The sequence below is a fragment of the Mauremys mutica genome, chromosome 2 (genome assembly GCF_020497125.1).
Source record: "Mauremys mutica isolate MM-2020 ecotype Southern chromosome 2, ASM2049712v1, whole genome shotgun sequence".
In the NCBI taxonomy this organism is placed as follows: domain Eukaryota; kingdom Metazoa; phylum Chordata; order Testudines; family Geoemydidae; genus Mauremys; species Mauremys mutica.
Window position 1 is genome coordinate 56,543,020 of NC_059073.1, and position 72,089 is coordinate 56,615,108.

Below are 72,089 nucleotides of genomic sequence, written 5' to 3' on the forward strand. Positions count from 1 at the left end.
GTTCTGTGATCAGTTCAGAGGACTCTGTCCTTGGGCCCCTTCTCTCCTCTCTCTAACACATTATCTTCAGACTGGTGACTCACAGACCTATTTCTTATGTCCAGACCAGTCTTCTGTCCAAACTAAAATCTTGCCCCTTCCCCGCCCCCCCAACATCTCTCATTGATGTCTTCCCATCAGCTAAACCTTAAGAGCTCTGCTTTAGACATTTTAATTTTCCTCCTGTGCCTAGCTCTTCCCTCACCTCCTTTGTCAGTCACTGTGGACAACACCATGATTCTGTCACTTAGGCCAGTTACCTGGGTGTCATCTTTGACTTGCACCTCTCTCTTAGCCTGCATTTGAGCACTATGTCTAAATCTTGCCAAGTTTTTCAGAATAAAATCTCTAAGATACAGCCTTTCCTATCCATCCACACAGTTCAAACTCTCATCCAGGCTCTCATCATCTCACATCTCAATGTCCTTTTCATTGGTCTTGACACCTACAATTGTGCCCGGATTGTATCTATTTGGAATGCAAAGATCACTCTCTAGCTTGTCTCTTTGACCACATCACTCCGCTCTTTGAATTCCTCCACTGACTCCCCCCTTCTCTATCACATTAAACATAAGCCATCTGTCTTCACCTTCAAGGCCTTTCACAGCCTATCTGCTGTCATTCGCTATCAAAACATCAACCTTTGCCTCTGACTAGCCAGTATAGCCTCCATCACCTGCTTACTAAATTTTCAACCTAGTACCTTGGTGCTTTCTCCCATGCTCCCCGTCATGGGAGGAGCTCTCTGTAAACATCTGCAAAACTACCTCATTATCCTCCTTCAAATCTCTCCTTTGCCATGATACATACAAAAAAAACCCTTAACAATGGTTAGACCACTGGTGTGCTGACACCACGACCTATCATGCTGACCTATGTTGTCTCACTGTTTCCTTGTATTCCACTTTTTTTGGTCTGTAGCCATCTACTGTCTCTTGTCTTAAATTTAGATTGTAAGTTCTTCAGGGCAGGGACTATCTTTTTTTATTCTATGTATGTACAGCAGCTAGCACAATGGGATTCTTGTCCATGACTGGTTCCCAAGCACTATGGTAACACAAATAATACCTAAATAAATAACAGCAACAATGCAGCACAGATGAGTAACACTCAGCTGGTCTTTACTTAAGGTTCCAGAATACACCGTTAATAGTTTCTTCAACCTCAATTTCCTCCAAAGAAAACTCTACTGCAGGAGGTCGACTGTGCTAGATTAGCTCGATGTTCCATTTTGGAGCCAATTCTCTAGTGCAATGGTTCTATGTAACAAGACCTCAAATAAGAACAGAAAAAAGGTTTAAGATGCTCCTTCCATCTAGCCATAAAGAAAGGAGGGTGGTTCAACCTCCTAAACCCTGTTTGTAATCCTCGAGGTTGAAAACCTGTGCCTAAGTATCAAAAGATTGTGAAAATAATTATTAAAACAAAATCATACCTCACAAATATTTGTTTTAAATATAATATTTTCTAATATTTCCATGGCAATGGATGTTTGTCATCTTACTTCATACAGACAATTGTCTTGCCCGAGAATAAAAACTGTGCTGGAAAGAAATTCTTTCCCTTTTAGTTCAATGGAAAAAAAAAATCAGTCTAATTTTGACTCTCTTAGGTAAGAGCCAAGATTTGGTAGGTATGCAGTTTTGTTTTAAATTAACTTGTTTTTACTTATTTTATGGGCAAATTGGAGTATAATGCTTTATACATTAAGACAGACACATCTCCATTCCTCCCAAGGGTCACTATAAAGTGATTTTCCCTTTCTGACTCTCAAATGGTGAGTAGAATGGAAGAGAGGTTTCCCTGACAATCAGAATACAGAGTTAAACGGTAAGCATTACCAACAGAAACAGTTAAAAATAAATAAATATAAATACTGAAAACCTGTTAACTTATTTTCATTACTCCTCCCTGCAAAATTAAATATTATTTTCTAAGAAACAATGGAATCAGCTCTCTTTTTATTCTAACATAGGAAACCTCTCCCCTAAAGTCCTCTCCTCCCCAGAAAGGAAAGGAAAAAAAAGTCAGGGAGCATATACAACACCAAGTATTTGTGCTCATATTTTCCTCACAAACATTTATAAGTGATGGAGGTACCATTACTTATAGTTGACGTTGCCCTATACTTCCCATTATAAGACCCTATTTTCAGTTGCTTATAAAACTTTGCCAAGCTTTAACTATTTGAGCTAAAATTTTCCATGTCATGTGTCTGCTTCAGGTTATTTATTTATTTTTAATTTCAGCAAAAAAACTATTCAGCTGTTTTTGAGAGAGATAGTAAAGAAAAATGGTGTTGTTTTGCCCATGTTAAAAAAAAAAGGTATAATCATTTCACCATACAGAAGCTATATAACCCTAATGCTTTAGAGCAAGGGTTTGGCATTTCACTCCTGGAATCAGGAGTGTACCTTTTGCCAAGTTATGAACCTCTGCCAATCTCAGTTTGCATATGTTCAGTAGACGCTTGTTAGAGTTAGGCAGCTAAATTCTCTGAAAATTCCATCTCTGCTGGGCATGCTCCAGCCCAGGGCTGCAGGGGCTGAACATGACTTTTCCTGCAATTGCTCCTCGGGGCAGCTGGGGGACTACTGTGTTACTAGGTGAGACACAGGTAAGCCAAGTGCCATCTCTGGCAAAGGCTGCAGGCATCAACTAAGAACTGGCTAACTCACAGCTGGAAGCCAGACCAGCTCACTTGTGTGTTAGTATAATTCAAAGTAGATGTTAAAAACATATACAAATGTATTTAGTGTTTAAATGTCACGAAAAACTGATGAGATGTTGCATGCACTGTTTTCTCTTATCTTGTACTGTTATAATGAAATAGTAAACATTAGCATTGTATTTACCCCTGTAACTAAGTAACCCATCAAATGAGAAAGAAGCCTTGTGTAACGCAAATTAAGAACTAACAGGAAAGTGCTAATTCCTGTGCATGGAAAGCCAAATAGTCATTGTGTGAGAGAGCAAAGATCAAATTCTCTAAATGCATTCCTCTCTTCTCATCATGAAAGGAGGTACCCACTTGGGGGCCATCCTGTCAGCTTGGGGTCTGTGAGAAAAAGCTATACATATGGACACAAGGAAAAATCCTGTTTGGATTCTAACAGGGAAGAATAACTGCATGAGAAGATAGAGATCCCCAGAGTTACGCTGGGTAGCCCTAAAAGACTTTTGGGAAACTGGCAAATTACTACATCTCTGCTACCTTTTTAAATTATATACTATGACTCATCTGTACATATATTTTTACCTGCATTAACCTCTCAGTAGCTCTCATTCCTTTTTCTTAGCTAACAAACCTTTAGTTAGTTTACTATACTACTGGCTATCAGCGTTGTTTTTGGGTGTGAGATCTAGGATGGAAATTGACCTGGGTGAGTGACTGGTCTCCTGGCACTGATTATTTTGTCTTTTTTGTTGTAAGTGACCATTTATCACATAGACCCGCTTGCCTGGATGGCAAGATAGACTGGATTGTCTAGTGGCTGGCTCACATACAAGATGACAACTTCTATACAAGATGACAGCTTCTATAAGTTAATAGAGAACTTACTGTGGTTGCTGGGAGATGGCAGGCTTAAGCCTGCCCATCGCTAAAAGCCCTCCTCCTTAACTGCAGGGGAGAGGTGGACCCGGTACATGGTTTTCCCAAAGTGGATACTGAAGACAAAAATGACAAAAAACTGCGATAGGAACAAATGTCATAGGGTGAAATTAGGGAACCGGAAGCAGACACCAAGCACAGAACCCCCCACAGCATCCACTGCTCCTTAAAGGCATCTAAGGAGTCAGTGGACATCGCCAAAGGGAACTCTGCAAGGAGACTTGATTGAACAAGGGAATGGAAATAGGTCCCACAGCCCCAGAGTACCAGCCAGTTTCCTCCTCCTGGTGTGATGGTTGGCCATCTTGGCCAATGCCAGGAGGAGGAGGAGGAGGGGGGTCTCACAACTTTGTAGGGCCACGGATAGGATGCGTGTGAAAATCAGGAGGTGTGGGAAGTGCAGCCAGAAAGAGGTTCTAGAGGAGTCAAAAAAGGGGTTGCATCCTGCTACATTCTATGTAGATGTGTACCAGGGTGTCCCTATCACTGCAGAAAGGACAGCTGTTAATAGGAGTAACTGAAGTGGCAGAGGTTTGTGCTATCAATCTAAAGGTTCAAACCTTGCTGATGAATCATGTGGGAGTTAATATATTTCCACATGACGGAATTTGTTTTTTTCAGTTTGCTTTTTTTAAAGTTAAGAAATTACATAAAAATCTATATAATACGGCTTTGAGTAATTATTTTCTGTTGAATTAAAATATTTTCTGAGTAGTCTGTACCCTTCATTTCATGTCTTCAGATGCTTCTAAAACATCACCTACCTAGCAGTGTGAGGCTCACAAACAGACAGATTGAGGAGGAAATTCACTCAAATAATCTATAATTCAACAAGGAACTGTATTTTTCATAAAAGCCAGTAAAAATGTATTCTTTCAAAACAATAGTGTTAAAACAGGCTCTAGTCCTAATCTTCTCCCAATTTGTACAGCCACACAAAAAAAGTTTAAACACAATTAGTGACTAACAGCTTCTCCCTTACCTGGGAAAATTGATCTTCTTTCTACACCTCCTTCTTCACTACTAAAATAAACAATATCATGACTAGACCGTTTCTCTCTGGGATTCTCCATCAGAATTATCCTACTGAAAAATGACGGTTCTAACTCCTCCAACAATCTCTTCAGTCAAACAAGAGCTCATATTTACTAAGCATAAGGGGACAATTGTGATCAGCTAGTCTGACCTCCTGTATAACGCAGGATGTAGAACTGCCATGAATTAACTCCTGTTTCAGCAAGAGCATCTTTTTTAGAAAAAGATCCAATCTTGATTTAAAAGTTCCCTGGGATATAGACTCTATCACAGTTCTTGGTAAATTGTGCCAATGATTCCCCTCATTGTTAAAAATTTGCACTTTATTTCTAGTCAGAATTTGTCTAGCTTCAACTTCCAGGCACTGATCTTGTTTTACCTTTGTCTGCTAGACTGAGGAGCCTTTTATCATCAAATTTTTGTTCTCCATATAAGTACTTATGGACTGTGAATAAGTCACCCCTTTACCTCCAGGTTAAACTGTACAGATTGTGCTTGTGGAGTCTGCTGCTATAAGGCATGGTTTCCAATCCTTTAATCATTCTCCTGGCTCTTCTTTGAACCCTCTCCAATTTATTCATACCCTTCTTGAACTGTGGACACCAGAACTTGAAACAATATTCCAGTAGCAGTTGCACCAATGCCAAATACAGAGGTCATATAACCTCCCTATTCCTACCAAGAGTCACCAGTTTGCACATCCAGGATCGCATTCATCCTTTTGACCACAACATTACACTGGGAGCTCGTGTTCAGCTGATTATCCACCATTACTCCCAAGTTCTTTTCAGAGTCACTGCTTCACAAGATAAAGTCCCCAGCCTGTAAGGAACCAGTCAGGATACAAACAGTAAGAACTTAAGAGTGAAAAGCCTAGGAATGAGAAGTTTACTAGGGAAAGGGACAAAAAAGAGACAGGTAAACCAAAGAACTAAATACCTTTCACATCCCCAATTATCCTTTCCTTGAACAACCTTAGGCTTCAGATTGTGGAAATCAGAATTGTTGGACCTAACATACAGGGAGTGCATCTGTTGGATTCAGAGGTACTATTTGCATATAGTTATTTTTCAGATTAAAACTGCATTTTATAGTGATGTAGAGAAGTGCAAAGCTGAAAAGAGATTATAAGAAGCCTTCAAGTTAAGAAATATTTCTGTCACTTCTCCAAAGACATTTCATCCACTGTGCAGAATATGTCAAAGATTTGTGCCGATCGTCCACTGAGAGTTATGTACCCAATGGCTTCCACATCATACACCACAATAGCAGTCCTGGACATTGATTACAATTATCTGATAGTGCCTTCATTAATTGTCACCATCGGAGATTTCAAAAGACTCAATGTTATTGCACAAAAAAGTATGCATGTTCTCTGTACAGAGCTAGTGGAAAAGTGTTTTTTTGTACGACAATAATAATCATTTGGAATCTAAGGGATAGAAATTGTCCCACTGTTAAACTGTCAGTCAAAAACCTTATTATACATGGATAGAACATCACATCCATATATAACTACCTTTCCTGTCAGTCAAATATGTTGTTCTATACAGATCTAACATCAATTTGATTTTTAAATTGGCAGAGGCTATAAAACATTGTTCTGATGTGATGTCAATGTGATTTAAGTTACTGTTAGTGTCAGAATACAACAGAATGTCATTCCCCACCCACAAACAGTCAAATGCAAAGATTTCCTTAACTAGTTGGAGGTGAAGATCATGCCATGTTGGTCCTACGATACTAAAGTCATGATAATTTGAGTATTTTTAATATACTAATTCATCCAATGGGTAACTTCATTATAAATACATTAGCAGCTCGGAACAACCTTTATTCTTGTTTATCCATCACAAATATATGATATTGAACAACTTTAATCTTATGAAATTTAGCAAGGTAATCTGTCTTTTTAGGTTATGCACAGAGGCTTATGTATAAGTACTAGTATACCAGGGGTTGGCAACCTACGGCACGCGTGCCAATGGTGGCATGCGAGCTGATTTTTAATGGCACGCTGAGGTCCCGGCCACTGGCCCTGCTCAGCCCGCTGCCGGCCTGGCTGAAGGGAACCCCAGGCCAGTAGCAGGCTGAGCAGAGATGGTGGCTGAGACCCCAGCTGGCAGGAGCCGGCGGCTGGAACCCCAGACTGGCAAGGGGCCGGCAGCCAGAACCTAGAAGTGAAAGTAAGGTGTAGCGTGCACGCTCGGAGCAGCCGATGCTGGGGCTCTCCGCTGCAGCTGGAGGCTCCGCTGTGGCTGGAACACTCCAGCAGGCTGGCGCTGGCAACCCCGTGCACCGACTTAGCAGCAGGCAGTCAGGCAAGTGAAAGGAGCCGGCAGGAGGCACGGTGGAGGTGTCCGCATCCCAGCCTGTCCTGCTGCCCCTCTCTCGCCACTGTGGCTGGATACCAGGGCACTACAGGCACGTGCCAGCCCTGCGGCGTGCACAGCTGTGGCCCCTTGGGAGGAAGGGGAAGTGAGCGGCGGGCCAGGGGGTCTTCTACCGCCATCCCCCATTTGCCTGCAGATGCAGTGCCCCCACACAGCTGGCACACAGCTCCCTTAGCAGGAACAGGAACAGCGTGGGGCAGGGACCCATCCACCATCCAGGTAACCTGGCTGCAACCAGGACTGTCCCAGGCCAGCCCCAAGCCTCCGCCCCCCAGGACTTCTCCCTTACACACACACACACACACACACACACACACCCCGCCCTGAGTCCCTCATGCCACCCAACCCTGACTCCTCCTGCACCCCCATGCTCCCAGCCCTGACTCCTGCATCATCCACATCCCCACCCCCTGCCCTGAGCCCCCTGCCTGCCAGCCCCCCTGCCCTGAGTGCTCACACCCACACATCCCCAGCCCCTGAGCTCCTCCCCACAAGGGGGGGTTGCAATATGACAGTACCTGTAAGAAATTTAAGTTACTTTCATCCCTGCTGGAACCCCAGACCAGCAGCGGACTGAGCGGAGCCAGCGGTGGGCTGAGCAGCTCATCTTGCTGCTGGTCTGGGGTTCTGGCCACTGGCACCGCTCAGCCCACTGCCAGCTTGGGGTACCGGCAGCCAGCCCAGCGCTCTGCTCCTGGCCTCGACGCAGCACTCTTCAGTCACCCCCTGCTGTAGCCCACACTGGAAAACTCAGCAAGGAAAAGCGAGGGCTAGGATCACACTAAACTGATAAGATCTGCATTTTAATTTTATTTTAAATGAAGCTTCTTGAATATTTTAAAAACCTTTACTTTAAATACAACCATAGTTTATATAATATAGATTTATAGAGAAAGACCTTCTAAAAATGTTAAAATATATTACCGGCACGCAAAACCTGAAATGACAGTGAACTTGGCACACCACTTCTGAAAGTATCAGAGAGATAGCCGTGTTAGTCTGGTTCTGTAAAAGCAGCAAAGAATCCTGTGGCACCTTATAGACTAACAAACGTTTTGCAGCATGAGCTTTCGTGGGTGAATGCCCACTTCGTCGGATGCAAGATTGGAAATTTCCAGGGGCAGGTAAATATAAGCAAGCAAGAAGCAAGCTAGAGATAACGAGGTTAGATCAATCAGGGAGGATGAGGCCCTGTTCTAGCAGTTGAGGTGTGAAAACCAAGGGAGGAGAAACTGGTTCTGTAGTTGGCAAGCCATTCACAGTCTTTGTTTAATCCTAAACTGATGGTGTCAAATTTGCAAATGAACTGAAGCTCAGCAGTTTCTCTTAGAAGTCTGGTCCTAAAGTTTTTTTGCTGGAGGATGGCCACCTTAAGATCTGCTATTGTGTGGCCAGGAAGGTTGAAGTGTTCTCCTACAGGTTTTTGTATATTGTCATTCCTAATATCTGATTTGTGTCCATTTATCCTTTTCCTTAGTCCAGTTTGGCCGATGTACATAGCAGAAGGGCATTGCTGGCATATGATGGCATATATTACATTGGTGGATGTGCAGGTGAATGAACCGGTGATGGTGTGGCTGATCTGGTTAGGTCCTGTGATGGTGTTGCTGGTGTAGATATGTGGGCAGAGTTGGCATCAAGGTTTGTTGCATGGATTGGTTCCTGAGCTAGAGTTACTATGGTGCGGTGTGCAGTTACTGGTGAGAATATGCTTCAGGTTGGCAGGTTGTCTGTGGGTGAGGACTGGCCTGCCACCCAAGGCCTGTGAAAGTGTGGGATCATTGTCCAGGATGGGTTGTAGATCCCTGATGATGCGTTGGAGGGGCTTTAGCTGGGGACTGTATGTGATGGCCAGTGGAGTCCTGTTGGTTTCTTTCTTGGGTTTGTCTTGCAGTAGGAGGCTTCTGGGTACACGTCTGGCTCTGTTGATCTGTTTCCTTATTTCCTCGTGCGGGTACTGTAGTTTTGAGAATGCTTGGTGGAGATTTTCTAGGTTTTGGTCTCCGTCTGCGGGGTTAGAGCAGATACGGTTGTACCTCAGTGCTTGGCTGTAGACAATGGATCTTGTGGTGTGTCCGGGATGGAAGCTAGAGGCATGAAGGTAGGCATAGCAGTCGGTAGGTTTTCGGTATAGGGTGGTGTTAATGTGACCATCACTTATTAGCACCGTGGTGTCTAGGAAGTGGACCTCCTGTGTAGAATGGTCCAGGCTGAGGTTGATGGAGGGGTGGAAGCTGTTGAAATCGTGGTGGAATTTTTCCAGAGTCTCCTTCCCATGGGTCCAGATGATGAAGATGTCATCAATGTAGCGTAGGTAGAGAAGGGGCGTGAGGGGACGGGAGCTGAGGAAGCGTTGTTCCAGGTCGGCCATAAAAATATATTTTTATGTTTCTACTACGGGGTAGGCAACCACTTCTGAAAGGTTGCCTACCCTGTAGTATACTATTTTTCTATTTCCAAGAAAGCACTCTGATTTGAGATTTAGAACATTGTATACATATTCTGTAACTTAGCCCATTAAAATTCTACTTGCCCAATCACCTTGGGTTAACAGATTTTATTTGTTGGAATTCTTTGTTTTGTTTTTAAGACAGGCATTAAAATATAGCCTTTTCATTTATCATTTTAAGAGTGTGGGGTTGTTGTTATTTGTATTACAGTAGCACCTGGCCCCAGCTAAGACTGGTACTCCATTGTAAAAGGCACTGTATAAACACATACTAAGAGACAGTCCCTGCCCCAAAGAGTTTATAGTATCTATCAACAAGACAAAGGAAATACTGTTATTCCCATTTTACAGAGGGAGAACTCAACCATAGATAGATAAAGTAATCTGCCCAAGATTACACTGGAAATCTGTGGCTAAACCGGGATTTGAACTCAGATCTTCCGAGTCCAAGTCCAGTACTTTGAACATAAGACTATTTCCTCAAAAAGCAAATTTTGTGCCTGATTACGTCCAACTGTCATGACATTTTTGGAAGGCTGTTATGCATGTGTTCATACATTTATCCATGCAAAAGACTATGTAAGCAAGTGTCACAGAAATAAACTATAAAATTAGGGAATTAAAAGTTTCTTGTGGGTCTCATTTATACAATGATCCTGTTTTTACTTTACTTTTATGGATCAGCAGCTATATAGAAACTAGAATCAAGCAGGCTAACTTCACTTTTCACTAATACAGAAGAGGAATAACTTTTTTTCCTTAAATGGGGAGGGGAAAGTTCTAGATTACTAAAATGGAAACAGCAGAAATTAAATCAAATTAATGGGCAAGTTACACAATTAAAACTTTGATCAAAACATAGCACACATTTTACACAAGGGATTCTACGCAGAGGCACTAAACTCAGGGACAGCATGGTATTTACTAGAGATGTTTTTTAGCTGGTTAGATCTTTTTTTTTTTCCTACCTCAGGAAAAACTAGTTAGTCCCAGTTTAAGACATTTTCTATTTTTAAAAATTGTGTCCTTGATGCATTATATTGCTGCCACATTACACATAGTTTTAGTTACATATTCAAATTGTGATTACACAGAGCACTAGGAGATTAGTTCACAAATAAAAAGTAAAATTGCAGTGAGCATAACTATATGTAATTATAATACTGACTGTCAGAATATCTGTATACATTTTGGTTCAGTATTATCTCAAAGAAGTTGTAGATGTCAGGACTTATTTCTGTTTTCAATATTTTATAAATAAGAGTCAAAACTTTTGGTTATATGTAAATAACAATCCAGAATTTTAGGCTTGAAGCATTAAGCAATTAGAAGCATGCAGAATTGCAGACTAACAGTCTAGGTCCACTTGGCCATTCAAAATTGTGTAGCAGAAGATCAACTTTGATGTAGTGGATAGATGAAGCCTATACATTATTTCTGGATGGATGTATTCAAATTTTGAAAAGATTAGTTCTATGCTTGCTGAACTTGCTGGACACTGATGCAATTGTACCTCAAGTCAGACAGAATATCATCATTCTATAATTTTTTCCACCATGTTAAAGGGGAAACTTTTCCTTGATAGCAGATGAAAACAATGATTTTGGATACAGCAATTCTTCTACTTTAAATCAAGCTAAATATGAGAGAAAGTCAAGATTTTACTCAGTAACCACTGCCTTGCAATTTCTTTTTGTTCAGGTGACAAATTCCTTTCTTCCGTATTTTGGATGAAGGAGGTTGGCCAACATGTGTTGTGTGTGTGAAGTTTCACAGCAACTGATTTTAATTGTCTGATCAAATTATTTGCTTCTTGGTAAATCCCTTGATTATTAATAGGGCCCTACCAATTCACGGCCCTGACAACAGCATCAGACTGAAATCTGATCTCTCTCATGAAATCTAGTCTTTTTTCCACGGGGGAGACCAGCGTTTCTCAAACTGGGGTCCCAACTCAAAAAAGGGCCGGAGGGGGGGGGTTGCAAGGTTATTGTAGGTGGGGTCGCAGTATTGCCACCCTTACTTCTGTGCTTCCTTCACAGCTGGGTGGCTGGAGAGCAGCAGCTTCTCAACCGGCACCCAGCTCTGAAGGCAGCAGCACCACACCATGCCATCCTTACTTCTGTGCTGCTGCTGGTGGTGGCGGCGCAGCCTTCAGTGCTGGGCTCATGGCCAGCAGGTGCCATTCTCTGGCCGCCCAGCTCTGAAGGCAGTGCTGCCACCAGCAGCAGCACAGAAGTAAGGGAGGTAATAATGCAACCCCCCTACAATAGTCTTGTGATCCGCTGTCCCCCCACCACTCCTGGGCCTCTGTTTGGGTCAGGACCCCTACAGTTACAACACCATGAAATTTCAGATTAAAGTATCTGAAATCATGAAATTTACAATTTTTAAAATCCTATGACCCTGAAATTGACCAAAATGGCATGGTCCTAATTATACTGACAACTCAACTATCTTCACTTCTGCCTCATGGTCAGTCAGAATCCTGAGATAATGAGGCCAATTTTTAAACATATGTTTCCAGGCATGTTATTGGACTGTTCCATTGTGAATCACCGGGGATTTGGGGTTTTACAGAACTTGGCATTCTTTTAACCAGGCTTCAGGCTGATGACAATTACGAAAATGCTTTTGTAAATCTACAACATCTTTCATCAAAGCACTTGATGTAAGGTCTTGTCCAAGTAGATTTAGCCAATGTGATGTGAATCTATACATAAGCAAAGTGTTGTCCTCTTGTTCTAAATTACATCTTTTTCTCATTGTCTGTCAGGTAGCTCTTTACACAATGGTACAGTTCATTTGCTAATGCCTTGGCTTCTCTTGCCAGTGTAGCAGAGTACTTTCCAGTCTTCTTATTGCTTCCAGTATCAACTACCAATAGAAAAGCCAAAGTTAGCTATCACTGACTCATTGTGCACATTTCTCCAGCCATCTTGTATTAATGTAACTGCTTTTCCACATAATTTGTTGTGTGCTGCCACCTTTAAGTCATCCGTAACTGTATCTAACAGTTCATCTACTACCTTCTTTTGACAGGGAGCTTTATAGCTTGGCCTTAGGCAGCTGATAATTGATTGAAAAATTGGATGCTCAATAACAGAAGAGGGAATATTACACATAAAATATTTGTAATTTTTCAAGTCTACTTTGTTTCAATTCTGGAGATATTTTTGTTACAAACATAGCCATTTGCGGTTGTAAAACCATGATACTTCCCCTTCCTCATCTTTAGCTGAGCTGTATATGGCTTCCTTTTGATGTACTTGGCAATGACACTCCAGTATTATCAGTATCTTCATCCTCAGAGTCTGATTCTAATACTCAAGTATTTTTAGCCAAAGTCAGCAGTTCTGGAGTCTCTGGAGCCTTCCCACTTACTTTTTCCTTTACTATTTCTGCATCTAAGGCTCTCTGCCATCTTCATGAAACTTGTCAAAATAGCCATAAATTGGGTCAACTAGTCTTCTATCTTAGCTCATGATGAAATATTTTGTCTTGAATCACTGTACTCACTGAGTTCAATCACAGGAGTTGCACTGCAGCCAGCCAGACCAAGAGACAGACTACTGGATTGGACAGTTAGTTTGGCAGTTTACCTCAAACAAACAAAACTTCTGAATCCAGGAATTCCCCATCTAGGGAAGGGGTGTTCCTGGATTCAGAAGTTTCAGTTTCTGTTTGAGATAGCCAAGGCAATAGCATACAGGGGTTAGGGGAGGGGGGGAATTTTTTAATTTCCTTTCATTAAAATTAAACAAACCATCTTTCTGAAAAGTCATCGAATTGCTAAATATTTGTCAGTGGTTTTCATTAGTACATTTTAATAAAAAAATATTTTCAAACTTTCACAGTTTAAAATCAGTATTTACCAGTATCCTGACCTAATCTAGTTTTTCCTGGGAAACTGCCAACCCTGAATACATTTACATAAGCAATTGAAGGAGATTTCCTAGGGATTTGCCAGATTACAGGCCGATGACACCACTGTTACAGTCTCAGTGGAAATCTGCTTTGATCTAATTAGCAAAGAACTAGAACCACACAAAGACAAAATAAAAAAGACAATTCAGAGATGCTATGGACCCTTTCCATTACTTAATCAATATGGCTTATCCTAAATACAGAGGCTGAAACCAGGACAGGAAAAAAGTTTTAAATGTGGGGAACACAACCTAGTCCTGAGTTCCTTCCTTTACTTCTAGAATTTAAATTTTAAGAATTTGATTTCTACTCCAAATCAATCTGCGAAGAAGGTTGCATCTGAGTTTATTTCCTAGAGTGGTGGAAAACTGTGGAAATTAAATGCTACCATGTTAGGCTGCTGTGGTGTTTTCCCCACCACAGGGATGTTAAATTTAATTATATTATGGTCTCTATTACCAAGTGGTCCAGTTATATTCACCTCTTGGAACAGATGATTCCAAGTGCTGCACTTAGGATTAAATCAAGAATTGCCTCTCCTCTCGTGGATTCCAGGACTAGCTGCTCCAAGTAGTAGTAATTTAAGGTGTCAAGAAACTTTATCTCTGTATCCCATCCTGAGGTGTCATGTACCCAGTCAATATGTGGATAGTTGAAATCCCCCATTATTATTGAGGTGTTTTATTTTTATAGCCTCTCTAATCTCCCTGAGCATTTCACAGTCACTATCACCATCCTTGTCAGATGGCTGGTAGTACATCCCTACTGCTGTATTCTTATTATCTGAGCATGGAAACGCTATCCATAGAGATGTTAAGTCACAGTTTGGTTCATTCAAGATTTTTACTTTATTTGATTCAATGCTTTCTTTCACATACACGCCACTCCCCCACCAGCAAGACCTGTTCTGTCCTTCTGATATATTTTGTACCCTTGTATTACTGTGTCCCATTGATTATCCTCATTCCACGAAGTTTCTGTGATACCTATTATATCAATACCTTCATTTAATACAAGGCATTCTAGTTCACCCACTTTATTATTTAGACATCTAGCATTTGTATATAAGCACTTTAAAAACTTGTCACTTTTTACCTGTCTGCCATTGCATAATGTACAGACGCTCCCTGGGTTACGCAAGACCTGACTTACACAAATTCGCACCTATGGGAAAAGTTCCATAAGCCAGAAATAGGATTTTCAAGTTGCGGAAATTTTTGCATAACATATGGGTATACATTTCCAACGTACGCAAAATTCGAGTTATGCAATGCTTTCCGGAATGGAATCATTGTGTAAGTCGGGGGGGCATCTGTAACTGAATGGGACTCTCTTTCATTTGACTTTCCTCATCAGATCCTCCTCTCCTAAACTGGAGGGAAAGAATCTCCATTAGTAGATCCTCCCCTAAGGTATGTCTCTGTCTGAACCATATGCTCCTTCGCACCGGTCAACTTTCCCCCAGCCCTTGGTTTAAAAACTGCTCTACAAACTTTTTATTTTAAGTGCCAGCAACCTGGTTCCATTTTGGTTTAGGTGGAGCCCATCTTTCCTGTATAGTCTCCCCCTTTCCCAAAAGTTCCCCCCGTTCCTAATAAATCTAAACCCCTCCTCCCTACACCATCATCTCATCCATGCATTGAGACCCTGCAGTTCTACCTAACTGGCCCTGCATGTGGAACTAGAACCATTTATGAGAAAGCTACCATAGAATCTTAGAATATCAGGGTTGGAAGGGACCTCAGGAGATCATCTAGTCCAACCCCCTGCTCAAAGCAAGACCAATCCCCAGACAGATTTTTGCCCCATCCCTAAATGGCCCCTTCATGGATTGAACTTACAACCCTGGGTTTAACAGGCCAATGCTCAAACCACTGAGCTATCCCTCCCCCCATATGGTTTAGCCTGGAGCATATGGTTCAGATAGAGACATACCATGGAGGTCCTGACTTCAATATCTTGCCTAAAAGCCTAAATCTGGACTCCAGGACCTCTCTCCTATCCTTCCCTATGTCATTGGTATGGTGGGTTTGACCCCCCCTTCCAGGATGCCACCTGATGTACTGGTGTTTCAGAGCCTACCTCCTCCACCAGCCTGGGCTCCCTTACACTGTTTTGCTGAACTAGGCTCTCTGGCCTCCTCCAGCAAACACACAGGTCAGAACAAAGCCAGCTATATAATCATACAGACACCACAATCACCTCTGCTCGGAAATTGCCAGGCATTCAAGTGCACATCACCTCTGGAGTATAAACCCAAAATTTTATTATCTTGCACTGCACAGAAAACTGTATAGCGTAAGCTCATGAAATTCACTCCCTCCCTCAATGTGAAGGAAGATATGCACAGCTTTCCCCCTACCCCACCCCCATTATGAATTGCACAAACTGGGTTTTAGAAAACAAAACAAGTTTATTAACTACAAAGGATAAATTGTAAGTGATTATAAGGGATAGCAAAACAGATCAAAACAGATTACTGAGCAAATAAAACAAAACACAAATGAAGCTTAATACACTAAATTAACTGGTTAATAGTAGCAAATTCTCACCTTAAGTGTTCTTTTTTGTAGGTTGTAAAGTTTCTTGAAGGTAAGCTGCAAGCAGTGCAGTTTAGATCTCCAGGTATTCCTTTCACAGGCTAGACCTTTCTCACCAGGGCTTAGCCCCTGCCTCCCAACCCCCTGAGCTTAGTTCCTTTGTTTCTTCAGGTGTTTTCAGCAGTCTTCCTTCTCGGGTGGGAGGGTAGTGGAGAAGAACCCTGATTACCTAACTTCCCTGCCTTAAATAGGATTTACATATGGTACAAATCTTTTGTTTCAATGTGATTCCCTCACCCTCTAGTGGAAAGATACCAGAAGTCCAAGATGTAATCCAGCACCAGGTGACATGATCACAGCATTCCAGGAAACTTCTCAGGAAGGTGGAAGATTAGCATCTTCAGAGTCCTATTGTTCTCCCAAATGGCCCATCCAGGCTGATTGCATACTGTCTGGTGGACGTTCCCCAAATGTAAACAATATTCCTAACTTCAGATACAGAAATGATACATGCATACAAATTGGATAACGAATTTCAGTAAAACAGAACCTTTCCAATGATACCTCACATGACCATCTTGCATAACACATATCTTAGTTATGTCATATGAATATCAGAAGCATATCTCTATGAAGAATATGGGGTGTAGGCTCACAATTGATACTTACATGTTCCGCGACCACCGGCTTCTCCCCAGAACTACACACAAGTCTATCCAGTGTGACAAAGCTCCGTCCTCATCTCCATGGATCCTGTGTTTCCTGACAGATTTCGCTAGCTTCAGAGGCTCACTGTGACCCTCTCCTTAACCCTTCTCTCTCTAGGGACAAGGGTCACAGTCTACTGAGCCATTTTCACCATAAGCCAGTGAGGGAGATGAGGAGAAGCTATCCTCCCTTGCACAGTCTCTGTTGTCTCCCAGTCTCAGCAATTAAGCAGGGGGCAAAGGGGGGGGGGGGGGAGTAGGCCCACCGTCTACTCCGGGTTCCAGCCCAGGGACCCCAATAGTATCAGCTATGGTAGCTGATCTTTTAGGAACAGGACACATACAATTCCCTGGGCTACTTCCCCACAGCAGCCCCCATTTCCTCAAGCTCCACTTCACCCTTACCTCAGGGCCTCCTTCCTTGTACCTAGTATGGTGTGTACAGTTCAGTCTCTCCAACAGCACAACTTCTCACAGCTCCTGACATACACACACAGCTGACTAACTGGGAGGCTTTTTAACTGGTTTCAGCCAGGCCCTGATTGGCTTCAGGTGTCCCAATCAACCTAGCAATCTCCACTGCCTTCTGGAAAGATCTTAATTGCCCCAGGTGTCTTAATTGACCTGGAGCAGCTGCCATTTACTTATCCTGGTACCAGGGATTTGTTTAACCTGGGGCTAATATAGCTATCTGGCCTTGCCCCATCACGCTACAAATCTCGAGAGAGCCACAACCTTCATACCAGGCAGGCAAGTCACCATGCAATTCTCCTGGTCATCCCAAACCCAGCTATGTTTCTAACAATTGAATCCCCCATAACTATTATCATTCTCTTCCCAGTAACTGGAGTTCCCTCCCCTGGAGAGGAATCCTCAGTGTGAGAGGATACCATCACATCATCTGGAAGGAGGATCCCAACTATGGGATTGTTTCCCTCTACTCCAGTTGGATGTTCTCCTTCCCTGAGACTTTCATCCTCCTCAAAAGCACATAGGCTGTCAGATCACGGGTGGGACCATTCTACTGTGTCCCAGAAACTCTCATGCATGTACCTGTCTCCTTTAGCTCCTCCAGTTCAGATACTCTGATCTCCAAAACCCATACACGGTCTCTGAGGGCCAGGAGCTCCTTGCTCCTAATGCACACATATGCAACCTGCCCGTACGACAGATAATCATACATGTGGCATGAGTATAATTGTCAGAGTCTGCACCCTCACTTGAAACTGGGGGGTTTCAAAGTGAGGACCCACATGTCTTCCCCCACCCCAAAATCCTAGGGTAGGTCCCCTTTGCTGCCACCACCACGGTCAATACGTGGGCCGGGACACCCCTGTTTCCCCCCTGTCTCCCTTCAAAGACACTCCCTGGGAACACAGATCAACTCACAGAGGAGGAACCTTCCCCCTCCCCTCTCTTCCCTCTCTCCAGCCTGCTCCGGAGAGAGAGATACCTTGATTCAAACTTCTTGAATCTCCCACACACAGGGAAGCAGCCCACTTCCCCCCTCCCTCTCTGCTAGCCACTCTGTGAATCACCGAGAGAGAGCGTCTTAGCCCCTTCCGCTATCCACAGTGGAAGGAATTTAATCAAATCTTTATAGGAAGAATTTATTAAAAGAAAACAAGAAAATACAGAATCTCTATGAGTCCAAGCGGGACACTCATAGGGTATAACCTTGCTAAGTTCTGGAGAGAATCCCCTCTCCTTCTCAGTACAACCAGTACAAGCAGAATTAAGAATAATCAATAACAAACACACAGAATTGCAAGCATAGGATTATTAGGTGAGGACACCAAGTATCTTTCTAATACTCACTATCTTGACTAGAAGAAATTAGTTCAGAAAGGTAGAAACTTGTAGACTTGATTAAAACATCTGGACTCTTGTAACTCCAGACGGCTAAGAACAATACACACACACACACACAGAGGGAAAAAGTTCCCTCCTAGGAATTTCAAATTCTCTTCCCTGATTGGTCCTCAGGTCAGGTGCCCACCAGGTACTATGCTTTAACCCTTTACTAACTATTCATGACAATAATAAACTAGATAGCCCCCACTCTGTTGCTGGACTTTTGCCTGCATTCTCTTTTTATTCCTGCAGCTCGTTCCATTGTTGTTTTGTTTTTATCAGGGGCTGTATTTGGCCTTAAGTTTAAAGAATGTTAAGTGTATCCAGCCCCCCACTCTCCCACTAAACTCCCTCGCAAAACACCCCTGTTTGCTAGCTCCTCTGGTCGCTTAGGAGCGGGCTTTTTAAAGCCCTGGTCTTCCTCAGTAGCCCTGCCCCCTGGTTAAGGTTTGATGGGTGCTAAAGGGCTTAGGGATCAAAGCCTCGTTAAGAAGCTCTCAGCCTTGCCTACCAGGCTGCTAGGCTCAGCACACAATCCCCCAAACAAACAGACCACATGGTATATTTCAGTCAAGCAGCAAGTACTCCACAAACACACTACACCCCCCCAAGGGTCATGTCATTGCTTTTTTTCAAAGTATATGTGTTTTGTCATATGTCACGCATAATGCTCAAATGCCCTATTGAGAGGGCCAAATATTTTTACTACCAGTATTCAGTTTGTATTCTATATAAACTCATTAAAAAGAAAGAGGAGAAATCATGTTCACTGCATGCAATTTACTGCTTCTTTTCTCTTTAAGTTTTGTATAAATGTACAAACAATAACAACTGCTCTTCCTTGGGGCGCAAATCCACTAAATCCTCTTGATTGATTCATTTTACATCTCATGTTCTTTTCAATGTATATATTTTAAAAGAACCAACTCTATCGCCTTGACTAGAGGTAATTGATAAACACTGAAAGACACTTAAAAACAAGAAAGTTCAGAGTTAGGGCTCAAACTCCACCTTTAATTTGGCCCACAGCATCTAAGTATTAGAGAACTCAAAGAAACATACACATGATATATTCCAGGTATGTTGCTATCCCAAGATACAATAGGATTTTTTAATTAGTTTGCTTCTATAAGAAGAAGCCGCACCTCAGCAATTATGAGATCATTAATACGCACCTTTAGAAGTTTCTTCTAACCTTTAGGCACACACCTTACTCCCATTAGCCTTAATGGAAGTCACATGTGCACTGAGGGGGAAAATGGGCCCACTTAAAGTAATACAATGTATACCTATTAATCTTCAGGTCATGCTTAAGGTCAAATATTCTAAAAATGTTTATGAAGAGTACTTACTAGGCAAGCACAGAGGCCTCTTCAGCATTGGGACAGATCTACAGGCTATTAAATGTATATAAAATCTTTCCTTTTTTAAACCAACGCCAAGCACTCAAAGTAGTAGAAAAAAATTAGGGTGTTTTTTATGGGGACTGTATTGTGTGTACAGTATTAACAGCAAAGCGACTGCACTACTGCTCTCTGAAATATGCTACATGGACATCTCACAGATCAAGAGTTTAATTATTTTCATTTTCTGTAAGGACACAAAAATGCAGCAGATGACCACAGTTCAAGAACTATGGCTGAAGAAAGACAGAGAGTGGAAATTTTTTTCAAACCGGAAATAGAAAATATCTCACTGTATTAGCCATCTACTTCTTGACGAGACTAGTATTGTAACTTATGTACCGGTAAGTCTTTACTCTTCAGTTTCCAGCAATGCAATTTACAGCTTCTCTTCCTTAAATTTTGTATAACTGTACAAATCAGTTCCAGCTACTTAATCTGTAAAATTGGTCTGATCAGGAATGGAGTTGTTAGGTACACATCTTCATACATGCTGTGTCCTGGAGTTATATTACTAGACAGTGGATCTACATTTTCTCATGCTACAAGGTTGATTTCCAGACTAACACACCAGGAAGGATAGCAAGAGCAATTAGGTGTGTCAGAAGAAAACAGAAGTGAGAATGCATAAACAAACTAGGGAAATGCAACTAGATGGAGCTACTATAAGGTGAGCGCAAAACTGGTTGGAAAATTGTTCCCAGAGAGTAGTTATCAGTGGTTCAGTCATGCTAGAAGGGCATAACGAGTGGGGTCCCACAGGGATCAGTTCTGGGTGCAGTTCCATTCAATATGTTCATCAATGATTTAGATAATGGCATACAGAGTACGCTTATAAAGTTTGCAGACAGTACCAAGCTAGGAGAGGTTGCGAGTGCTTTGGAGGATAGGACAAACTGGAAGTAAATAGGATGAAATTCAGTAAGGACAAATGCAAAGTTCTCCACTTAGGAAGGAACAATCAGTTGCACACATACAAAATGGGAAATGACTGCCTAGGAAGGAGTACTGCAGAAAGGGATCTGGGGGTCATAGTGGCCAGCCCACAAGCTAAATATAAGTCAACAGTGTAACACTGTTGTAAAAAAAAAAGCGAACATCCTTCTGGGATGTATTAGCAGGAGTGTTGTAAGCAAGAAGTAATTCTTCCACTCTATTCCGCACTGATTAGGTCTCAACTGGAGTATTGTGTCCAGTACTGGATGCTATATTTCAGGAAGGATGTGAACAAATTGGAGAGGGTCCAGAGAAGAGAAACAAAAATTATTAAAGGTCTCAAAAACATGACCTATGAGGGAAGGTTGAAAAAATTGGGTTTGTTGAGTTTTGAAAAGAAAAGACCGAGACGGGACATGATAATAGTTTTCAATATGTAAAAGGTTGTTACAAGGAGGAGGAAGAAAAATTGTTTTTCTTAACCTCTGAGGATAGGACAAGAAGCAATGGGCTTAAATTGCAGCAAGGGAGGTTTAGGTTGGATATTAGGAAAAAATTCCTAACTGTCAGGGTAGTTAAGCACTGGAATAAATTGCCTAGGGAGGTTGTGGAATCTCCATCATTGGAGATTTTTAAGAGCAGGTTAGACAAACACCTATCAGGAATGATCTAGATAATACTTAGTCCTGCCATGAGTGTAGGAGACTGGACTAGATGACCCTCAAGGTCTCTTCCAGTTCTCTGATTCTATATCTGATCTGTCACTCAACAGCTGGTTTGGTTTTTGTTTGCTGATGGGGAGGAAGAGGGCTTTTTGTAAGTATCTTACATGGCGACTGCCTTCTTTGCAACATGTCTGTACAGTGCCTAGCACAATGGAGCCCTTATCTAGGTAAATGTCTATCACGGATGATCTAGACAGTATTTGGTCCTGCCATAAGGGCAGGGGACTGGACTCGATGACCTCTCGAAGTCCCTTCCAGTCCTAGAGTCTATGAATCTATGAATCTTTGATTGCAATTCAAAGGTGCTACCATATATAAATAATAAGATTAATTATATGCCTCAATTAAACATTCACCCCAGTGATGGCTGCATTTCAGTGGCATATCAAGTGCCTTGGATCATATAATGGTAAAGAAATCTATCAAGAGTTTAGGTAGGTGGGGTGGTGTTGGTGTCAAAATACTTGTCTTCAGCACCTCTTTATCGGTTGTTGCCATCTCTCCTCTCTAGTAGGGCGGGGGCAGGTGGGGACAGATAAGGCTTCACAGACAGCAACAAAACGCACGTGTTTGCTTATCCTGCCAGTAACAGGATGTGGGATGGACCGGGGGAGTGAGGGGTGAAAGACCCCAAATGTGAGGCTGGTCGTTTGCGTTGGAAAGGACTGGGCTGGGCCCGGCCAGAGGGTGACTTTGCCAGGGCAGAGACAGAGTTAGGACGGAGTGTGTGGAGGAGGGGGGAGTTTGATGCGGGGGGGGGGGGAGTTTGGGACCGGGGGTGATTTTTCCAGGGGGGGTGATTTTGGCAGAGGCCGGAGGCGGGCGGGTGGGGACGGGGGTGATTTTTCCGGAGGGGGGGGTGATTTTGGCAGAGGCCGGAGGGGGGCAGGTGGGGACGGGGATGATTTTTCCAGGGGGGGGGTGATTTTGGCGGAGGCCGGAGGGGGGCGGGTGGGGACGAGGGTGATTTTGGCGAGGGGGGGGTGATTTTGGCAGAGGCCGGAGGGGGGCAGGTGGGGACGGGGGTGATTTTTCCGGGGGGGGTGATTTTGGCGGAGGCCGGAGGGGGGCGGGTGGGGACGAGTGTGATTTTTCCGGGGGGCGGGAGATTTTGGCGGAGGCCGGAGGGGGGCGGGTGGGGTCGGGGGTGATTTTGGCGAGGGGGGGGGAGATTTTGGCGGAGGCCGGAGGGGGGCGGGTGGGGACGGGGGTGATTTTTCCGGGGGGAGGGTGATTTTGGCGGAGGCCGGAGGGGGGCGGGTGGGGTCGGGGGTGATTTTGGCGAGGGGGGGGGAGATTTTGGCGGAGGCCGGAGAGGGGCGGGTGGGGTCGGGGGTGATTTTGGCGAGGGGGGGGAGATTTTGGCGGAGGCCGGAGGGGGGCGGGCGGGGAGATTTTGGCGGTGACGGGCCGTTGCTACAAAACACAAAGTTTTAAAAAGGTGGCAGGAGAAGGAACGAAACACAGACCCCACATTAAAGCAATAGTCGGGGCTGGCCCCGCAGGCCCCGGCACCCCACCCCACCCGACCCGACCCTCTCTCCAGAGTTTACCGCGCTCCCCTCCTTGCACACACCGCCTCATCAAGTCGCTTACTATCAGACTCACCCCATTGGCCAGTTGTTCTCCTTCCTCTGATTGGTCGAATGGTTTGTCAGTTAAATAGCCGCTAGCGTTGTCAGCCGCGGAAGCGCGAGCCTGGCTACCCCAGCTCGATGGCATTTCCCATGTAGTTGGGGGCACTCTAGGCGGCGGGGTCTCTCTCTGTGGTAACTGTTGGGCTCGGTGACAGCCGTTCTAGGCAGTGGGCGCGGGCTCCATGATCCGGGTTGCAACTCGCTGTTAATAGCGGAGCCAGGCCTGGGCGCGAGACGGGCCGCCGTGCCCCAGCCCCGGCAGCTCACCGGGTGCTTTGCCTCCCGCGAGCAGGCGGCGAGAGGGACGCTCAGGTTCTCCTCGCCTCACAGCCGGGGGGCGAGTGGGCCGGCCGAGCCCGCCCCTCAGCGCCAGGCGGCTCTGGGCAGCAGCCGGGACGGCAGCAGAGGTCAGTCTGGGGCACACCGGGGGCAGCTGTTCGGGGGAGAATAAGGATGCGGTGGGGGAGGGGGAAGCTGTTTATTCTAGTCAATTTTAGGTTCTTATTTCTCAGATCTAGGGAGGAAACCCCCCTTCCCCTAAGAGTTCACCATTAATGGCCCCAGAACTGCCCCTGCCTGGGGGACTAGGAGCGCTCAGGCCCTGCCCCTGGCGTAGTCAAAGACTTGGGCCTGGATCACTTTTTATAGGCTTCCAGCTACGCCAGCTGGTGTCTAGCTGGCAGCAAGGGTCACAGTACAGTGGTGATAGAAAAGCTTACTCGGGCTCTTCTGTGCGGCCTTTGATCTCTTGCCCATTTCTCTTTGATGAAGGCCTATGGAGAGACTACAGGGCCCACCCAGCCTGGAATGTGCCATGTCCAAAGTGGCAGCTATAGGAACCCTGTAAGCCAGGTCCTGTAGTCTTTGACCACTAGACCTTTAGGATTAAGATGGGGTGTTACATGCTGGGGTTGACGTCTTTGCTATGCTCATTACACGTTGGGGCTGTTCTCTGCTAAGGATGGCTGCCCTCTGGTTTCACTTGATAGCACTTGGGCTCCCAATGACCAGTTGAGTGGGGTATGAGTGTTACATAGTGAATACAGTTTTATCCCTTAATCTGCTAGTGGTAAACTTATGTTTGAAGACAGCTGAATTCTATTTTTAATTTATAGGCCAGGGTTAAAAAAATTAGGACTGTACATTCCCTTTAGTCCATAGCAATCACCCTCCTATTTCTCTTTCCATCCACTTCTGCCCCCAGTATCAGTTGTAAACTTGCACAAAGGTTGAGGTGCACAGCTTGTGCAGGGAAAAGGGCCTGGTTGTAGTAAACTAAACTTTTAGTTATTAACTCACAAGTCAACATCTCACAGTAGGTAAATGTTCACATTTAGAACCACCATTATTTCTACCCTTTATAGAGTCAATTTCTACATTTTCTTTTTCCTTTCCCTATCCTATTTTCTCTATTTATATCCCTCTTCTATTTTCCTTCCTGTACAGTAGCTCCCAATTTCCATTCATGCGTGGTCTTCATCATCACCAGCTCATCTGATTAAGTGATCCTCAATAAAATTGTTAAATATTTGTCAGCATTTGTCTCTGGAATTAATATTCCAATTAGATTAACTGGCGTGAAGGAATTCATACCTGAAAATCTATTGTTTCAGGCTGTCCACAGATTCATGGAATTTCACATCAGTTACTCACTTTGCAGTTAGAGGGTTAACTTTATAAACATGATGTCTAGAATATTTTTTAAAATTATGTTTCAGTAGATTCTGAATAGCTCATGCAAGTCGCATAGATACATGAGGAGCACTAGATCCAATATGCAGAGCAGGTGTTTGACAACTATGACTTAACTCCACCACCACCAGCACTCCTTGTGGAAATAGGCAATAATATTGATAGTAGAATATCTACTACAGTTATTAATATGCACCTTAAAAGCATCATCTTGGAACAAAAAAATTAAATTCCTCTTCTTTCTTCTGAAAGAGTAAGAACATGAGAATAGCCATATTGGGTCAGACCAATTGTCCATCTTGCCCAGTATGCTGTCTTCCGACAGTGGTTGGTGCTGATGTTTCAGAGGGAATGAACAGAACAGGGATACTTATTGAAGGATCATCCCCTTTCATCCAGCTACTAGCAGTCAGAGGTTGAGGGACACCCAGAGAATGGGGTTGTACCTCTGACCATCTGAGTGAATAGCCATTGATGGACCTACCATCTGTGAACTTTTCTAATTATTTTTTGAGCCTTGTTATAGTTTTGGCCTTCACAACATTCCCTAGCAACGAGTTTCACAGGTTGATTGTATATTGTGTGAAGTAGTACTTCCTTTTGTTTGTTTTAAACCTGCTGCCTATTAGTTTGATTGGGTGACCTCCTGGTTCTTGCGTTATGTGAAGAGGTAAATAACACTTCCATATTCACTTTTTCTACACCATTCATGATTTTATAGACCTCTGTCATATCCCCACTGAGGCTTTGGCTACACTTGTACTTCAAAGCACTGCCGCGGCAGCGCTTTGAAGCACTAAGTGTAGTCAAAGCGCCAGCGCTGGGAGAGAGCTCTCCCAGCGCTGTCCGTACTCCACCTCCCTGTGGGGAATAATTTATAGTGCTGGGAGCCGCGCTCCCAGCGCTGGGGCTTTGACCACACTGGCGCTTTGCAGCGCCGCAATTTGCAGCGCTGGAGAGGGTGTGTTTTCACACCCTGCTGCAGCGCTGCAAATTTGCAAGTGTAGCCAAGGCCTTAGTTGTCTCTAGTCCAAGCTGAACCAATCCCATCTTTTAATCTCTTCTCCTACTGAAGCTGTTCCATACCCCTAATTGTTTTTGTTGTTATTCTCTTTACTTTTTCCAGCTCTAATTTATTTTTTGAGATGGGGTGGCCAGAACTGCATGTGGTATTCAAGATGTGGGTGAACTGTGGATTTATATAGGGGCATTATGATATTTTCTGTCTTGTCTATCCCTTTTGTAATTATTAGCTTTTTTTTGACCACTACTGCATGTTGAGTGGATGTTTTCAGAGAACTATCCACAGTAACTCCAAGATCACTTTCTTGAGCTACAACAGCTAATTTAGACACCATCATTTTGTATATGTGGTTGGGATTATGTTTTTCAATAAGCCTTTATCAACATTGAATTTCATCTGCCATTTTGTTGCCCAGTAACCCAATTTTGTGAGATCCTTTTGTTGCTCTTCACAATCAGCTTTAGACTTAGCTTTGAGTAATTTTGTATCGTCTGCAATCTTTGCCCCGTCACTGTTTATCCTTTTTTCCACATCATTTATGAATATGTGAGCAGCACTGGCCCCGGAACAGATCCTTTGGGGGCCCTGCTGCTTACTCTCTGCTGTGAAAACTGACCATTTATTCCTATCCTGTTTTTCCTATCTTTTAACCACTTACTGATCCATGAGAGGACCTTTCCACTTATATCCCATGATTGCCAACGTTGCTTAAGAGCCTTTGGTGAAGGACCTTGTCAAAGGCTTCTTGAAAGTCCAAGCACGCTATTTTTATTGGATCATCCTTGTTCACATGCTTATTGACTCCCTCAAAGAATTCTAATGGATTATGCCTCACCAATCTCCCTTTACAAAAGCAGCGTTAAGTCTTCCCCAATATGTTACTCTTTTCTATAGTTTGAATCAATTTTCCTGTTATTCAAGTTAAGTTTTCTGCTCTGTAATTGGCAGGATTGCCTCTGCAGCCTTTTAAAAAAATTGGTGTCACATCAGCTATCCTCCAATTATCTAGTACAGAAGCTGATTTTAAGCAATAAGTTATGTACCACAGTTAATTGTTCTTCAGTTTCATATTTGAGCTCCTGATTTTACAGTTAAATTCATCACTTTGTTCCAAAATCTCCTCTATTGACACCTCAATCTGGGACAGTTCCTCAGATTTATTACCTAAAAAGAATGGCTCAAATTTGGGAATCTCCCTCACATCCTCAGCCACGAAGACCAAAGCAAAGAATTCATTTAGTTTCTCCACAATAGTCTTGTTTTCAGACAACTTAAATGTAGTGACATTCTTTCATGTACATCAGTTTGAACCAACCTATTTGAAGCGTATTGTCCAGTGCACAATATTCTGTCTTAATCCAAGTGGAATTTATAAGAAAATGAGTTAAGGCTAGGTGCACAGGAATGTTCTTCCTCTACTAAGCCCATGGCACCTCGCTTAAAGTATTTTCTTAGCTATACAGGCAGTCCTCGGACTTACGACACAGTTGGTTCCTGAACATTGCCTCGTAAATTGAAGTGTCGTAACTCGGAACCGCAATACACTCCATTGTGGGAGCGAGCATCGTAAAGTCGAACCAATTGTCGTAAGTCAAATCAGGGGGTAAATTCAGAAATGTTGTAAGTGCCATTCTTAAGTCGAATGTCAAAGTCAAGGACTGCCTATATAAACAATTGTGTGTATTTTGCGAACATCTAATTTATGTCCTCCATTGTGCCTACCAATTTAGGCAATATTCTTCTAAAGTGATGTTTCTGCCATTCTGTGTGCCCCACAAAAGAAACAGTAAAAACTAGCAATTGAATATTACTAAAATGAAACTATATATATGTAAAATTATGTAGTGCCAGATGCATTGGTAAGATACTTGGAAGGAAGGCCTTAATGATTAAGAGGAAAATTTGTGAGGCCCCTAGAATAGTTTCTGATCCTGCAGACCGCTGAGACTCCTTTACCCACACAATCCTGTTGCCTCAAGCTAGTGCAGAAAATGGCAACAAAAATGTTAACAGCATCGGCTAGAAACCATTCTGCTTATGTCACTCAATGCACACTGGCTCTTGCTAACTGTATTTGTGTGTACAATTTAGATATCTGCTGAAGCAGCCATTATATTGCTTATCTAGCTTATGATTCTAATAGATTTATTGTTTGTGTGAATATTAAACAGCTATAAGCTAAATGGAACATATTAATGGAGAACTATTTGACTAATCAAAGAGGAGAGGAATACTAATAGAAGTTTAAAAGGTGTGTTGGTTCTATATTGGGGCTGTCAAGCAATTACAAAAAATTAACCACGAGTAGTCACACAGTTAAACAATAAAATACCATTTATTTAAATTTTTTGATGTTTTCTACTCTTTGAAATATTGATGTCAATTGCAACACAATACAAAGTATGCTGTGCTCACTTTACATTCATTTTTATTACAAATATTTACATTATAAAAATAGTATTTTTCAATTCACCTACTACAAGAACTGTAGTGCAATCTCCATCATGAAAGTTGAACTTACAAATGTAGAATTATGTACACAATAACTGCATTCAAAAATAAAACAATGTAAAACTTTAGAGCCTACATGGCCACTCAGTCCTATTTTTTGTTCAGTCAATTGCTGAGACAAACAAGTTGGTTTACATTTGCAGGAGATAATGCAGCCCACTTCTTGTTTACAATGTCACCTGAAAGTGAGAACAGGCGTTTGCATGGCACGGTTATAGCCGGTGTTGCAAGATATTTGTGTCAGATGCACTAAAGGTTCATATGTCCCTTCATGCTTCAACCGCCATTCCAGAGGACATGCGTCCATGCTGATGATGAGTTCTACTTGATAATGATCCAAAGCAATGCAGCCTGCCGCATCTGAATCAGATGCCACCAGCAGAAGGGTGATTTTCTTTTTTGGTGGTTCAGGTTCTGTAGCTTCCGCATCGGAGTATTGCTTTTTTTTTTTTTTTTTTTTTAAAGACTTCTGAAAGCATGTTCTACCCCTTGTCTCTCTCAGAACTCGGAAGGCATTTCAGATTCTTAAACCTTGGGCTGAGTACTGTAGCTCAGTGGTGAGCTGGAGCCAGTTCGCACAAACCGGTTGTTTAAAATTAGAAGCTGATTTAGAACCAGTTGTTAAAGGGGTGGGCAAACTCCAGCCTGTGGGACCGTCCTGTCCGGCCTGCCTGAGCTCTCGGCTGGGGAGGCTCCCCGGGCCCCACCCCCACCTTTCTCCCTTTTGCAGAGCCCTGCGCCAGCGCTCTGGACCGCTCCTGAGCAGCTCTGTAGCTCCTGCTGCTTTGAGCGGCATGGTAAGGGGATGGGGCTGCGAGCTCCAGGGGGTCATGCGGCATCCATACACGCTGCTCTGAGCAGCATGGTAAGAGGGCTGGGCCAGGGCTGGGAGGAGGGGTTGGATAAGGGGCAGGGAGCTGTTGGAGGGGGTGGAGGTTCTGGGGGGGGGCAGTCAGGGGATGAGAAAATGGGAGGGGGCGGGGGGGAGTTGGGTAGGCGTGGGAGTTCCAGGGATCTGTTGGGGTGGTGGTGGATGGGGTTGGGGCAGTCAAGGGACAGGGAGTGGGGCGAGTTGGGTAGGGGGTGGGGCTCTGGAGGGCAGTTAGGGTGGGGGGTCTTGGGCTTGTACTCAATGGGTGGCACTTAGTAACGGGTTCCCTACTGGGTCATCGGCAGCACTTCAGCGGCAGGTCATTCACTCGCTCCGAGTCTTCGGTGGCACTGAACGACCTGCCACCGAAGAGCTGGTAGGGAACCGGTTATTAACATTGACAGCTTATCACTGCTGTAGCTGTCTTTGGAAATCTCAGATTGGTTCTTTCTTTGCGTTTTGTGAAATCTGCAGGGAAAAGGTGTTAAAATGAACATGTGCTGGGTCATCATCCAAGACTTCTGTAACATGAAATATATGCAGGTAAAACAGAGGAGACATACAATTATCCCACAAGGAGTTCAGTCAAATTATTTAATGCTTCTTTTTTTTTTAAATGAGTGTCATCCACATGGAACCATGTCCTCTGGAATGGTGTCCGAAGCATGAAGGAGCATACGAATGTTTAGTATACCTGGCATGTAAATACTTTGCAATGCTGGCTACAAAAGTGCCATGCAAATGCCTGTTCTCAGTTTCAGGTCATTGTAAATAAGAAGCGGGCAGCATATCTCCTGTAAATATAAACAAGCTTGTTTTTCTTAGCGATCGGCTGAACAAGTAGGACTGAGTGGACTTATACGCTCTAAAGTTTTACATTGTTTATTTTTGAGTGCAGTTATGTAACAAATCTACATTTGTAAGTTGCACTTTTACAATAGTGCATTACAGTACTTTTGAGGTGGAGAGATACTATACTGTTTATAATTTTTACAGTGCAAATGTTATACAAAATGTGCACTGTACACTTTGTATTGTGTTCTAATTGAAATCATGTATTAGAAAAGGTAGAAAACATCCAAAAATATTTAATAAATTTCAATTGGGATTCTGTTGTATAACAGTGAAATTAGAACTGCGATTAACTCAAAATTATGCTTAAGTACCTGGATGAATCAGGACTTAGACTAGCTGCCTTTATTCTTTTCAGGGGATACAAACATGTACATTAATGATGGTAAAAGGGCATCAGACAGCTGAACGACTCAGTTCAGTTAATAAAGATCACTTTGAGAAGTTTTATACTCTGTGATATGGGAAAGTATGTCCAGATTGCTCAAAATAAAGATATAGAGGCTATGTTTCACTTCACAAGTACTGGACCTTGGGATGCATTTTAAAACTATGCAAGGATTAATGGGGTTTCTGGTAGATGTGATGTCACAGTCTGGTTCACAGTGGTGGATCATTGAGCATTAGAAATGGGTCTGCTCTACATGATTTTGGTGTTCCAAAACTTTAAAAAAACAAACAAACCCATCATATCATCATCATTCATTCCTTGAGTTATTTTTCAGGTGACACTTTTTTAGATTTAATAATATGCATTCTTCTAGTTTATAAGTATGATTAACCTACAGAAACAAAGGCCTTAAAATTTAGGGTTAAATACAAATATTTTCACTTACAGATAGTTCTAAATTAGAACTGACTGTTTAATAGACTCTCTAAATTCTGTATGGTCACACCTTAAAAGAAGGAAAAAAAAACTCTTCTCGTGCATTTATAAACCATTTGACAAGAGAAGAAGCAGAATTTATTATAAACAAAAGCTAAGTGTTAAGGTCAACAACCAGTTTTATAATGCAGCTAAACAACAAGATGTTTAAAGAGGAAGCTTTCACCTTGAATCAGAATGTTCTTATGACTGTTCATGTTCTTTGGAAATAATCTTTTCGGATGTAACTTTCTTTCATAAAGGAGTCAGTGACTCACATGCTGAGAACTGGGTCAATATTTATTGCAATTCAAGATTCCATATGAACCAAATGTGGACCTATGGCTAAATTAAATTAAACAACTTTTTATACACCATTCTGCCTCCTCCAGAGGCTTCATAGTATAGGATGGGAGAAGAACTTTCCTGCATTCTGATGTTGATACTCCCATTTTTAATCCCTGGACCTCCGCCTGTATGGTAACACTAACTATGGTGATGGCAAGTCAAGAACTGGCCTTTTAAAGACAGGGGAAGGTCAAGTGTGCCTATAGAAGATTAAAATAGGGGTTCAGAAAATTACTAAATGCTACTGTTTTTTTGCCACTGGCAGCTTGAAAGAGAATGTGGGGCCGGGGGGGAGAAAAAGTTCAAGAAGTTTATGTACTGTACTCCATCAATGCCAAGAAACATAAGAGAACATGAACAAAGTAAATACCTTTTTAAAATGAGTTTACCAAGGAAAATATATGGGACTTGGACCTCATTTTCACCCATGCTGTATTGCAACAACATATACTCAAAATGGAGGGGGGGGGGGAAATAGAGCTTACCTTTATTAAATTCTACCTTTTCTGCCTCTTAAAAGAAAAAAAATTGATAATTAAGCTTCCACTTCAAATTAATTAACATTAAACAAAAGATCACCAGTAGATAGTTTTGGGTCAAAATAAGTATATTATATGACTATTCAATCAGAGACCATTTCAGGATCTCTTGGCAATGACTACAACAGCTTAAACTTTTTAAGTGCATAATTGTGTGTGCATTGAGTGAGATGAGCAAATTCAGTATGTCAACAGGTGGCCAGTTAAATTTGACTAGTGATTCCAGGCACACATACAGTTTTGATATCCTATCCTAATAAATGATATGTTCAATAACAAAAACGAAATGGACAGACATCATTACTTATGTTAAAAGAGAGTACTGTGCTTTTAAAAGCAATGTGCTTCATTGACTAGACCAGAAGAGTTCACTTCAGTGAACATATTTTGGATTTATAGCAGAATCTGGCTCACTGCCTGCACAAATGCTGTGGGCCTAGGAGAAGCAGGGACACGCCGGCCACCTCGGGGAAGCTGTGTGGAGCTTGGTAGTGAGTCTGCCAGCCCTGTCAACCCTCCCCACCAGCACCAGCAGCAGTCCTGGGCCATGCGCTGCCGCCTGTCTCCCACCCCCCAACCCCAGCATCAGTGGTGCCCCCAGACTTCCCCCTTTCTCTTCCTCCCCCTCCCCCGTGGCCCAAGTTTTAGTTCAGGATATATAGTTCAAGTCATGGACAGGTCACAGACCCTGAATATTTTGTTTACTGCCAGTGACCTGTCCATGATTTACTAAAAATACCCAGGACTAAAACATAGCCTTACTCATGAATAAGAGTATTTTAATAAACACATGTTTTCCACTATATTTTTCTCCTATTATTACACAGAAAAATGTAAAGGAATTTCACTCTGCAGGATTTCTAAACTCTGCTAGTTTTTCAATAAATTGATAACAGTAACTTGGAACTATTTGGCTAAATGGCCCTGAAACCCTGTCTCTCTCACACACCTTAGGAGATCCAGAAGCAATCCTTTAGAACAGGGGTTGGCAACCTTTCAGAAGCAGTGTGCCGAGTCTTCATTTATTCACTCTAATTTAAGGTTTTGCGTGCCAGTAATACATTAACGTTTTTAGAAGGTCTCGTTCTATAAGTCTATATTATATAACGAAACTATTGTATGTAAAGTAAACGAGGTTTTCAAAATGTTTAAGAAGCGTCATTTAAAATTAAATTAAAATGCTGATCTTATGCCGCCAGCCTGCTCAGCTCGCTGCTAGCCTGGGGTTCTGTTCACCTAGGCCAGTAGCGGGCTGAGCAGGGCCTGCGGCCGGGACCCCAGACCTGGGTGGGGAGGTTGATGGGGTCGGCAGAGGGCTGGGGTGGGGGGGTCAAGGGTCAGGGCAGAAGGCTGGGGGTGTGGGGGGGGTTCAAAGGTCAGGGCAAAGGGCTCGGTGGGTGTGGGGGTGCAGGGCAGAGGGCTGGGTGTGTGGGGGTGGGGGGGTTCAGGCCAGAGGGCTGCAGGGTGTGGGGGGTGCAGGGCAGAAGGCTGGGTGTGTTGGGGTGGGGGGGTTCAGGCCAGAGGGCTGCAGGGTGTGGGGGGTGCAGGGCAGAAGGCTGGGGATGTGTGGGGGTTCAAGGGTCAGGGCAGAGGGCTGGGGGGTATGGGGGCTGCAGGGCAGAATGCTGAGTGTGTGTGGGGGTCAGGGCAGAGGGCTGGGGGGTATGGGGTGCAGGGCAGAATGCTGTGGGAGGGGTCAGGGCAGAGGGCTGGGGTGCTCGGCTCGTAGCAGCAGTCCCAGCCCCTTGCCCTGAGCCGCTCAGGGCAGGGGGCTGGAAGGGATATGCCCTGTTCCACCCCCTTCCCCAAAGCCCCGTACCCCTACCTCTCTGTCTCCTCTAGGGAACTGCCTGCACGCTGCCGTTCTTCCCCCCCCTCCCCCTCGCTAGGGCCATCAGCTGATTGGCGCAGGGACGGAGAGGGGGCGGGGCAGGAAAGCACCACGCTGGGGGAAGAAGTGGGGGAGAGGGAAGCTTGGCTGCCGCAGAACCAAGCTTCTGCCTCCTGCCCCTGCAGGGGAGAGCAGTGAGCGGGGGGGGCTGAGTGGGGCTGGGGGCCAGGACTGCGGCAGGCGGCTGCGTGCCACTCAAAATCGGCTCGCGTGCCATGTTTGGCACACGTGCCGCAGGTTGCCGACCTCTGCTTTAGAAATTTGCAGGGAGGCTCTTTCCTGTAAACATTAGGGGAGGCAAAGTTCCTAAAGTACACCAGAACTGGATTCCCTCCAGCAAACATTTGTAAAGTGTCCATCAGCTGATGGAGTCTCAGTTCACTTTTTAGTACACAGATAAGTTAGCTTTACACTTGTAGAGGATATGCTGCCTCAGCTGCATACTTCACAAGCTCTTTTCGGGGGAGGGAAGCAGCATTCCAAGTGTATTGTGTATGTTTTAAAGGTCTGTCACTTGGTCAATTCAAACATATTTGATTGGAATACTCTATGGTATTTTGCCATAATAAGGACTATTTACACACCAAACTTCAGCTTTCCACCCATTTTGGATGTGGTCACAAGATTTAAAATATATATATAATTCTCAAACAACTATATTAATTTTGCTCATACTGCTCCATTTGAAGATTATAGGACCAGTCACAATCTTTAAGTTAAGCATGTATTTAAGTTCTATGCTGAATTGGGTCACTTTCACATAGAGATGAAGCCAAGAACATTTCAATCTGAAAAACGAAAGGCCTAAATGACTGAAAATGGTGGGAGAGGGGTTTGGAATGAAAACCATTATACGACATTAACTATAAGGGTCAGAAAATATCTCACTGTATTAAGGTTAAATGGCATGCAAGGAGATTTACAGATAAATGAAACTGATGTGTCCCTACCCGGAGGAAATTGCAATCTAATTTAGATATAATATGGTAAGGGATGACCAAAAAAAGAACAGAGGAAGGACAGGGGGGAAAGACGACTTTATAACAGTCATAATCATATTTTCTTTCACTATACTCATCTTGTTAGCTCTGTTTTTTAAAATAAATGAAAATGTGGGATTGTATCCCCAAATATTGGGTGAGATGGAGCCATTCATTGATGTTACACAGAACACAAATATAGATTTATTTATTTTTAGGAGTTTTTAATAACTCTTACAACTCAGACTTTACAAAGTATAAACCAATAAGTGTTATATTACAGTGACTATGCAATGTAATCTAGAAGCCATTCAGTATGAGTGGCTTGACTTTCAAAAGTGCAAAGTGATGACAAATTCCCTTGGTGTCACTGGGAACTAAGTGTTCAACACTTCTGAAAATCAGGATACTAACAAACTTGGTTACTACTTGGTTCATCAAGAGAAAGTCGCCCAAGATATTGATGATCGCCTTCTATTTTTAAAAAATGGACATAGAAATTTAAATTTTTTTCAGATATTGACAGAGAGGACTGATGAACTGCTTCTAGCACCTCCAACTGCCCTTCATTACTGCAATGTCAATCTTGCCTACTATGAATCTTTTCTGATTGTGGAACTTGAAACACTAATGTTCTGACTCTGATGGGTGGAGTTATTTTATGGAATATAACCCGGCCAACTTGTCTCTGACGTTCCCTGTGGTCTCTAGATATTTAAGGTGCCTCAGAATAGTGGCTAATTTCTCGTGTCCCATTTTACAACATCTAGGCTTAATGAGTTTCAGTTGGGAATGGCACTCGTGTCTTGAATTTGTTGGTCTGGCACTAAATAGGAATTAGTAAGGCCAGAGTCTCAATCTTTTGATCAGTTTTCTGTTCACTCTTGAGAACTGGGGAAGAAACAACAGAAAAAACAATAATATGATTATAACCAAAGATGGGAATGAACAAATGGTTGAGTAATCTGAGTTCTAAACTTGGTTCTAGCATTGACTTGCAGTTTGATCAATTATTTAGCCTCTCTAAACCAGTTTCTCCATTTGTAAAATGCAGATAATACTTCTGTGCCTCACAAGAATTTGAGGAGAAATAATTAGATATTTTCAATGTTTCAATATCCCTTATCAAAAACGAGGAGTCCTTGTGGCACCTTAGAGACTAACAAATGAAACCAATATCCCTTATGTAAGTGTGAAGTATTATGGTTAGAGAACTCAAGTCCATATTCTTTTGGATGATAAAAAGTACTTAATTGACATGTAAAAAATTTAGGTTATGGAAAATTCATTTTTAAGGTTATATGAGCTAATGATAGATGACAAATTAATTTTACAGTGGCTAAGAAATAACGCAGTCAGGGCCGCAACGTTACTTTAAGCTGGGGGTACTTCTGCCCTCACTAGATGAGATTGGAGGGTGTATATACAAATGTTAAGGTGTAAGATTTTTTTTATTAGTCTTTCAGGGATTGAGTTTATAAGGCTCTATTCAGGGGAAGACTTGATGACTAAGGCCATATCTGCACTACAAAGTTTTGTCGGCATAGCTATGTCAGTCAGGCATGTGAAAAAACCACACACACCCCAGCCAACATAACTGTGCCTGTAAAACTGTCACTGTAGACACAGCTATGCCAGCAGAAGAGTGTGTCTGTCAGAATAGCTAATATCATTCAAAGAGGTGCTATTACTGTGCCAACAGAAAAACTCCTGTCGGCATAAAGGGTCTACACTAGGGTCTTAGCTATAATTTCAAAGTATTTGTAGTGTAAACAAGAGTTTGAATACTGATGGTTTGGAATATGATTTATCTCTCTCATTTAAAAGTGATGACTTGAAAACTGAGGTCCACATTTTCCTCTCTCATGGAAAAATCTAAAAGAGGGGGCTTAGGTAGAATAAATCTCCATGAGGATCCCCTTGCAGATACTCCACTGTTGCTCTGTTGGAGGGAAAGGGGAGAGTGGACTGGGCCAACTGCAAACCTGGAGGATCTTATACTATTGGTGCGGAAGCCCAGTATCTCAGCACTAGCTCTGGCCCCCCATGGCGTCATTGCCTTCATAGTACGGCTCCATTGAATCCGCACTAACACGGCACTTTCCTGTGACATCTGCTGGGGACTGCAGAAAAGAGCCCGAGTTGCTGATTATCTATTCCAGGTGAGCTCTACAGGGCTGGGTGAGAGATGATGTGAAATTTTCCCCAGCATGCCCAGTGCCTACCACATTCCTGTGTATGGAGCCCAATCTCAGGGTGGGTAGTGTTGAAGAGGAGTCCAAGTCCCCCTTCCATGCAAGGGGGATGATTCACTTTTGGTTTTATTGGGTACTATCTGGGGCTGATGGTTCTAGTTGATAGCCCATGGTGTGGACTGCATTCCTTTACGATTTAATGATTAAGATATTAAAATGTAAATGTTTGGACACTGGCTGCTTTTTATATTTTCTTATCTTGGACTCCTGTATATTAATGAAGGCTTGCGTTAATCAGTATAGAGTAGTGAAAGTTTTATGAACTTGTTTCCAATGCCAGTATTTGTGATTTTTTTCTGGAATAGATCTCCTCCTAAATTCCATCAGAATGCCATTGTTTTGTCTCTTATATGTTTTTTTATATACGAAAACTAACTCAGTTTGCTGCAGGAGAGAGATCATTTTAAAGTGCTCAATCCTGAACCCATTTATGTCAACAGGAATGATCCTACTAATTTAAATATGCAGGATAACATTCCAAATGAGGTTTTTAATTACAACAGTTGTGAACAGAATACATTTTTAAATTAATGTTTTCATTTGAACATTTTTAAACACTTAAATATTTTAAAATCTTGAAGCTTATGCATAGAAATAATATATAAATACAATATTTCTGTTGATTATGCTAGAAAAGTGGGAGTAAGATGGCAGTGACATTGGAACAGTGGAAATTAATTTATTACAATGGAATAGCCAGGCGGTGTAGGGGAAAATGACACCCTTGGATTCTTGGATTTGTGCGTTTGTGCTGACAAAGGTTATAGTGCTGTAAATTTAAACGTAGAATTTTTGTAGGCAGAATGCATTGACAAATATGCCTAATGGTAATACATCTAGTACTGAGTGTCTCAGAACAGGTCAATAATAATGCTTATATTGATAGCAGCAATGTAGGAGATGTTACTTGGTATTATAGCTAAAATCCATGTTATCCCCTTAATCATAATTACATTAATATTGACAGGCCCTTGACAATACTCACATTACTATTGATAGATTTCTGTCAATAATATGTTACTAAATAAAATATATTCATTCATAATTTGTACAATATTCAATAACAGCATTAAAATCTAATTGGAGAAATTCCTATTTTCTTTGTGATATACGATTTGTTTTATTTTGGAATGCACTGTACAAGATAGATTTTTGGGTTTTGTTTTTTTTAAACTAAATGCAAAGCATGGGCTTATTTAAGGAAAGAAAAGACTTTATTATTGGAAAACTGATTTTTCAGGGTTTTTTCTGTGAAATAAAAGCAATTGGCTGTGGTGATAAAATGTCAGCAGGAGATCTTAATATTTAGTTTTAAATCATTTTGTCTTAACATATTTATGTAACAACTTAATCACACTGATTTTAGTAGAATGCACTATACTGTTTATCTGTTCTTGATTTTTGCCTTGAGCGTTCCCTTCACGTACTCCTAGCCTGGTGATATACTTAAATGAAACACTGGTGTTTGTCTTTATTTATTATTGGGCATACAATTCTGGTCCCTTCACTAGTTTAAAATGATCTAAAGCAAAATGATGAAAAGAGAACAACAAGCAGTAGGGACTAGGAGAAATGGAAGTTAATTAGGCGGCATGGCGGAAAACAAGATTCTTGGTGAGATCTGTATAAAACAGAAGAATATGAAATGAAGAATTGCAATGAAAAAATACAAGCTGAATGATGATGATACTTGGAGGCTGTGTATTTATTTATTTATCGGTACAGACACCAAGCTGCATATTTGTTCCAATGGTAGGGCCAGTATCTGTGACAACAATACAAAGTGCAAGTCTAACGAAGCATTGAAATAACTGTTGTTGGGGCAGGGAAAGTAATCAAAGGAGACCTTTTATGTTAGTACTGTTTAAAAATAAAAGTGGATAAAAAACAGAGTAAAATAAGAAACCACCATTGCTGCAAAACAGGAAATATGTGGAGTGGAAGCTTATTATTTCAACAAAAGTTAGCCACAAGACCATTGTGATTCTCATACATATTTATCATTCAGATGGGAATAGGCATTTCAAATTCTACCCTTTGATGTTCACATATGGATAACATTGAAATCAATGGGAGCAACTTCAGAATCTTGCCTTTTATATACATTCTAACTGTCCAAACAACCCTAGTTAAGTGCAGGCTTCTTCAACACGGTCGTAGTGATGGAGGGTAATGAGTGCGATGTATGGCCCCAATCCAACAAATTACTTAAGTGTATGCATAACTTTAAGCATGTGAATAGTCCTATTAAAGTCAAAGTTATGCATGTGCTTAAGTGGTTTGCTGGATAAGAGCCCATGCTAATAGATGTGGTCTGTTGTGGCTTACATTATCTAGAAGTACTTATATATAAATTAATTTCCAGGACTTAGAATTCTTAGCTACTGCCATAGAGTCTGACTACACTTCATGGCAGTGCAAGCAGCAGGAATGGCTAGTCTCCTCGAGTATGTACCCATCATCTCAGACAAGTACATACTCAGGCTGACTAGCCCCTCCTGTTGCTCATGCCACCACAACTACTCTATTTTTAGTGTGCTAGTTTGATCAGAGCTAATACAAAGTGTCTCCTTGAACTAGGAATTGCACTGCAAGTTTGAGGATTGGATATACCCATGGGCAACAAGAAAAGCTTAGCATGCCAACATCTTGAATTTTTTCTGATCTCCTTAACTTTATTATTTCTCTCAAGCACACATGGAAAAACTAATCACATCTACTGCAAGATTTAGCTCAACAATGTGTTCCTTGCGATAGTACTATGGGTATGTCTACACTACCCACCGGATTGGTGGGCAGCAATCAATCCAGCAGGGGTCGATTTTATCCCGTCTAGTCTAGACACGATAACTCGATCTCCGAGCACTCTCCTGTCAACTCCTGTACTCCACCGCTGCGAAATGCGGAGTCGATGGGGGAGCTGCAGCAGTCAACTCACTGTGGTGAAGACACCATGGTAAGTCAATCTAAGTATGTCGACTTCAGCTACGTTATTCATGTAGCTGAAGTTGCATAATTTAGATCAATTTCTCCCCTCCCCCATGCAGACCAGGTCTAAGTCTCCTTGTAGGTACACAAAGGAATACTGCTCTATAGTTTTTATAATTTGGGCTTTGAATTGCAGATGTAGATCACTTGTAAAGCTTTTGGAACTGTTACAGTTTTGCCAGTATGTTTCCTCCCTACTTGTGCGCCCATTCCTCCTTCTCTTCTCTCCTCCTCCCCCCCTCCCCCCCCCCCCCCCCAGGTGTGTGTGTGTTCAAGGAGAATTCATTCACCTCTTTTAAAGAAAACCTCTGTTATGGCAACTTTCTCTCTAACAAATAAGGACTGGATGCAGCTCCCTCTGGAGTTTGGTAAATTCCATTTCAGACTTTTGTTCTCTGGAGGGACTCATTCTGTTCCTATCCAACTTTTCTAAATCAACTAAACATGCTACCTCCACTGTGCAATTAAGTCCTATTGGTCTGTTTTGTGAGGAACTCAGTTTAAAACCTCAAATCTGTGGTAGCAACCTGTGCACTTATTAGATTACTAGGCCTCCTAGCAACTCTTTTTATTTGTTGTATCTCAGTGAAAGGACCACTACATAAGGTACCCCACAGCAGAATCCTGCATTTCTGAAACATGTTATGCCATGACTTTTATGCAAGATTACTTTGATGCCCTTATACTGTATACTACTGTTTTCCCATTGCACAGAATTGTTAATATGATTACATATGCACCAAGTTATTTTTCTAGGATAACATTATTTTTCATTCTAATACTCGGGCAGGAAAAGAGTACATATTAGTTGATGTTACCAGCATACATTAATCATGTTGCCAGAAAAATTGTTATACAACCAGTAGTAAAACCATGCACCTGTCAAGAGAGATTAGAAAATAGATGCAGGCATCACTGATATATTGTAAGATAATTTGTGTGTGTGCTGAATATTTATTTGATCTTTTTACCATTTTTTTAAACATCACTGTCTTTGTTTTAAAGGCTTTATTATCCCCAACTTGTTAACATTCCATATTTCTTCTATGCTTAGTTCTCAGATCTCCTAATATCGTCTATAGTATATAGTTTATCAGCAACTTATGATGTGTTGATATGGCAAAGTTTGTCTTCACTACTTTCCCCTCAAGAGTTTACTTACTATACCTATTTGCCACATTAAGTTCCATAAACCAGTGTACTGTTTTACAATTACTGTTGATAATCTTCCTCTTCATTTTAGTATTTGATCACTCTTCTAGCATCAGGCAATGCATTGTCTTATAGTGAAGTACTAAATGTGTGATTAGTATCATGAATAGCTCAAAGAGGATACAGCTGTGTTACTGTGTGGAATAATAGTGCAGTTTAAGTAATTTTAAGATGGAAAGTGATGTTATTAATGACACTTCTTGAATGGTGCTGGTTGCAGTGTGTAATATTGCATTAATATTTCCTAAAGAGATGGCTTTGTTGCTTGTTCAATTTTGTTATTCACAATTTTATATGAACTGTATTAAAGTATAAACAATGCAAAATGTTAAATTATACTATAAGCTTATCTGTATTTATTCCTAGAAAGCTGTGATGAAGACATGACTTCCAGTGGCAGTAATGCAGAGAGCGTGAACCCTGTGCTCAGAATAAGTCAGCTGGATGCTCTTGAACTAAACAAAGCCTTGGAGCAGCTAGTTTGGTCCCAGTTTTCCAGCTGTTTTCATGGATTTAAACCAGGGCTGTTGGCTCACATTGAACCAGAAGTAAAAGCATTTTTATGGCTTTTCTTGTGGAGATTCACCATCTATTCTAAGAATGCAACTGTGGGACAGACTATTCTGAATATTCAGTACAAGAATGACTTATCTCAAACACAGAAATATCAGCCATTGAGCAAACATCAGAAGTTATGGTATCTTATCTGCACTGTTGGTGGAAGGTGGTTGGAAGAAAGATGCTATGATTTGTTCAGCAGTCGCCAACTAGACTCATTCTTCAGAGCCAAGCATTTCATTAATTTTGTAGCTGGACTTCTAAAACTTTGTGGACTACTGAACTTTCTGATTTTCCTTCAGAAAGGAAAATTTGCAACATTTACCGAACGTATTTTAGGAATTAGATCTGTCTTTTGTAGGCCTCAGAATGTTCGTCAAATAGGGTTTGAATACATGAACAGGGAACTTCTTTGGCATGGCTTTGCTGAATTTCTCATCTATCTTCTACCACTCATTAACATGCAAAAGCTCAAACTCAAAATTTCATCTTGGTCTTTGCCTATTGCAGTTTTTTCCAACAGTGAAAACACTTTAGCAGCACATTGCAAGGAATGTTCTGTATGTGGGGAGTGGCCAACTATGCCTCATACCATAGGCTGCTCACATGTTTTCTGCTACTATTGTATTAAAAGCAACTGCTTATTTGACATGTATTTTACCTGTCCTAAGTGTGGTACAGAGGTACACAGTATTCAGCCATTGAAATACAAGATTGAAATGACAGAAGTTCACACCCTCTAGAGTTTTTTGCAGTGCACTTGAAGCACATACTTTAGAGTAAACTGTATAATATTCAGAACCACTATTAAATTGATCATATTGTCATCTTTGTTTACAGCAGATTGATCTTTCTGTCTTATGTCTGTGGATATAATAAAGTCTGTATTGACATTAGTTTCCATATACTAATATAAAATTGTAATTTAACCATTATTCCAATTATAATCAAAGATTCATGGGACTATATTGTTGGTAGCTATCCACATATTTCATCAACTGCCTTATAGAATCACCATAAAAGACATTCCTTGTAAACTACTTTTGAGGTAAGTAACTCATTAGCATCTATAATAAAGTAGTGAGACCACCTAAAGAAAATGGAGAGCTGCACCCTAGGATATATCAGCAAAAAAAAAAAAAAAATCATGTTCTCTTAGTACTGGGGAATAGGCTTAAAAGTACCTTTTAAACAGTTTTTGCCACTTTGCACCATTAAGTCAGTTTAAATTCATTGCAGTGAATCTCTTCCCTAATTGTCCCAACCAAATGCATCTACCGTTCCAGGCTACTAAGTGGATACCACCCTAATCTATTATAAGTCATAGGGTACTTTTATTGCCTTTATAAACATTTATTATAGGCATTCATATACCACAGTGATAAACGTGGGTCTCTTTGGTTATTTCCATTGTTGTTGTACCACAATTTCACTGGATATCAATTATCAGTACAGCTCTGCAATAGCAGAGCACCAAACTCTGAAGCTGTCATAAATAACAGATGTTTTAGTGTGTGTGTCTGGGGGGCGGTTCCTTAGCAATACTAGATTTTATTTTTATTTTATTTGTTTTACTATGTAATTAGGTGAAATCTTGGCTGCAGAGGAGTCAAAACAACCATTGAGAAGCCAATTCTTCCCCCCTCCCCTCCAAACTGTTTAGAAGACATTTGACACTGGGTTAATATTTTTAAGGGAGGAAATTTTGGAGCTAAAACTTCAGTAGTTGGCAGCTTCCCTCTAACACTTAAATTTCATGTTATATTTTCAAAATAGGATCTTAACTGCTGCTGTATTTTGTGACAACAGAAAATTCCTAAAATGTATGTCTTTCCTAAAGATATGGGGGAAAAAATTCAGCTAATTTGTGTTCTATCCAAAAGATAACTGCCTTTGTTATGTTTATTCATTTATTGTATGGATAAAATATTACTAATTATACTGTCATCTAAAAGGTGTATATAATAAAAACAAAGTCTGCTGATACTTTCTATTACAATAGTCTGAATCCCTTATTTTTAGCATTACTTTTTTCAGTCTTTTTTTAAACTAAATCTTTGGTTAGAGTTCTGTTGTTCAACTACAGTTAGAACAGTGATGTTGCCAGAGTAACTAGTGCAGCTGTGGAATGAACCAATGCCTATAACTGGTGTAAGTTCTATGTACCCTGTACCAGAACTCTGAGTTTTGTTAGAAGTTATCAGCCTTTATTACTATATACCGTTTAGCTAGTTTCTACTCCTTATTGCATGTCTGAATGCACTTCTTCATTGTATCAATGAGTCTGAAAATGAAGATGTGCTTTCAGACTCAAGGTGAAGAGTCATCTTGAGCTCAAGTGGCTAGCCCAAGCCTCTGTCAGTATGGTAAGGTTCATATGGATATTTTTAGCACACTAGCTTGAGCCCTGTTAGCACAAATCTGTCTACCAAGGCTGGGACACACACTCAGCTGTGGTGTATACATACTCCACCTGTCACAGCTTTGGTCAAGATCACCCTGCTAGAGGCTCACCCGGCCCCTGTGTTTGAATCCCAACACCAAACCCATGTGCTCTAAGCTTTAGGCTCCAGCATGGTCTTTTGTCTTTGGGTGCCAGGCTCACTGTGGGCATAGACTCTGTCTGATAGTCTTTGTCAGAAGTGGAATTCCATGATCCAACGATGCTAGACCCCACAATCAGTGCTGGATGCCTGCCCTACACCCCCCACCCCCCCAAGACTTCTCAGTATCTGAGCACACCCTTTCCCAGATCACCACTCTTGTTTATAGTTTACACCTTCAGGGACATGTGATAGTTGGAAGCAAACAGACACAGATTTCGTAGCAGGATTTCTAAAATAATCACTCTTTACTTTAGACAACACAAGGTAGACAAAGCCATGCAAAATAAGAAACACCAATATGCAATTCTGTTTCAGGGGTTTTGGGGTTTTTTTTATACCACTCAAGCATTTGGGATTTGGTCAGAGTTCTCTGGGGAGTCTGGGATCCTTCCTTGTCCTTTCTTTATCTCCTACATAGCCTTACCTTCTGGTCTCTTCTCTAAAAGGGCCAGTGAGAGACCATTTCTTTTATAAATTTCTAGTTGACACAGTGATGTGACTTTCCTGGTCAGCCTCAAACCCTTGTCAGGTGAACAGAGTTCCCCCACCAGTTGGTCTGTTACTTGGTCACCACTGGCCTTGAAAAATTAGTTTGCCCTGGCCAGTAACCAGCTCTTTGTCCCCAGGTGCTTCCATTTGAATGGACAATCATCAAGGTTTAATTACCCTGTGTTGTTAGCCTGCTGCTAGGTGCAAGAATTTCTCCTGACCCTTTCAGCGTGTTCCAGGTCAATATGGAGGCTACAGAGCAAAGGTGACGGCACAGAACAGTAATAATCAAAATGGTGCTCAGAAAACAAAATGGACTTTGTAGTTTGATAGATGCATGTAATGAGTTCATAATATTAAACAGCATTCATAAGTTGTACATACATAAGTTGTCCCCCAAACCATCACATACACTATTTTTAAATAGACTATTAACAGAGATAAGTGCTTACTACTGTGGACTTTCATATTGCTGAGATAAGCCTGTTGTGGAGTAGATATACCCCTTCAAGGGTTGTCCAGTCACATACTGTCAATTAGGAGCTTACACTCCAATTGCTAGTCTCTCTGACAGCCTCATCCATAAAACGGGAGAGTGCAATCTAGCAGTCAGAGTCCTTTGGGCTACCCTGGCTCTTCAGGCTGAGCATGCCCAGCAGAGATGAAGGGGTGGCTTCCTCAGCCTGCCATGCACAGTTAACCCCTACGGTGCCAGTGCAGATAGATACACCCCATCACAAAACCAAAAGGATGTTTTCCTTTAAAGGAACACTGTCAAGCCAGTAATCTGAAAGTGTGACTTAACATTTTTCTCAAGTGTTCAAGTAGTGCTAACTTCTGCTGACCTTCCCCTTAGTTTGCTGGGTTCTTGTAAAATCCAATATTCAGGTTGCTAAAGATTCTCTCTAGCAATTACTATCTAAAGTACAGAGAAAGAAAGATTCCACAATTACAGAACACAGTATACATGGTGCTTTCTTCCTACCTATACTTCTTAGGGAGACTGAGATTCTGTAACACTCATGCCTCTTCTTCACCTTCCCAACCACTTGTGCATCACTCTTTTCTCACAACAGAACTGGAGTCAGTTTACCTTGCTCCTTGAAATAACTTCATCTCCCGTTCCCTGCTAACCTGGGAAAAAAAGAATTTTGATTCCTTGCAGAACTGCAATGCTAACTGTTAAACCATCATACGAGCCCTAATCATATTCAATTTTTAAGCCACATATTTTGACAGTATTATGACATTCATATAACTATTTATAAATACCTTTTTAAGAAACTCTGACATACTAGCAATATATGTCAAATGAGTAGAGATGCCAGGCCAAAGAGGGAAGAGCTGTAAAGAACACAGTACTTGAAGATTTCAACCTGGGCAGCAATTAGCATTGTTTGGTATAAGTAGATTGTTGCAGGGCTTCTTTTTAAAAAAGAATGCAAAATGTATTAGTTATTAGAAATAAGTTATAATTGTTAGGGTGTGATGCATGATGAAATTTAGGCACCTAAACTCTAGAGTTAGGCATCTAAGTCCCTTTGCATGGCAACACTGTTGTCCATGAAACCCTGTAGGCACCTAAACTCACTCAGCACCTAAAATTCTGCTGTCTAGGCAGCTGGGTTTTAGACTCTGGACAAGCACACTGCTCCCCAGTCTAGGTGTCCTGATGCCTATCTCCTGCTTCAATCCGTAGAACAACTCTTGAACCAGGGAAAGAGAGCCATTCGGTCACCTAAATTGCATGCAAGACCTGATCCAGTAGGTGACCACTGAGCATGTTTACCAGATTGGGTTCCATCCCAAATCCAGCTGGAAGAGGAGGCAGTGGTTAGCGCATTTATCTGTTATGTAGGAGACTCTGTTTCAAATTCCCTTTTCTTCCAGGGGAGGAGAAAAAGATTTAAACAGGAATCTCCCATCTTCTGTCTTTCAAGTGAGGACCCACTGAACTATGGTTTATTCTGATGTGAGGATCCCTCAGTCTCTCCTGTTGAAGCTGTTCCATTGTGGATAAATACTGAAAGAGTGATTGGAGCAGGAGGGGGCAAATCCAGGGTCTCCTATCTCCCCCTACCTACCTCCTACTGTTCCACTGGGAATAAATATTTAAACAGTCATTAGACCAGAGAGAGAAAGAAAGAGACCTGTGGGATAGTGGGTAGGACACAGCAGAACAGCTTCAACAGGAGAGATTAAGGGCTTCTCCCCCCCATTCAAAATGTCCCATAGCTCAGCAGTTAGAGCACTGTCCTGAGAAGTAGGTGACCCCATTTCAAATCCTTGCCCCGCCTGTGGCAAGAGTTGAACCTGGGTCTCCCACATTCCAAGCAAATTCTATAACCATGGGGCTAAAAGTTATAAGGGCAACAGTGGCAGCAACAGCTCTGCCTCTGGCTGTTTTGGGGCATAAGTAATTCCTGCAAGAAGTGGTTTAGATGCGTAAGCCGTCTCAGTCCAGGCACCAGGTTCCCATTTGTGGATCACAAGGAGAAGTAAGTGCTTCCCTGCAGCCTGGGTTTAGGAGCCTATCTTCATGATAGGGGCAAGACTAAGTTCACACCCCTCTCATTGGTGTATCCCAGAGTTTAGCTTAGATGGCTTTGTTCCTAGTTTGTTGGATTTGTGGATCAGATTCTAAGGTACTTATCTCTCCCCATTCATTATATAAGTAGCCTTGGTGCCTAAATCGGCATTGTGGATCACAAATTTCCCAGGATTTTCTAGGCACTTAAAAGTTAGACATTTCAATGCTATCACAGCACCTAAGTCCCCCTTTGTGGATCTCACCCTTAGTGTTTTTCCTATTTACTGCCTATAAATTCTCCAGGAAATATTTGGTGGGGTCCTGTGGGCAAAGGCAATTTGTAATTCCAAAAGATGCAATCTTTTATTGAAGCATTCCAGCTGAGTGCTGTTCTACTACAAAAAAAATTAAAATTGGTATTAACCATAACTCCAAAATTATACTGTGAAAAAAATATTTCACCTAACTTCTTAAAATTAGCAAGACATTCTCACAATCTTAATTCCCCCCAAAATTACCAGTGGGAGTTTTCACAATATAGCTTCTACTACTGCCACTGACGGTTACCAAATGAGGGTTCATATTGAAATGTTCACAACCTACCTTGTAAGGCACAGAATGCTCCTTTTGAGCATATTTGAGGTTACTAATTAATCCCAACTGTTAGTTAGTTTTGATCACTTAATGGTGTGTCTCTTTCCATTGCCCCCTAAACTAAGCAAAACATTAACTGATGTCAGCTCTCAAATAAATTGTGTAGCCTTCAAAAGAAATGAAATTATTTTCTTTAACCATCTATAGAACAATTTTTATGTAGCTACATTAATCTAAGAAAGCAAGAGTCTTTTAAATTTCAGTACACATCTTACAAACAACAATAGCCAACTGATATGTGGTGGTGAGTGATATCTAAATAGTTACTTGTACTTAGATGCCTAAGATTACAGGGAGCCATTGCCTTTAGTTTGTTTTTGAATAATTGCTTAGGAGTAATTTTTCTTCGACAATATATATCAGCCCTACTTCTTGTAGGAGAAGAAAATATTTTGGGGTTCAAAAGACAATATGAAAAAAATTGTCATATTTTAAGGTATGTAAGTGGCTCTGACAAATGTGGACTGTGTCCCTATTAGTACTTTTTCTCTTACAAGAATATGAGAGGCTGGATGAATTTTTTTAATTTCATTACAGAAGTAATAGCACTGTTTTGGTGTTTTGTAAGCAGACGTTATTCTACTAGTGACTGTCTAGGTAGTGATGCATTATTCTGAATTCTATTATTTTACATCAGCGGCAGCTTAAAGTGTATTTTTTATAAACAGCAAACTTCACCTCATAAAAATTCATTACATAAGGGCATAAACAAGTACTTTTCCTTCCAGTCATTGGCAGTAAGTGATTCATCAGTTTTCCACAAAAAACCAATTTCATTGCAGATGTTCTGTAATTTCCAATCTCCCTGAACTGTAGAATCATATCACCCAATCCCAATGCAAGGAATGTAAGGATTTTTTTTAAGGCGGGGGGGAGGAAGCTGTGCTTAGTCTTTGTAATAGGATTGCATATCATTTGTTGTCTCATCAGTTTTGCAAAATAACCATAAAGTAATCTGCCTGCCATTCTTTACTTTCTTATACAGGCTATCAACTTACCCATCATGCTGATTCCATAGCAAGTATGCAAGTGAATAACTAGTTGGAAAGAAAAAGTCCTCTATTATCCACTGGCTACCCAAAAAGTAACATGTTTGCATAGTTCTTCTTCAGTCCTACAGTTAGGGAGTTTGTAATGTCACTAGTAAAGTATTACAAAGGTTTCAAAATAAAGAAATTTCCAATTATCACCTACTAATGTTCATTTTTAAGATTTTGATATTCTCTGATTAATTTTAATAAACCAATACTAAGCAACAAATGCTACTGACAAAATTTCACATTCCCCCTCGCCCACCAGTGAGACAGAAAGAACTAAAAGAAAAAAAGTCAAGTGCCCAAAAGCTATACAACATACACCTCTGCCCCGATATAACACAGTCGTGGGGAGCCAAAAATCCCTACCGCGTTATAGGTGAAACACCATTATATCGGGGTAGCGGTGGCAGGACACCAGCGGTGATTTAAAGGGCCCAGGGCTCCGCAGCAGCCAGAGCCCCGGACCCTTTAAAGCGCTGCCCGAGCCCCGCTGCTGCATCCCCGGGGTAGCGGCGGCAGGGCTCCAGCGGTGATTTAAAGGGCCTTGGTAAGATCGAACTTAATTGGTGTACTAACCCATGACTCCAAGACTTGGGTCTGCAAACATCAGAGCTAAATTTTTCCCTCAGAGAAAAAGCTAGTGGTAGTGGAATACATAGATAAAGTCAGCAAAATAAATTCTACAGAGGTTGTTTTTATTTATTTATTAATTATTAATAATAATTATTATTATTATAAGAGACAAGTAGGTAATTTTTAACTGGTTTGCTCTTTGGGGTAGGGACTGTCTTTTGTTCTGTGGCTATCCAGCATCTCGCACAATGAGGTACTAGTTCATGACTTGACTAGAGCTCCTACGTGCTACAATAATAACTAGATCCAGTAATGAAAGTGAAGTCATTTGTTTCAGCTCCTACCTTCCTATTCTTTAACTAAACTGTTCAATATTTTTGCAGTTCTACACAAATTGCTATGTTAAAAATGTTAAGGTTGCAACATATGTGAAGGCCTAGATAACAAGTTTAGACACCAATGTTTAAGAATCTCAGGGATTCCAGAGGACAGATGGAGCTAGATAGCTAGTGCATTCAATTTTTAAAGCTATACCAAGTCTAAATTCAAAGTCATATGACAGAAGTGAACACAGCAATGGCAGGCCTAAATATAGCCTCAGTCACAATCCCATGTATAATCATATTGTGCCTTATGAGCTTAAGATATAGGATACTATTATGAAGTGTTACAGAATGCCCAACAACTTACATATGATGATTGAGATTCATACTCTTTGGTACTTTATAAATCAGGACTTTTTCAGAGGCTTGCAAAAGAAAAAAATACAACTCATTGTTTCATCATCCATTATGTCTACTAGGTTCAACTCTAAGTGATTGTAAATGAACAACCCTTATTATTTGGTTCTGCCAGTAGGTCCCATTCTCACTTCCAAGAATTTGAAAAAAAAGCTGCAAAATTAAGTAAGTATGTACAGCTGTTTCATTATTTTCCCCTCTGCCTTCACTATGGCTGCCACTCTGAATACATCATCATGGAAGAAAAATTCCCTAAACTTGTACAAAGTAGTGGAACAAAATCTAGGATCCAGTCCTACATCTGAGTATTCTTAACTCACATACATCATCACAGTGGCCCCAAGTTCTGCAAATTTGGAATATACAAGTTCTCAATTCCCCCACTGAAAGGTAAGATATATAATATCTGGGGAGAGGGGGAAAAATTATGGAATAAAATTTCTACACAAGACTCACCTTGTATGTACGGAAGAGTTCACTGAATAATGCTAAAGTTAGGTGCATATGTAAAACAACATTTAATATAAAAGTTTTATACAATTTGTTCATGAAAATACAGATACAGATTCTGAAGGAGATCCGTAACTATTACAACATAGGTAATGGGGGAAATCCTGGCCCCATTGAAGTAAATAGGAGTTTTGTTGTCTTCAGTGGGGCCAAGATCTCATCTCAGATCCGTATTAACTAACATATATTGTCTTTATTTCTATGTCCTCAGTTTTGATATATTTAATATGGCACCGATCTTCCCATATATTGTATTTATAACCACAGGATTTTCAATGCAGTTGTGGTCTCAACAATAATTAGAAATGGACAGAGTAACTAAACAGAGTGTAAAATGGTTTGATTCAACAGGGTGGCATAGCAAATTAAATGACATGTAACAATACTTGCATCTATGGGACAGCTTTTTTTGTTATTTCCAAAATCTCACCATACTCATTCATGTGTTGATCACTCTTTAATTTCTAAGGGTTACATTGTACCCCACCATGGAAATATCTGCAGAAGGTGACAAAAGGCCTAGGAAACACCATGAGGTGTTAAATCCCGGCTCTACTGAAGTCAATGGGAGTTTGCATTGACTTCAACTGGCCTAATATTTCTCAAATCTTCTCTTCAGCAGAAGTTAGTCCATAGGTGAAGCCCCACCTCCATCATCTTTAGATTCTGCACTGAAGAGAACTGCACTCTTTCGTTGCTGCGTCTCTGACTCCTCTCTTTCCTGAATAGATTCCCCCTGTAGTCATTAGCAGCAGCAAAAGAGAAAGTCCAGTGGAAGTTAATACTGCTTCAAGCAGTACTGACTCTTGATCAGATTTCCACGCAGAAATCTACATTTTCAGCAGGTATAATGCTACAGAGAACAGCTGGCCCCTCCTGTCCTGGCTACATTCCAAAGCTTTATGGCGCTTAGGCAAAGGGGCTTCCACCAGAATGCAGAGAGGGGGGACAATGCTGTGTGTGTCTAACGAGTGGCCTTTCCTTCTACATCAACCAAGGCAGGCCTCCCAGGAGGTAGAGGGGGAAACTGAATCTGGGTCTCCCACATCCCAAATGAGTGATCTCACCACCAGGCTTAAAGTTATAACATAGACATTGACATCACTATTATTTTGAATGGGACCCGATCTGATAGGCAGCCTTTGAGCATGCCTATCAGATCGGGCCCTATGGGTAAAATTGGGAAAATAGGAAAGAGGAGCACCTCAGTTCATGGATTGCATTGGGGCTTAGGTAGGAGACAGGTATCTAGAGTGAGGCAGCAGTGTGCATGCAGAAACATGCAGAAACTTAGGTGACTAGGGCCAAATTTAGGTGCCAAGTGAGTTTAGGCACCTACAGGGTTAGGTGAATGCCGAACACGGGTTTTCTGGATCACAACGGTGCCTAAAATTGGGACCTAGGCACACAAGTACCTTTGCGGATTTAAGCCTAAATCATTAAACATACAAGTGAAGCAAAGGGGTTGTATACATCTATTGGATGATGGACCAATTATGCTGGAGATTTCATTACTCTCTAACAATATACACAGAGAAGGTTATGAGCTATTAATATTTTAAAATATATTGGTATAGCAGCATAAACATGGATGTGGCTCAGCTATAATCAACGTGGCTCTGTGCAGGTGCCATAATCTATCAATGTGCATCAGATTGCAGGATCAGAGCAGCAGTGTTGAGTAATCACTCTAGGCGCAAGCTGCTTGAAAGGATCCTCTTTGTTCAGTGATGCAGTTCCAACTGCCTCTGCATAACAGAACTGGGGCTTCTTCAGCACCCTCATCCAGATGCCCTGTCTTGGAACATAAACTTCTTAAAGATATAGCTCCCAATACCACGTGAGCCATAAACAATGCTGCTGGACCAAAAGAGTTTACACAATTTTGATAAAATGAGCCAAATATACCCAAGACAAAATACAAGATTATGGTCCAGCAGAAGGAGATTCTGTGGATTATTAAAGAGGAATGAAAGGAAGGAGGGAATAATTGAAGAGAGAAGTTTTAAGGAGGGATTTGAAGAAAGAAAGGGCACATGGCAAAGGAGGACAGGGAGAATCTTGCAGGTATAGCATGATGGGATACGGGAAGTTAGCATGATCGAAGGCATGAAGTCTAATTAATACTCAAGTAATAAAATATCACGGATTTAATTTACACTTAAAAAGTAAGTTAGAATAATTTATGTAAATGAAAATTCAGTAGGCTGAAATGAATTTTATTGAATGTCTTGAAGATTGGAGCCTGAGGAACTGAATAGGAAAGGGAAACTCAGGATTCAAGCCAGGAAAAACTCAGAGAAGGAATTAAAGAAACTAGTACAGAAACACAAACAGATAATGTCTGCCTAATGAAATATATAGTAAGATCTTTCAGAGAAAGTCTAACCCTGTAAATTTTGACTAATGGACAAACAGAAAAAACATATGTATTATGCTAAGCAATTTTAGTATTAGTAGTATAAAAGATAGCTAGTATAACAACATAAAATTAAAGCAGCAAAGGAATAAGAGAATTGTAACTATGAGTTTTGAGAGACACAAGGGGAAAGTTAAAAAGGAACTAGAGACGAATTCTCCAATTTTTATCGAACACTACAGTCCTCTGAGCTGGAAAAAAATGGAAAGGAAATTTAGCCGTATTGCAAACTTATAAACCTCAATATGCTCACTGAGGATTACAATGACATACTTCCTGCCCCTATTGCAACCCCAGAAATAATACAGGCAATAAAACATATGGCCAGGGTCAATACTGAACTTTATACAATTTGTAGGTCGGATTCTCTTTGTCCATTTGTTTTACACTGGCGTTACTCAATTTACTTCACTGGAGTTACTGTGATTCACCCCATTGAACGTGGAAGGAGAATGAGGCCCAGATGTGTAGAAAATGCATAGCTGACACTGATAATAACACCTATAAATGTGGATTTTAAAATTAATAACATACATTAATATACATGTCAATGGATTATAGGTCTGAGACCTGATACAGCAAACAGAAGCATTTTCTATGCCTCACCAGAGTTTTCGGAATGAAAAACAAAAAGCTTGTTAATTGCAGATTCCTGTAGAATTTGTGGGAAAAGAACTTCCCTTTTTTCTTTTTGTGATCTAGTTTATGTTTACATATGAAATGTAATTTCTATCATTAGTGTATTGAAATGAAAGACATCAGCCCCTTCAGTAAGAAATTAAAATTATACCATATAGAGGAAAGGATTAAACTACGCAGAGAATCATCTATCCAGTTTTAGCTATCTAAAGCTTTCTGGACATAGACCCATTGAAATGACAAGTGCCAGTTCAAGAAAGTTGCTAGGAGAGCATAATCACAAGTGACAGAATAATGCATTTTTATTTTCAATAGGAAATGTTGATTAATGAATAAAGGTATCTAAAGCATCTATGTTCTATCAAAGTCTATAGGAAAAATTTAATTCATATGTTGAAAAGCCAATGCAAATTGAAAATCTTTAAGGTAAAACCAACCAAGGTAAAGCTCTAAAAACACTAGTTAACTGTATGAGTAGAAGTTCACAGACACACAGATGAGACAAAGAAATGAAGTGATTCCAGAACATAAGTCAAATAAGACTAAAAAGAAAGAATAAAAAAGTAGTGAGTCAGATACCGAAGATTCATTCAGGTATTTTGTTCTTCATTCTTAACTAAATTATGACTGTTAATGAACAGATGAATTAAGTGTACGTCTAGACTACCCGCCGTATCGGCGGGTAGCAATCGATTTCTCGGGGATCGATATATTGCGTCTCATCTAGATGCGATATATCGATCCTCGAAAGCACTCCCACCGACTCCGGAACTCCACCAGCGCGAACGGCGGTAGCGGAGTCGACAGGGGGAGCCACAGACGTCGATCCCACGCCGTGAGGACGCGATACTTTGACTTCAGCTACGCTATTCACATAGCTGAAGTTGAGTATCTGAGATCGATCCCCGCCCCCAGTGTAAACCAGCCCTAAGTGACTTTGTTATTGTTTTGCAGTGGACTGATTAAAAAGCATTAAGTAATCAAAAGCAATTCTTAATAAATCCCTCACATTGCAAGTTGGACATTTCTGTAAAAAAATAGAGAGAGAGAAACTAGAATCTGAAAAGAAACACAAAACTGCAAAGGTAGCCAACACAGTCACATGACCCTGAAGAGACTAGAATGTTACAGATAGGTGTCATCTGTTTTCTTAAATTACAGAGATTTTGAGGTGCTCTCCTGCCCCAAATAGTTATAGCTCTATTGACTTCAGCTGAGCTATAACCAGGTACACAACTTGAAGATCTAGCCCTGAAAGCATAAGCGAGTTTATTTGCATTTGAAAGTCTATGGATCTTGAGTTTTGGGACAAACACACAGGAATGTTGTGCAGTTCTAAATATGAAACCACAAGACATTTGCCCTATTTTCTCAGATGCTATGAAAAGATGATGCATAAAATACAACTCAGATCCTGGTGACCATCTCAGCTCTATATGTGAAGTAGGAATTGTCTCATTGGTCCACATCAGCATTTTGAAAAGGGGATGAGTGAACAGATGGTGCATCAAAATTGAATACAAGAAGCTTAGTGCCTCTAACAAGTTGCTACCTATAAGCTGAAAGACCCGTGGACAAAACAGGAAATGAGGTACTCATGCAATGACTGGCCACTAAAAACTCCTCCTGCATCTAACAACAAAGGCTTATCACAGACAAAAACCCTGTTAACTCTTAGGAAAAAACTGCTGAAATACTAGAACAGGATTCACAGTACCACCTTGAATTAACACTACACTGAACTGAATTGAAGTTTCTACTGCTCAATGGACCAGACACTGTAAAGTGAACAAAAGCATTAATCTACACACTGTTTTCATTTGATAAGTAGTAAAGATATACATTCCCTTTTAACTAAGTTATTTGGTTAATTCTAAATATTTAATCTAAATATTTCTCAGAAAATATGTATCTGAGTTCAAAAGCCTATAAGTGACATAAGCGTATAATAGCATTTCATAAGGCCTCAATTGGAGTACTGTGACCAATTCTGGACACTACACTTTGGGGAAGATGTGGACAACTTGGAGACAGTCCAGAGGAGAGCAACAAAAATTATTAAAGGTCTATAAAACATGACCTGTGAGGAAATATTGAAAAAAAATGGGGTTTGTTTTGTCTGGAGAAGAGAAGACGGATGGGGGACAGAGTCTTCAAGTAGGTAAAAGATTGTTATAAGAGGAGGGTGATAAATTGTTCTCCTAACCACCAAGGACAGGACAAGAAGTAATGGTCTTAAATTGCAGCAAGGGATATTTAGGATAGACTTTAGGATAGTTAAGCAGGTTGATGAAAGTATCCACTCCTCAGATTTCATAAGGCTCTCATTTGATAGGGCACAATCTTTTCCCCATAAACCCAGCCAAATCAGGAAACAATCTAAAAACCCTCACCTCGTTCAGGTTTGCCCCTACTCCCTGCTGAACTGAGAGAGAATCCCAGTTTAAAGCAGTTAGCTAATAGCCAAATATAAGTTCCATAGGCTGTGTAGCTTCTAGGGATGACAAATGCTTCCCTCCCAGTGCTCCACAGAGGTCCATAAAACAGCAACTAAGCTTGTCTAGTAACTGCCACACCCAGTAGTATATTAGCCACTGGGTCAATGGGACCCATGCCCAGGGACACTGGCCAATTGGGGGGCCCCTGGAAAAATAGGCACCCCTGCGTCAATCTGCTCTGCCCACCCGGTGCTCCTGCCAGGGAGCAGGGTTGGAGTGCGGGGGCTTGCTCCGCCTGCCTGCCCAGCTCTTCTACCGGGGAGCAGGGGAAGCCCCCGTGCCCTGACCCTGCTCCTCAGCAGGAGCGCCGGGTGGGTGTGCCGGGTGGGGAAAGCCTCCCCACCTTGATCCCATTTCCCCAGCAGGAGAACCAGGTGGGCAGGGGAAGCCCCCATGTCCCGACCCAATTTCCCTGGCAGGAGCATTGTGGGGGATTGCAGGCAGAAGGGGTAAGGAGGGCCCCCCACTTGTTGTGGCCCAGGGCCCCTAATCCGCCTCTGGCCACACTCCACTTTGGGATACTTTTTGGCCCTTCTCAGTGAGTTGTGCCACCTTGCACAATGCATGCCTGCAAAGACAAAGTATTCAAAGCAAAATCTATGGCTGCTCCCCATTTTTTCTTCCCCTTTCTTTGGACTTAAATAAATAGAAATCATACACTGCAATATGAAGCATAAGAAGTACATTTTATGTACCCTAATAGTCTCACCACACCTAACGGAAAAAAATATTATGAATGAATTGTGCCTCATTCTGCCCCCTTTAAATTTGTAGTAACTTATTCTATGAATAGTCTGATTGACTGACAGTCATAGTTGCTGGGAAAACATTATGATACACACAATGTAACACACACTGGCCCAGATCCTCAGAAAGTATTTAGATGCCTAATTCCCATTGATTCCTGGGAGTTAGACACCTAAATACATTAGAGGATTAGAGCCAAAGTGATTAAGTAATTTTAATCAATCAGTTAAGCATACCTGGTTCTCATGATACCCACTGACAAAAGACAAAAACTGAGAACATAATTGTGGCCCCAAGCCAGCTCACTTTTCAGTTTGATATTTTTAAATGTAATCAGATTAAATTATCTAGAGCTGGCATGTAATCATAGGAAGCCCCCCTAATGATGCATTTTGCACAATATATGTACTAAGACTTCATGCATCTGACTTCCATCATTCTCTCTTCTTTCTCTAGATATTTGTTTTAATTACATTGGGGGAGGAGTGGTTTGCAGAGCAGGCATTCAGAGCTGGAGACAATAAGAGGCAGCAATTGTTTAAATGAGAAAGAGGAGCGGGAAATGGTGTGAAAGAGGAGGAGAGGGAATTGTGAGAAGAAGAACAGGCAAGGAGAGTGGGGTTGTGTAGTTGAGGAAGGATGAATAGTGAATGGCAAAACAAGGTTAAAATCCAGAGTCGAAGGCCCCAATCCTGCTAACACCATAGTGCAAACAAACTACTTTCAGAGTTAGGTGAATGATATCAAGAGATGATGAAAGGTTCCAGCTGCTACTGGTGTTCTTCATGTGTAGTTTTAAACGAGATGTACTGGGCTTAGTTTCAAAAGCAGGTAGATCTGGATCCAGTGTAGGAATACCCTGGGTATACCAGGGAGTACCATGCACCCTCAACTGTAGCTGGTGCTGGATGCTTATGCGTGTTAGATTCTATAAGACTTTTCCATAAAGGAAATCTGTGATATAAATGAAATGTACATGGTACTTCATCTATTTTTCAGAAAGAATAAACCTTGATTTCATTGTTCTCATTGTTACCTGCATAGGACACATTTCTAGCTTTTAATGTTTAGTATAGATGGTTAACTTCTCTACCATACCAGGAAATATAGTTCTTGCACTGAATCACCCTCATCTAAAAATAAATTGTTAAATATGAACCTGATCATGCGAATCCTCCACCAGAAGAGATGTTTATTGACGTATGCTCACTACTTACACATCAATAAGAATATTCATGTGAGTAAACATTTGCAGTATCTGTACCTGTCTTTTTAACAAGGTCCCTGGTTCTTTATCTCCTGTGTCAGGTTTCTCACTTTCCTTTTTAGTGGACCAAACTTCTCATTTATCTTCAATGTATTGAAAAACAGAACACAAACAGAAATAGTTTGTCAATTTTACTGTATTTTCTTTTTATTTCTGTCAAGATTTACTTATATTCCTACATTGGGTCCTGCACTTGAGGTGCTAAGGACCCTCACCTCCCATTTAAATCAATGATACTGATGGCTTTCAGCTATAGGAGTTAAGGGCATTCAATACTTCACAGTATCAGGATATCGACCTCTGTCTTTTTACCGACTTGGTCCTAACTTGAATTTTAAATTGTATTGTCTCCAACTGCTTTTTTGTTTTTTCTTTCATGGATTTCTCATTCACAGTAAAATTCCATTAGACATTTTGTTAAATAAAAGCTGTTGTTTCACTTCCTTTACTACGTATGTTTATATGCATTTCGGAGCTAATGACACTAAATGACAAAATACTCTTCAATTTCAACCTTCTCATACAATATTTTACTATATTCTGGACTCAGGCCCAGAAATTAATTTAACTATGTTGACAAACAACCTGTGGAAGAAAACAGTCCTATGCTACCCTTTAGGAACATAGTTTGCATAACTATCACAAGCAACATTTAGTAACGTGTTGAAATGATTAAAAATAACAAATAATTTTTAATCATTTCTATTCCAGTCCAGGATCAGGGACCCACTGTGCTAGGCACTGTACAAACACATAAGAAAAAGATGGTCCCTGCTTGAAGAGCTTATAATCGCTTTAATGCTGAAATCTACTGTATTCCAACATATACACTTCTATGTGGCAGCAGTGCCAAAGAGCTGGTGAGGCCTCAATCCACTATTGTGCAACCCCTCATCCCCACTTGGCTACTATTCATCTTATGGCTGGAATAGCAGTTGCAGCTCTTTCATTTCCAATAAGCAGTGAGACTACCGAATATGGATCTAGGAGCACTGGTGTGCGGCTACTTCAGCTGTCATGGTCTTCTTCCCACCCCACCCCAGACAGTGTTTATGTGGGATGGAGCCTGAGGACTGATTCTCCAAACCATGGATTAATTTCACCATAAGTGAGTTATTAGTCCTCTTGGAAGGTGCATAAGCAATAATTCTGAAGTCTGAGGTCCTTTTTGTTCTTTACTCCACAAAAAAGAACTGCAGAAGCCCTTACAAGTTTCCTCAGCACACCACACCACCCCTCTGTTCTGGAGAGACTTCTACTAAAGCAGAAAGAGGTGGCTGAGTCTTCATGCCCATTTAATTCTTTGACTGACTGATGCTTAAATGCTGCAAATTTTAGTGATGGTCTTTGTGATGTGGACTCCTAAGCACTGACTGGAGTGCAAAACCCAAGGAATCTAGCAAGGATTGCTAGATCAGGCCTCAACTGGTTTCATATTGGCAAATGAACAGCTCTAGTTGCTAATAACTTCCCACTACCAGTCTCCTGGGACAAGATTTGAACTGGTGATCTATACGTGAAATGCTCACATCTAAGAAATTCAAAATCTCCATATAATCAAAGTTATGGACATCTTACAGATTTGTCTTATCTATACAAATGTCTTTGTCTACTCCCTCTAAGTTCCCTGCAGCTTCACAACAATGAATGGACTATCTATACTGTTTCTGATGTCAGCTAAAATATTTGTTAAAGTTTTTGCACTCAGTGGTCCAAATCCTCTCAGATGGGTATTTTCAATGAAGTGAAGCAGGGATCAAAAAGAGCAACATTTGGCTTATTTTCAACTAATCTCCTACTTGATTTGCTGTTAGTACTCTTGGTACTGTGATGTTTAAAATTTCCCATTCATTTTCATGATTTAACCGTGCCTTCATTTTTCCAGTAACATCATACTTATCCCTGAAAACATGTAACTTCAGTCAAACATCATTGTATTACACGTTTCCAAATACTGCACAAAAGTTACTTAAGGGCTTGCTTCTGCTCTCAATTGAAATCATTGGCAAAAATCCAATTAACTTCAATAGGAGGAGGAGTGGGTTCTACATTCAACTCTATTTGCTTGATCTTCTCACAGCCTCCTACAGTTTTATCATGGGTATGAGGACTCTGTCTTAACTTCAACCTACTTCAAAAAATACCTAGCAAAATATATCCACTGGCTCACAGACACTCTTCAGAGATGTCTGCCTCAAACTCATTGCGCGGCAAAATGATTTCAACTAAATCAAAAATAAAAATGTAGATGTATTTGTCTCCCTCTTCCAGGTTAGACCATAAGCACAGACTGGATCTTTCTTGCTCTCTCGATAAATGGAAAGGAGTAGTGTTATCAATGCTCCTTGTATTCCACATGGAAGCAAGGGAATGGTCCCGCTACCATGGGGAATTTTCCTGCCTTCTATATTACTCCAGTGGAACTAGATGGTGAAAGGATCTGAGTCTGCACCAACTCCCTTTACCTGGATGCCTGCCTGAGCTCGAGCACTCCTCTTCCTTTCTCCTATGTAGCAGAATCCTTGTACCTAATGGTGGGTCCCGGATCCTAGCTGGGGGGACTTAATCCCCAGTCTCGTCATGGGTCACACAGGACAGGAGCTAGAGTGTCCCCACTCCAGAGCGCTCACTTCCCCAGTGATCACTACACTGAGTTTAAGCCACATACAATGTATTAAACAGCAACTGTAAAAAGAATAAGTGGAAAATTGAAAAGACTAAAGGAACAAGGAACCCCACACTATGAGCACGGGGAACACCATAAACAATAGTCTCTGGAATGCAAGAACATGCACAGCCTATTCCTTACACATCCCAGGCCTCTTTCCCAGGACCTGGATGTGTCCCGGTTATACCACAGGAAAGCACCTGCTCTGGTGGAGGCTACATATCCCCAGGTTCTGGTGGTGAGACCTTTCTCCCTGGAATCAGGCCTCCCATCAGGTTTGTGTCCCCCCCTCCAAACCAGCCTTCAAGGCCCTCTTGTCGGGTGATATCTTTCTCCACTGGGCCCCCTCTGCTCAGGATCCTCACCTCATTCTCCCCAGCTGCTCACCACTCCAGTTTACTTGCCGCTGGGTTGACTTTCTGCTATACCAGCTCTGGTCATGCAGCTCCACACTGTAGCTTGCCTCTGGCTCACCCTCGGTGCGGCTGGTCACTGCTGCTCCAGCTACCCTGCTCTGAACTGCTGCTTTCCCGGGTTGTGCCCTGGGAGCTCCAACTCACACGGAGGACAGGCCCCTCAACTCCCTCATTGGCCTGCCTGCCCTATCAATCCAGCTGACTTGGAGTGCTAGTCTCTTCCTTTTGGCCTTGGGGACCTGTCAGTCTCAGAATCCTCAATCCTCTTTGGTCCTTCCCTTTTCTTCTGGTATTCAGAGAGAGCCAACTAAAAAACCCACTAAGTTTCAGTAGGGGAATGTCTACACTGCAATTTAACACCCATGGCTGCCCATGTAAGCTCACTCAGGCTCTTGTGGCTCAGGTAATGAGCTGTTTAATTGCAGTGTAGATGAACCTGGGACTCTCCCACCTCACAGGGTCAGCATCCCTGAGACAGCCTTAGTAGATGGCCCAAGCTACACCCCGAGTCCAAATGTCGGCATTGCAATTAGACAGCTTCTTAGCCCAAGCCCTGTGAGCCCACGTCAGCTGACATGGGCAGCCATGGGTGTTTAATTGCAGTATAGACATACTCTAAGGGGCCAACAGCCTCCTTACACAGCTTACCAGAAGCTGTAACTAACATGGCTGCCATTATGAACTAGGCTGTCCAATCTTCTTGTTTTCAGAGAGAAAGTGGCTGAAACCAGGTTCCACCTTGATCCATCACCACTGAGGGGAGAGAGGTGTTTCAGTCTACCTACTCATGCTACTCAGAGCTTTGGTCCCTAAAGCCTGGGGAGCCACCACTACTGGCTTATTTATAAACCCTAGACTGCTTCCCCAAGACCATTTCCTCCCCTTCAACAACATTGCCTCACGTCCCACAAGCATTTGGGAAAGTCGATCATACTTAAACACATGCTCAGAGCCAAGCTGGAACTGAATAGTAACAAAAAAGAAGGGCTCTCGCCTTTAGCTTCAAATGTACACCCTATTACAGATACACACTTTAACACGAAAAAGAAAACTACTAAGTTACTTCAATACATATTACAGCCCATTCTTTTTTTTACAAAAATAGAAGTTAACTCCCACCCTTTGCAAGATATATTATATCTAATTAAAAACATCTGGCCAAGATTTTCAAAAGCGATTAGTGATTTTGGGATGCCCTAGTTGTGACTCTTTCAAGGGACCTGATTTTCAAAAAGTGCCAAACACCTAGGCTCCGAAAATCAGAACTCTTCAAACCCGGGCACCCAAAATCACTAATAATTTTTGAAAATCTTGACAATTTAATTTTAAGGATGTTTCTTGTGCTTATTTACAAAATAGCACAAGCTAATCCCTTTGCTGAACTGCAGTAATCCACTGAATTTATGTTATCAGTTATAAAACGTATGCTGCTCTGATTTCACAAGCCTTTAATTACTCATCTCCACCCACAGAAAGCATTAGCAAGCGATACATGATATGTATTTCTTAAAATATAGCAGGGAAAGAAAAGCAGAGTGTCAGGCTCTTCAGAAACTGCATATTTTGGTGACTCAGAACAATGAGCAGCAATATAAGGAGATTAATAAAATTAAGCGTTTATATTCATTCCCTGTTGCAGTTGGTCGTGGTTAAATGGTGGGCTGTCCTAGGGTTAAAAATAAGCCCCTCCATTTTAAGCTTTTAAATTGTAGTTTTAATCCATGGTCTCATTTAAATTTGATAGGACTATATTCAAAGCATATGTCCTACAAATATTCACAATTCCTTTATTTATTTATTTTGTTAAATGCTATCCATTGCAAACCAGAGCTAGCAACATTTCATTATAATTTTCTCCTGATTATTGAAATGTTTTCCCCCTGACTAGTACTAACATTTAATCTTAAACTCTGTCTTAATTTCATGTAATATCAGAACACTTTTTCTCATAGAAATTTAGTATCATTTGTAAAAAACCCCAAAACCTAAAACTCATTGTAAAAACCAGCAAAGCAAGGTAAGGCAAAGTTAAAACTTACGTTCTATTTCTAAATTTTTTAACACACCGAAGCCTCAGTCCTGTAAACACTTTGCACATGAACAGGTTCATTGAACTCGTGCACTGTCAAATTTCTTTTTGAACTTTATTGATTTGTGTTACATCTTTAACAATTTAATTTCTAGGCATTGTAATTTTCCAAGATATTGTCTATTGCACTTTATTTTGATAATATGGTTGAATCAGGCTTTGTACATATTTAAAATGTTTAAATGTTAATTTTTAAAGCTACTATTTTTTTGTAAATTTTATAAATTTACAGCCTCCATGATTATAATATCTGAGTGTCTCCCAAGTATTTAAAACTAGAAATAAATCTCTATCTTCTTATCCAGCCAGCAGGAGCAATAGCTTGTTTGAGAAATAGCTAGGGTTTTTGTTTGCTTGTGTGTGTGGTGTGAGACAAGAACTTACTGAACAAGAGTTAAGTTGAAGAAATGAGTTTTGTGAGTTCTGTGGTCAATCTTGTGTCTTGTGGGAGTCGGTTCCACAATCTAACTTGTATGAAAGTTCTGCAGAAGCCTTAAATATGTAGAGAATGGAGCACTGAGGTGATGTATTCACAATAACCTACATTGCTAAACCAGTATGGGCTGTTTTGTTCAGGGTTTGTGGCTTTATTTCCTCAAACAATTTCTTCAGACCTTGACACAGGGGTTCCTCTTTTCCTGCAGTCCCTATTGTAATGCTCACTTGTCCTTTACCCTCCTTGGACTTACAGTCCTTTATCCCTTAGTGCAGAGGTATCTCTCCAGAAAGTGTCAAGTGAGGAAAGGGGGAGGGTATTACCTGCCTCTACTATGGGAAGCCTGGGGTCATAGATCATGAGGAAGTGATCTGCCCTCAACCCAAGAATGCCCTGCTCCACATGGTTATTTCCTGCAATATCTGTCTCAGTTCAAGCCTTTCTCAGGTATCTTCAGCCAAGCTCCCTGTGGAGTACATACCCAGCTTTGGATTAGTTTGTTTAGGAAACAGAAGTAAAATGCTAGTTTGTGAGCTTGATACAGGACCGGCTCTAGGCACCAGCAAAGCAAGCACGTGCTTGGGGCAGCACATTTCCAGGGGCAGCATTCCGTACATCCTTTTTTTTTTTTTTCGGAAAAATCCACCAATGTACCAAAAAAAAATACACGAAGGTCAAAAAAACTCCAGTAGTGCTATAGGAGCATGACATGAAAAATATTGTGTCACGTCGTAACACAGTCACTCATAATGTGAATGTGCCTAAATGTGTAAACGTTAATGGTTATTGATTAATTAAATCAGGAATCATGATTACTTGTTTGTACTGTGCTGCCCTATTGGCGCCATTCGCGCCAATTTCCATGTCGCGTCGGTGCCAGTGGTTATAGGGCTAAAATACCGGGACAAAAATGACTTTCCAGTGCTTTTTTTTTATTATTTTAAACAGTCAAAACAAAAAACAAATAATAATAATAATAAAAAAATTGCAGAGTGCAAACATGTAAAAGCCAAAAAAAAGGGAGGGGATTGGCCAAATTTTTTTTTTTTGCTCGAGGCAGCAAAAAACCTAGAGCCAGCCCTGGCTTGATATCACCGAGCAATAGTTTCTTTAGAACAGATCAGACTGTTGTATGGTATAGGTAGCAGAGGAATATCTTGCTTTGCAGGTGTGGTCTCAGCCGTGCTTTACTGTCTTAGCATCCAGGAAAGGCAGGAGTCAAGTTGATGGCCCTCATTGCCATGACATACTTGTGTAAATGAGCCAGATTCTTTAGTGTCTAGCTTGTCAAGGTGGTAATTCAGCACATGCACTAAGGTTAAAATTCTTGAGCTGATCCACTGAATGAGTAAATGAAATTTGAGCTGTTGGAGTCAGGGGAATGAAATTCTCGCCAGATGATGAAGAGCGGGTAAGCTGGTTTGCCACCACTACTCAACTGCTGCATGCTGCACACCTGGGGGGGAAGGAGAAGGGGAAGTGCACCTAGTTGCAGAGTCACAAACCCTGCCAATGTCTCTACCCTACAGTAATAGAGAAAATGTCAGACCAGTAGTCCATTTACACCAGTATTCTGAATTTGACAGTAGCCAGTATCAAATACTTTAGATAATTTTCCACATAGTGAATTAGAAATATTTAATGGATTTGAAAATACTGCAATATAAATGCTTAGACAATAGTTTATATTGTGAACTTGCTCACTGGAATTTCAATAAAGCCTTCTGAACATTAGCTATTTCAACAAATATTTGAAATCATTAGCTTCTAGGTTTCTTGTCTGTGTTCTATTTAAAAAAAACATTTTTTATGAAAATGTATATTAAATACAAAAAAAGCTTCTGACTGAGACTTTTATGCTCTGGGGTTTATTCTCCTATCAGTGCATAAGAGATTTATCCAGATTTCTCCTATTAACAGAAGTGGGACTTGTAAACCGATCCCCTATGCATCACTTGGAGAACATACCTCAAAGCTTTGCCCTGAGCAAATCTTTATGATTGTTACAAACCCCTGGGAATAGGGATGTATAATGGCAACACTGACAAAGACCCTAATCTACAGTTTAGTGATGGGAAGAACAGCACTGATATTCATTTTCAGTTATTATTTTGCTGCTCAACTAGAACTCCAAATTGTTTCCTCCTTGAAGAAATATTTGAAGTAATTTTATAGAAATAACTATCATAGTGCTAAGAAGTTTCTGAAACCTTTTTTTAATACTATCTCAATTTTCAAACTTTTCTCCTAATGGCACCGTATATGCTATGATTTGTATTATTTACAGAATTTGCATCAAAACTTTTCAGACTGCAATTAACAAACATCAACTATAATTTCTCACACATATATTGTAAATCTTGTTTTTTGATTTCCATACACTTAATTTATTACTTGGAATTTTTCCCACTGCCGTTTAGAGACATATGATCTGTTTTTTAGGTAATTATTTCCATTTTTAAAAACCCGCAAAAAGGGAGAAAAAACAAAAGCAAGGACTAAGTGAAACAGCATGAGTAATGCTTTGGAAATTATCTTGTCAATAGTGCAGTCCAACATTTTAAAAAAAGTTGATATAAGCATCTAAATTATACTGATGTTTAAGGAGCTTTTCTGGATCTAGTAAACTCTGCTAAGCTACTGATTTGAAAATTTACATTGTTTGAAACCAAGACCCTGTCTACAGTGGCAAGTTTCTGTGCAGTAAAGCAGCTTTCTGAGCTGTAAATCCCAAGCTGTACACACTGCCAAGCCACTTAGTGCACAGAAACTATGCAGATGTAGCACTTAAAAATCCCCACCCCCACAAGAGAAGTAGAACTTTCTGCACTTGGGCTACAGCACTGTGGTGCCAGTGTAGACACTGTGGTCGATTACAGTGCTGCAATTGGCCTCCAGGAGGTGTCCCACAATGCTTGTTCTCGCCTCTCTGGTCATCGGTTTGAACTCTACTGCCCTGCCCTCAGGTGCCCATCATCCCCACCCCATAAATTTATTTGGAATTTTGAAAGTCCCCTTCCTGTGTGCTCGGTGATGCATGCAGTGGTCTCAGCGTATCTTTCCAGGTTGCCATGCCCGCTCCACGCACCAGGCGATCCCCTGCTTGGAGCAATGCCGAGCTGCTGGACCCCATCAGCATTTAGAGAGAGGAGGCTGTCCAGTCCCAGCTGCACTCCAGCCATAGGAATTATGATACCTACGGACAGATTTCACGATGCATGACAGAAAGGGGTCATGACTGGGACATGTAGGGTTAAAGTGAAGGAGCTGCGGAATGCCTACCACAAGGGCGGAAGGCAAACTGCTGCTCCGGTGTTGCGACCACGAGCTGCCGGTTCTATAAAGAGCTGGACGTGATACTCGGCGGTGACCCCACCTCCACTGCGAAGATCACTGTGGATACTTTGGTGGCTCGTGTGCCAGTCGAAAGTGGACCAAGCCAGGAGGAGGAAATCTTGGATGAGGATGTCGAGGGGGAGGGGGACCCAGAGGCAGAGGATGACTCGTAGGTCAGAGATGCATGCAGCCAGGAGCTCTTTTCTACACTGGAGGAAGCTAGCCAGTCACAGCTGTCGGATGTTGCTGAAGCACAGACAGGAGAGGAGGCCCCTGGTAAGTGGATTTGATTTTGGGAATCGCTGAAGCGAATTGTTGCGGGCAGGAGGGTTGCAGAAAGCAGGCTTGTCTCCCACTGCATGCATAGTCTGAATGGTGGAACAGGCTGTTGATTGATTCCTTCAGTTCATGGGAATCTCCCTCAGAGATCTCCAGGAAACTCTCATGGAGATACTGGGCAATCTGCTGCCGCGGGTTCTTTGGCAGAGCTGCTTTGTTTCTTGCCCGATTAATGGTAACTTTCCTGCGCCACTGTCCCGTCACATTGCTGCACACAGGTGAGACTCCTAGTGCCAGGGCGGAAGCCACAGTCTTGGAGAAGATCCTCCCTTGATTTCCTGCTCATCCTCAGCAGCAAGCTATCTTCCATAATGATCACATCCTGTGGAAAATGTGGGGACAGGAATGATTATCAGGCCTCCCCTACAGTGCTGGCTCTCCCCAAGATCAACATGCACGGTGTACAGCAGGGTCCGGGAAGAGTGATTTACCCTGCCCCTGCGGCTACTCACCATTTTGGGGGTCTTGTAGCTCAAGTGAGCTTTCCTGGGGTCAGCCAGGTAGTGACAGGTGTGTGAGTACTGGCTGTGTTTTAAATCACTGAGTCAGTGTTCTCTGTGTTGCAAACAATACTGCTTCTGTAAAATGTTGCATTTAAACTTCATGGGGATGACCTTGGGAGCCCAACCTCCCTCTTTGTTATCGGCGGCTGAACGGCTGCGCAGAATTAGAAAGCGGCCAGGAAGAACCGAGGAGGACTTTCTGAGTGATGTTATGATGCATTCTGCTGCCAAGAAACAGGAATCGAAGGAGTGGTGGGACAGCAAGAAGAGAGACCGAAAGGAGATTGTGGCATGCCAGAATCAAGCCACGGCGTGGCTCTTAAATGTTATGGAGCACCAAACAGACACGGTCCAGGTGATACTAGCTCTTCAAACCGAGCAGCTCTGTGCCCGCCCTCCCCTTCAGCCGCTGTCACAAAACTCTTTCCCATGTGCCCCCCAGACACCACCAACACACTCTTATCAAGCTCCTGGCTCTAGTCTATACCTGCGGCATTCCACTCCTCCCTCTTCACAGTCCAGCACTGTGGACACTCACTACCCACTGCACTCAACACCCATCCCTCTGCAGTATGTCTCTGCTGAAGTACAGTATCTGCTGCATTGTACTCCAGAAGAGAAGGCTGGATATGATCCCTGGACATACACAAATCTTGAGATATCCCGGGACCCCTCCTCCTTCTGGGACCTTCCCTTCGATCATCCCCCTCACTCCTGATGGGTTTTTTTGGTTTGACTCTCTCCTCCGTTTGTTGTTTTTTAAATAAAAGAATTGTGTTGGTTTGAAAGCAATCTTTATTCTATTAATTGAAAGCAAAAGGAGCCCTGCAATGCAACATACAATTATGTTAAACCCATCATCTGCACCAATCACAATCACCTCCTAGCATTACACTCCCGAGCATAGCAACAAATATTAGTGGCTTTCAGCTTCAAATTGCTGCCTCAAGGCATCTCTGATCCTTATGGCCCTGTGCTGCACCCCTCTAATAGCCCCGGTCTCTGGCTGTTCAAACTCAGGCTCCAGGTGCTAAGCCTCTGCAATCCAGCCCCAAATGAAGCTTTCACCCGTCCCTTCCCAAATATTATGGAGCATACAGCATGCGGCTATAAGCATAGGAATATTGTCATCGGCCAGGTCCAGCTTCCCATAGAGGCAGCGCCAGAGGGCTTTTAAACAGCCAAAAGCACACTCAACAGTCATTCTGCACTTGCTCAGTCTGTTGTTGAACCGCTCCTTGGTGCTGTCAAGTTGCCCTGTGTATGGTTTCATAAGCCACAGCATTAAGGTGTAGGCAGGGTCTCCCAGGATCACAATGGGCATTTTGACTTCCCCTACAGTGATCTTCTGGTCCAGGAAGAAAGTCCCTGCTTACACCATCCTGAACAGGCCTGTGTTCCGAAAGATGTGTGCGTCATGCACCTTTCTGGACCAGCCTGCCTTAATGTCTGTGAAATGCTCACGGTGATCCACAAGTGCCTGGAAAATCATTGAGAAATGCCCCTTGCAATTAATGTACTTGGTGGCTAGGTGGTCTGGTGCCAGAATTGGAATATGCGTGTCATCGATTGCCTCTCCGCAGTTAGGGAATCCCATTTATGCAAAGCCATCTATAATGTCATGCATGTTTCCCAGAGTCACCATCTTTCAGAGCAGCATGCAATAAATGGCCCTACAGACTTCTGTCAACACGAGTCCAACAGTAGACTTTACCACTCCAAACTAGTTAGCGCCCGATCAGGAGCAGTCTGGAGTAGCCAGCTTCCACAGTGCAATTGCCACACGCTTATCCAATGGCATGGCAGCTCTCATTCTCATGCCCTTGTGCCACAGGGCTGGGGTGAGCTCATCACACAGTCCGATGAATGTGGCTTTCCTCATCCAAAGTTCTGCAGCCACTGCTCATCATCCCAGACATGCATCACGATGTGATCACATCACTCAGTGCTTGTTTCCCGAGCCCAAAAGCAGCATTCCACTGTGATCAGCACCTCTGTGAATTCCACAAGCAATCTTGTGTCGTAGCTACCATGCATGGCAAGATCAATATCATACACCTCTTGCCTTTGTAGTTTAAGGAATAACTCCACTGACACTCATGGAGCATACTGGTCAACAGTGCAGGACCCATTCCTTCAGCCCAAAGAAGCAGGGCGCACAGTACACAAACCATTGAAAGATGGCGCCAAATCCGGACGGAAGCACAAGGATTGCTGGGATGTGAAGCAATGCATCACAGGGCATTGGGACAGGACCCCGGATGCCACGCAACCCCCTCTGCCTTCCCACAACTCTTTGCGGCAGAAGAGAAAAAGGTGCTCTGTGGGATAGCCGCCCAGAGTGCACCGCTCCAAACACCACTGCAAGTGCCGCAAGTGTGAACATGCTAATGCGCAGGCAGCTGACAGTGTGAACACACAACAGCCGTTTCCCTTTGTCCGAAATAGATTGCGGTTCGTTAAGCTTAGTATTGAGTGAGGAAAAACAGGCAGGACCAGAATAACAGTGAAAAGCCACTGCCTCAACCGCCCTTGCTTTCACACTAAGGGTAAACCCAGAGTGTGGTGCGGCTGCAGTTGGGCAGATTCCACTCACACAGACCGCGGGGACAGGAACCCCTTGGTCAGCTAATCCCCAGGTGGAGACAGCACCTAGCACCAAGCACTCCAGACAAAGACAGAGCAGTGACTCACACACATGAAACAGTTTGCAATAAACAATTCACTAACAACTAGAACAACTATACAAGCTAGCTAAGCAATTGTGCAATTCTGAGCTCATTAATACAATCCTGATATCCTGAATAGATACTTGGTACAGAGTTAGGGAGGGGAAAAATAAGAGGCTAGATGAGCTAACTGTCAGATATCAAAAAGCAAATACCGCACTCCAGGTGCAGCTGACCAGCAGAACAGACACCAGAAGCATGACGAGCTGACAGGGATCGGGTCCAAACGACAACGAATCCAAACGATACGACACGAGCGCGCTTTACCGGGAGGAGACCCTGGCCGAAAGGTTGATCAGGTCCTTCAGCTAACACGCGGATGCTCCACACAAATTTTGGGGGGAAACCTAGTTTTATTGAGAGGTCTCACTCCCTCGTGTCGGTATCTGATTGGCTCCCTGGTCCCTCCTCCCTCCAGGCTCCGAGCCGTTGCCACCCCACGTCGGCAGGATTTGCACACGGCACACTGGAGTTGACAAGTAAACAAGCTTGACCCTTAGATGACTGGGTCCAAAAAGAGTGGGAAAGTGAGTCGCTGGGCAGGATTAACCTGACCTCCAGAAGACCGGCCCAAAAAGAACCAGGTTGCCGGGCAGAATCAGGCCTTCACACACAGAACTAGCCTGACCTTTAGATAGCCCAGCAGGAGAGAAAAAACAACAGGAGAACATACACAGCCAGTGTTGCTGGGCAGGATTGAGTCTCTGCCCTCTCCTATATACAAGAACCTAGTCCAAGATGGAGGCAGTCCTGTCCTTTTAACAGGACAAGATGGCCGTGGACCGACAATTGGCCATTCAAAGCCATAACTTCATATCGGATTGCGACACCCTTCAATGCTCTCTGAGTGGCTCTGTAATTACCGGCACTGTAACTCTGTCAGTGTAGACATGCCCTAAGTTTTTTTGTACAACAATTTTATGTTAAAGGAAATCCTGTGAAAATATTCACTGTTAAATATGGATATTATAACATTCACCCCCAAGTAGTGAGTAAGCACTGCATGGGTAATTTAGATCA

At 41.9% G+C, this 72,089-nt stretch overlaps 1 protein-coding gene across 5 annotated transcripts; it reads left to right on the forward strand.

Annotated features, from left to right (window-relative positions):
• The first annotated feature begins 23,532 nt into the window (after positions 1-23,532).
• On the forward strand, positions 23,533-43,454 carry PEX2 (peroxisomal biogenesis factor 2). 5 transcript variants are annotated; one of them, XM_045005155.1, is made up of 3 exons: positions 23,533-23,665; positions 27,438-27,560; positions 41,653-43,454. In XM_045005155.1, exon 3 carries the CDS (start codon positions 41,670-41,672, stop codon positions 42,585-42,587), a length of 918 nt encoding a protein of 305 aa, XP_044861090.1. In that variant the 5' UTR covers positions 23,533-23,665; positions 27,438-27,560; positions 41,653-41,669; the 3' UTR covers positions 42,588-43,454. The 5 variants fall into 5 exon arrangements, with proteins under 5 accessions (XP_044861090.1, XP_044861091.1, XP_044861089.1 ...); XM_045005156.1 differs by having other exon boundaries at positions 27,438-27,482; XM_045005154.1 differs by lacking the exon at positions 27,438-27,560.
• Positions 43,455-72,089: the final 28,635 nt, after the last annotated feature.

Bases quoted from the DNA above. Each gene is read 5' to 3' on its own strand.
- PEX2 (XM_045005155.1), top strand. From the start codon at position 41,670: ATGACTTCCAGTGGCAGTAATGCAGAGAGCGTGAACCCTGTGCTCAGA.